Source organism: Nyctereutes procyonoides, unplaced genomic scaffold (genome assembly GCF_905146905.1).
Source record: "Nyctereutes procyonoides isolate TBG_1078 unplaced genomic scaffold, NYPRO_anot_genome, whole genome shotgun sequence".
NCBI lineage: Eukaryota > Metazoa > Chordata > Mammalia > Carnivora > Canidae > Nyctereutes > Nyctereutes procyonoides.
This window is the reverse complement of record NW_026575147.1, coordinates 15,085,210-15,157,298: the sequence shown is the minus strand read 5'-3', so window position 1 is coordinate 15,157,298 and position 72,089 is coordinate 15,085,210.

The following is a 72,089-nucleotide window of genomic DNA, read 5'->3' as shown; positions in this document are numbered from 1 at the left end:
AAGCTGAAATCCTTTTGTCATTAATTCCTAATTTTCTTTCATTTGTGAGAGAATGCTGAATGGTTCCAATTCTTTTGGCTTATTGAGGCTTCTTTAATGATTTAGTGAAGGGACAATTCTGTAAATACTCCATGCGTTCTCAAAACTAACGTACATACTAAAAAAAGAATATATGAATGTATTTATTATATTTCAGATCTTCTGTATCTTTGTGCCTTTTACAATTCTTCTCTGTTCTACTAGTTTCAGAGAAAGATGGGTTAAAAATCTCCAGCTATAATTTTTGGTTAATCTATTTCTCCCTGCAGTTCTGAGAGTTGTTGCTTTCTGTATTCTCAGGGTATATTTTTAGGTGAGTCATACACACCACATACCCGACACCCCTCCGACTGAACCACACTTGCCCAGTGTGTCCACATGGTATATCTACATAACCCTCCCTTCCGGAGGCTGCGGAAACTCCTTACCAAGGCCTTCCAGGGCTGTGCCATCTGGTTTCTCCTTTTGTCTCCAGCCTCCTCTCCTGACACTCACATCCTCATCTCCTCCACTGCAGCCGCACAGGCACTCCAACAGCTCCTGGAAATTCCAAGGTCCCCCCAACCCCAGCCCCAGCACTTGAATTGTTTATGCCCTGCAAGCTCCTGTCCAGGCTCACAGCTGAGCTGACTCCACTTGTCCTCCAGAATTCAGCTTAAATATCACCTCTTTGCTGAGGCTTTCCAGGATCGACCATTCTCTATTACAGGACCTAAGTGTTCTTTTTTTTTATCTTTTTTAATTTATTAATTAATTTCAGTTTTCTTCATTGTATTGAACACATACAGCAATTCTTGATTTTATCTGTTTCACTTTGGATTATCTATTTCTACCACAGAATATGAGCTCCTTAGGAGCACACATTCTCTTTTCTTTTCTTTTTTTTATAAATTTATTTTTTATTGGTGTTCAATTTGCCAACATATAGAATAACACCCAGTGCTCATCTCGCCAAGTGAGGGGCACCCATTTTCATCTATTTTGTCTGCTGCTGTGTCCCCAGTGCTGAGAACAATGCTGGGCACATAGCAGGCATACAACAAAAATTGCCTAGTAATGGGATGAATGGTCAAATAAATGAATGAAGGTTAAAGATCACTAAAACTGGTCATACTGCGAACATTGCTGGGTGCCATCTGTAAGTTTCACCCTTTTCGACCTTCACAGTAACCCCAGGAAAATTAAGGAAACTTCTACAGCACAGTTAGCAAGAAGTCAAACGTGTTGGAGCACAGAGTTGCCTTTGGCAGAAGCCTCTGTGTCCTTGACCCTACATCTGCAAGATGGGGTGGAGCCTCCTGTTGCATCAATGCAGCAAAAGGGTGCTCGGCTGGGGTGCCTAGAGGGCTCAGATGGTTAAGCATCTGCCTTTGGCTCAGGTCATGATCCCGGAGTCCTGGGATCAAGCCCTGCATCAGGCTCCCTGCTTGGAGGGGGGCCTGCTTTATCTTCTGCCTCTGTCCCTGCCCCAGCCTCTGCTTGTGCTCTTTCTCTCTCTATCACTCTCTTTCTCTCAAATAAATAAATAAAATCTAAAAAAAGGGGGGAGATACTTGGCCTTGACAAGAAGAGGAGGGAAGAGCTAATAAACATAGCACAGTGTGGGGCTCCACACGGTAGGTTGCAAAGGCCTCCAGCAGGCAAAGTGGGTTTAGTGGAAGAGCAGAGCTAGGCTTTGTGGACACTGGGCACCCCTTTTGCCTTCATAGTCCTCCAACCTTCCAGCAGGTGGGGGTGGGGGCTCACAACTTCAGTGCAGGTTAGAGGTCAGAGAGCAGAGTTCAAGAGCACAGAAGATACAGGCTTGAATTCTGGGTTCCTTGTTCTCAGGTGGGTCCCTACTCACTTATAGCCTCTGGCAAGTTCCTTTTCTCTCTCTAAGCCTATGTTTTTAAAAAATATTTTATTTATTTATTCATGAGAGACACACAGAGAGAGGCAGAGACATAGGCAGAGGGAGAAGCAGGCTCCCCACCGGGAGCCCGATGTGGAACTTGATCCCAGGACCCCAGGATCATGCCCTGAGCCAAAGGCTCAACCCCTGAGCCACCCAGGTGCCCCTAAGCCTATGTTCTTAACTATAAAACAGGGATAATTGTATCTGCCCAACCTAAATCCCAGGGTTTTGTGGGTCCCAAAGAGGGGAATGTGTGTGAACAAAACCAAAATGGTGCCAGACTGTAGTAGATTCTCAAAATGTATTAGTTTCAGGCATTCGGTTTAAGAGGTGCTACAAAGATTTTAGATACTTTGGAGAAAATATTAGCTCGATTATGGAGCTTTGGGGATTTTTATGGATTCAGGGCCATCTGCTTCCTTCTCACTGGCCATGGATTTGGTTCTGCTCCACTCTGCTGAGTAAGGACCTCTTTGAGTGATTATCATGTTTGAAGGATTTTTTATTTAATGAAGTGTACGCTGAACTGGGATTTAGCTGTTAATGGTTCCAATTTTTTCCCAATTGCTGTAAGAATTTTATAAGCTGTTTTATACTCATAATAATATCCCCTCTCTACTTCGATAAGAGCAGCCCAGTATCTGATTCAAGCCTTCTGTTCATCTAGGTCCTGGTAAAGAGGAAGGGAGGGAGAGAGAATATGATTGAGTGTCTGTGAAACTCCTAAGTCAAATTCCATTCAATTCAGGTGGATTCCAAGCAAATTCTTAGGTTCTGCTGAAGACAAGGGAGACACAAAACTGTTTGTGCTGTTTCTCTGAGTGAATGCAGTTAGAAGGTAGTTTGCTTTTGTGTTTGGGAGCGCTTTAAGGTTATTACTAATATAGGCAGGTCCCTGAAGCCTTAGCACTTGTATAGACAGCTCTTATGTAAGAAGGAGGCTGTAACATCCAGTGGCACTCCCATTGCCTTAGGCACTCCTGAACCACTTGTTATAGTTCTCCTCGTGTGGTCACTTGGCCAGTCAACAAACATTCATTAAGATCGCCAAGTCCCACTCCAGAGGCAGTGTGGGGCCGTGTGTGAGAATGTGGGCTGCAGAGCCAGGTGGTTGGGGGCTTAAGTCTGGCTGGGCAGCTGTGAGACCTTGGATAAGTGGCTCTTCAGCAGCCAACTGGAGATAATTCCCTTTTTATCTCAGTTCCACAGATAGTTGTGCTTCTCCCCTGACACTTGAACTCTCTACCTTATGGAGACTCAGAATCTTGAAAATGACTGTGATTTCTTTCTTCCTGTGGGTCACAGAAAAGCTCAGAGCTAGCCCTGCATGTGGCTTCTTCTTTCTGGTACACAGAACTTTGAGGCAAGCATTTGTTACCAGTTTTGGTCTCTCATGTGCTTTCTCCCGGCCTTGCCTGACTTTTCTCACAGATGTTGAATTTGTGGCCTCCCTCTGATCTGTGTGCCCTGCCTTGTCGGAGGGAACCTTGCCATGTCTAGCAGGATAGCTCCTCCACGACTGTGTCGCCTTGGCAAGTTGTTCTGTTTCCTCATCTGACAGAGCTGCCACAAGGACCAAAAGGTTCCAAGCGAATATGTAAGGGGTTTAGATTCGTACCCAAGATATAGTAAATGTTCACGAATTCTGTTAGTGCAACAACATCACCACAGCGTAATGGGGCTTGTGTTCTAGAACATTTTTTTATAATGTAAAGTTGTGCGGGGGCCATGCATCTGAGGAGAGAACAGGGGACTGAGATCCAGTCTGCACTCCACTCTCCAAAAGTAGGCTAGAGCTGCACCCACTGGGAGAAAGGGCTGCCTTTTAAAAATAGCTCCCCTCTCCTTCCTTGTGAATTGAACATTCATGAAACATGAGGACTCACAAAATTGAGCAACATCTTCTATTTGGAAGAAGTTTAATCTGGTAGAAAAAGAAGTTTCATCAAAAGAAGTTCAGCCTGGTATCAACTGGTGTTCAAATGGGCAGTGTCTTCCCACCGTGCATCACCCAGAGGTCCCAACCTCACTAGCCCTTGACGACACAGTGAGGTTCCATTTCTTTTCGTAATCAAGTTAGAAGAACTCGGAGCCTCCACCTGCCAAACTGGAGAAGTTTGGTTACACATATACACACACACCTGTGCCCCTTAATCCAAGCTCAGTCCTCCTCTTTGCTCACCCTCTGCCATCTACTGGAAGATGCTCAACCATGGGGGAGAGGTCTGACCTCAGGCTCACTGAGCTTGGAACCGTCCAGGCCTCAGCTGCCTCTGACCTGCAGGTGTGTCTGAGGGTGTCCCAAAGTCTTGGCCAGCCTCCAGAGCTCGGGGCAGATTAGGTTCCCACTCCGGCTGTCCTCAGAGCTCATCTTGTTGTTCCCACAGCCACCTACATAGGCTATGCCATTTTGTCCAGTTGTGGGGTTCCTCAAGGAGTGGGAGTCCCTAGCTACAATGATGATGCACAGCAGAAACACTGCTCTGGCCCTAACGGGACAGCCCTTAATGGTGCAGCTCTTTTAGTTCACCTATTTCTTTCCTACCCTCCAAGATCCCCAAGGGGGGCCCGGGTCAAAACGTGAGCCTGTTTCCACTCCCCCGCTATGTCTAGAATTAGACTCTCCATCCTCAGCCCTGTTTCTTCCCATCTCCTTCCTTTGTAGTCTTTCCTTGTGGAGTGCTCCCTGCCCCCGGCCCTGCTCATTGCTTTTCCTATGATCTGCTCAGCTACTAGCTACCTAAATCATGACACACACTGTAGTTATTTCTGAAAGTCCTGGTAAACAGGCTGTAGCACCAAGACCTTTTCTCCCAGGGCCCTTGCAAATTCCTGGATAAATACATGAGTCTCCAATTGTGGCAGCAGCCAAAACCCAATGCCAAAAGGTAGGTGGGCCTCCCACCTCCTGCATCTATCTCATCTGTAGGCTGCTCACCACCCAGTGGGGGGTCCTTGCCCACAAATTCCCAGGAATTCACCCACTCACACAACGCTCAACACAACCACAATCATCCTTTCTGTGACGACACTCTCTGTAGGATCTTGCAAGACCCCCAGTATGATCACCTTCCAGTTCTACGCCGAGCAATCTTATCCACTTCTTAGGGACAGAACTGCAAGCAGGTTACTTCTGGAGCCCCACTCCCCACCGGGATGGATACTGCCTGGGAATCTGATGCTCCTTACAGCAGGGGACATGAACAGAAGACTGGACCCAGAAACCCCAGCAGGAAATCAAGACCAGGGGCCAATTCTCACTCAGGAAGTAAAAAATGGATGCAGAAATGGCTCCCAAGGTGGGGTTGTCAGATTTTAGTGACTAAAAATGCAGGATGCCCAGGTCCATTTGAATTTCAGATAAACAAATACTTTGCCGCAGAAGTCTGAGCATCCCGTGTTTTCTCTGGCAACCCTCTCCCGAGGCCCTGCAAGCCACTGTCAAGCCCACTTAGCACAAAAGCCACAGAATCAGAATCGCCCCAGCCTGCTGGCATTTATTTCAGGGCCCGGGCGTCTGAGAGGTGGTCACAGGTCACGCGTGGCTTCCGCATTGGCCCTGCGGGTGTAAACCACCTGACTGGGAGGTAAACCAGAGTCAACAGCCCCAGGGCTGCAGGAGCCAAGGATGGTTTCCAGGGAGAGATGAGGGGAGAGGATGCGGGCTCCTGCTTTTACGAGGAGGGCCCTGCCCAGTGTGCCTGCCTCCTTGGCTTTCGGGCCTCCCCTGTGTTTTACTTGGAGGAAAGAGTTGGGAAGCTCTGCCCCGAGGCACGCAGACTCTCTAAAGGAATGGGAAGCCTTCCTCCCTCAGACCAGCACTTGATGGAGTGGTTTCATTCCTTTAAGCTCCCAATGTGTTTGTTCCCCCAGTGAGAGGAAAAGGAGGTGCAAGCTGGAGAGGAGGAGGCCAGACCAGGAGTCCAGGAGGCGGCTGTCCAAACAGGCCTTGGCTGCGGCTGCCTGGCGGGCAGCTCACTCGCAGCCGTGACCCAGAGCAGCCTCCCTGAGTCCTCCACTGAGCTCTGCGGGATTTCAGAGCTTCCAGACCTGAATGATCCGGGAAGGAATGGTAATAAAAATGCCTTGTGCTCCAAAGATTACAAAGCATTTTTCTAGACCTTCTTTCATGAGGCCCTTGCATTGACCGTATGGGGTAAGGAGGTCAGAGACACAACTTCCCAGGAATTACCAGGCTGGTGAAGAACAGAGCCGGGATTCAGGCTTAGGTGTCCAGAGATCGTCCCGAGATGGGCAGATGCCCTGTTGCTCCTTGCAGATGGCTGGCACGGCTGCGAATGAACCCTGAGCATGGTGGGCAGCCATCTGGCTCATTCAGGGACTGGAGGTTTCCCAGGACGTGGGACTTGCTGCGTACCACCACGACAGGCCTGGGCCATCTGGGATGGTTGGTCACCCTACTGGGGAGCCCCCAGGGGCTCCACCCTGCCTCCCCTCACACCTCCTCTGGAGGGAGGCCACTTAAGCAAGTCTTAGCCAAGGATGAGCAGGAGTTAGAAAGAAGGTGGCAAAAGAGCTGAGAAGGAGGGATTTGAGGGCCATGCAGTCTTACTCCTGTGTCTTTGCCCAAGCTCATCCTTCCACCTGGAGCCCCAGATTCACCCACCATTTCTCTTCCATCCCTCATTCACCTAACACTTAAACACCCTTCAGATCTCCTGCTTGGGTCTGGGATGCCGCCTCCTCCAGGAGCACTACCGACACTCCTAAGACTGGGTTAGGTGCTCTGTGTATTCCCAATGTGCAATTATTTCACCACAAAATACGTGTTGAATTTGCTTGTTTACTTGCCTATATCCTCCCTGGAAAGCAACTCTGTGAAGGCAGGGGTTGCATCCTTGGGTTACAATGGTGGTGAAAACAAGCCCAGAACCTGCCTACACGGACCCTATAAGTCCACTGGGTGAGACAGTTGTCAATTAAATCATCATCACACAAGCAAAAGCACAATTTTAACTACGTTGGTAACCATTTGCTTTGAGTTCATCTAAGTACCATGCAGGAGTAGTGCCCACATTAGGGGAGCTTGTAATAGGGAAACCAGGCAAGCAGGAGTGTCAGAGAAGCTTCCTCTGAGGAGGTGACTAAGACCAAGAAGGTGGTCCTGAGACCAAGAAGGGGTCCACAGACCTCTAGGCAGAAGGAGCAGCCTGTTTCCTCATTCTGGGAGGCAAGACAGCACTTCAACACCAGAGGTTCTCTACAGGGGTGAACTTGAACCCCAGGGGACATCTGGCCACATCTGGAAATATTTTCTTATCACAACTTAGGTTGAGGGTTACTACAGGCATCTAGTTGGTAGAAATCAGAAATGTCATTAATGCTGTACAAGGCACAGGACATTCCCCACGACGAAGAACGACCTCGATCAAATTGCCGATGGTGCCCCTGTCGGTAGAGCAAAGAGCAAAGGCAAGTGTGCTAAGTGTGGAGGCTGGAAGCCCTGAAAAACTTGTCCATGTGGTGACATGATCAGACCAATGTTCTAGAAAGATTCATTTAGCTGCATAATGTGGAGAATAGAATAGAGCAGAAGGGAAGCAGAAAGACCAAAGGTGGTCAATTATCGTGGTCCAGTTGACAGAGGGACAGCGGCTTGGACCAGGACTTTGGTGATAAAGAGGGAGAGCACGGGATGGATTCCCCAACCACTGTGCAGGTAATATGACCAGAAGCTGGGTGCAGATCGGAGGAGAAGTGGGGATCAAACCTGATCCCTGTTTTTCTGGCTTGAAGACCTGCACACGTTGTGATAAGAGCTCTCCTCCATGTTCTACGTGCATCCGCTCATCCAGTGCCCACAGCTCTGAGGAAACTGAGGCACCAGGAGTAGAGTAGCACACTCATCTAAGGGGCTGGGCCAGCACCCACATGCAGGCGGAGTGACTCCCGAGCTCTCAGTCACCGCCCCGGGGTGCCTCTCTGAATAACAGTGCTATCCACTCACTGGGGAACGCGGGTGGGGAGCTGGGCTTGGCCAAGGCACACGAACTCATGTTTGGGCGTGCTGAGTTTGAGGTCAAGGTAGAGAGCTGCAGGTGTGATCTGAAGCCCAGAGGAGAAGTGTACCTCACTTATCCCCATAGCCCGGTCCCCTGCCAGCCACAGCACAGGGGACTCGGGAGCAGCTAGTGAATTGGGCCAGTGGCTTCATGAATTGGTTAAAAAATAACCTTCAGGGGCTCCTGGGTGGCTCAGTGGTTGAGCATCTGACTTCGGCTCAGGGAGTGATCCTGGGGTCCTGAGATTGAGTCCAGCATCCTATGTCTCTCTCTGCCTGTGTCTCTGCCTCCCTCTCTTTCATGAATAAGTAAGTAAAATCTTTAAAAAATAATAAAAAATAACATTCATTGAGCCATGCTATTTTCAAGGCACTGTGCCCGATACTCAGCATATGGAGACACCTGAGACACAGACCTTGCCCCGGGGGGCTTCACAGTCCCCGGAAAAAAACACAAGACCTCAGAGGAAATGGAATTTGGCCCAGCCCCCACCTTACACTCAGTCTTCTCTCTCCTACCTGACCTGAGGGTCCTAGGGGGTAAAATCAAGTGTCTGAGCAAACTCTTTGGGCTTCCAGAGTCTGGGAAGCCAGAATTCAGTTGTCAGGATGACTCTGCCCAATAAGCAAAAAAACAATAAATGAAAACAGAAAGCAAACCTGGGTATCTGTGTGTGTGTGTGTGTGTGTGTGTGTGTGTGCGCGCGTGTGTGCACAGGCCATGCCCCATACCCGCTGTACCTTCCTCAACCTCCGGGGATGGCTCCTGTCCCACAGACTCATAAATCCTGTCACTGCCTCCTTTCTGCTCTGGGAGGAATGAACTAAAGAGCTCAGCCTGAGACTCAGAAAAGCAGCTCTTTAAAACCTCTGCCTAATTTTCTGTGGCCACCGGTAGCTGGGTTCTCAGCCACTCTTTGCTACACAGGAGGGCCAGGGGGCTCAGACGTGGCCTGCGACAGTGAGACAGATTAGTCTGTTTGTGGGTGGAGTTCACCCCCAAGTGGGCTGTTTTCTTGTTTGATGAAAATAAGTCCCTCAGTCCCAGCTCCATAATTTGCAGAGTCCCCGTGCAAAATGAAAACGCGGACTCGTCCCAAAATTCTTAAGAATTTCAGAATGGCACAGCAGAACATCAAACCAAGCGAGGTGGCTCTTGCGAACTCACATGGAGGGCCCCATGTACACCCTGAAGCGCCTCCAGAGCCTTGGGTGGTGGTGCAGGGAGGACGGGCGGAGCAGACCGAGGGGTGCTGTCCCCAACATCTTCCTTCTGCTGCTGCCCATGTGGGGGGAACAGCCAATTACAGAGGTGAGCCAGATCCCAGGAGGAGAAGGCCAACCCTATGGCAAAGTCAGCAGTGGCCTTGGCAGAAGGATCAACTTCCAGGGGATGATGCAAGAGCAGAACCCTCTTTTTCTGCAGCAGAGAGAAAGAAGTGGCTACTGGAGAGGGTGAGTCAGGTCCTTCTCCACTTCCCCAGCTTCTGACATCACATTCCAACCAGGAGCACCTGTCCACCTTCCTCCCCTGTGCTGCAAGCTAACTGTTTGGACCTCCTTATCCCAAAGGGTTGCCTTGTCCATTCTTCCTTCTTTATTTAAGTAAGCAAATATTTCTTGAGTGCCTGCTCTCTGCCTGGCCTGCATGATGCCCTGGTGATAACAGTGGTGTGAACCGATGTAGCCACACTGGTTGAAGTCTCGAAGGACATCTCTACCAGGAGGCAAATAGCTGCTACCCTAAGGGGTTTCCATTTATTCCCTTCCCCATTTTCCCCCTACTCTGCCACACCAGTCCCTACCCCAGATCCCCAGGATGTCCCAGAGATCCAGTCACAAAAGGCCCTGCCCTTGAACTATTGAGCAACATTGGCTCTGGCTGGGTGGTATGGAAAGGCTGGCAAAGAGTAAGACAGCTCCTTGAGGGTTCAGGAAAGAAAGGCCTTTTGCAGAATGTGGCATCAGAGCAGTGGCCTCCTGAGTGAGCTTAAGGAATGACATGTAAAGATCCCAGGAAAGCAGAAGGAACAGTAGTAGATGCAAAGGCCTTGTGATGCGACGACGTGCCAGGTTCAAGGACATGAGGGGGCCCATGTTGACAAGAGCCAGGAGGTAAGGTGGACAGGAAGCCAGGCAGCGTGTCCTGAGAGCCCGACACATCGTAATCTGAAAGTTGGGTTTCATTCTCTGTGAAGGGAAATGAGTGGAGGATTCTGAGCAGAAGAGTGACAGGAGCTGATTTACATTTTTACCAAGGCTTTATTTTTGTAGAGCAGGTTTAGATTAACACCAAAATTGAGAGGAAGATACCAAGATTTCCCATACCCCTCATCCATATACCTGCAAAGTCTCCCTCATTAACCACATCATCCCTCAGAGGGCGCAGCTGTAACCAAGGATGAACCTACATTGACATTTATTCCCCCCAAGACCATGGTTTACTGTAGGGCTCACTCTTGCTATCGCTCATTCTAGGAGTTTGAGCAAATGTATAATGACACATATCCATCAACATAGGGTCACACAGAGCATTTTCACTGCTGTAAAACTCCTCTGTGCTCTGCTTATTCATCACCCTACCTCCCACCACTGATTTTTCTATTGTCTCCAGAGTTTTGCCTTTTCCTAAATGGTATACAGTTGGAATCCTACAATAGGCAACCTTTTCAGCTCGGCTGCTTTCACTTAATAATATGCATTTAAGATTCCTCCGTGTCTCTTCACGGCTTGATAATTCGTGTCTTTTCAGAGCTGAGTATTTCCTTGTCTGGATGTGCCCCAGTTTATTTTTCCATTCACCTACGGAAAGACGTCATTACGGCTTCCAGGTTCAGGCAATCATGAGTATAGCTGCTGCAAACATCATGTGCAGGTTTTTGTCTGGTTATAAGTTTTCAACTCCTTTGGGTGAAAGCCAAAGAGTGCTATTGCTAGATCATATGGTGAGGGCTTGTTTCGTTTTATAAGAAACTACACAACCGTCTTCCAAAGTAGCTATGCCAATTTGCATTCCTACCAGCAATGACTGAATTCCCACAGGAACCAACATTCCTGTTGCGCCACATCCTTGCCAGCATTTGCTGTTGTCCGTGTTCTGGATTTTGGCCGTTCTAATATGTATGTTGTGGTATCTCATTATTGCTTTAATTTGCATTTCCCTGGTGATATCTGATATGAAACATATTTTCATATGCTTATTTGCCATTTGCTCATATTTGGTGAGTGTTAAGGTTTTTGGCTCATTTTTAATCAGATTATTTTCTTGTTGAGTTTGAAGAGCTTTTTGTATATTTTGGAGAGCAGCCTTTTATCAGATGTATCCTTTGCAAATATCTTCTCCCAGTCTGTGCTTGTCTAATTCTTTGGACATTATCTTTCATGGATCAGAAGTCCTTAATTTTACTCTAGCGTATCAATTATTTCTTTCACAGATAATGTCCTTTGTATGGAATCTAAAAAGACATCATCATACCTGAGCTCTGCTAAGCTTCCTCCTAGGTTATTTTCTGGGAGTTTTTAAGATTTGCATTGTGCATTGAGGTCTAGGATCCATTTTGAGTTAATTTTTGGCAAAGGTCTAGGGCCTGTGTCTAGATTCACTTTTTGCATGTGAATATCCATTTGTTGCAGAGAGTACCTTTGCTCCACTGTATTGCCTTTGTTCCTTTGTCCTGATTTACATTTTAACAGATCACTCTGGCTGCCAGGAGTGGAAGGAGAAAGGACAGTTAGGAGGACTGTACCCTGTCCAGTGATGAGTTCCTGATCCTGCTGGAGATATACTCTAGAGCTACAGAAGGAGGGACGGTGTATGATGATTTGGTTCTTGGCTCCAGGTCTCCCAGGCTGAGACAGCTGTACTGAGGAGACAGTTGTTGCATGAGTTCTAAGCTCCCTATAAGGAGGAGGCAGGGACATGGAAAGTGTATGGGCTTAGAAGCTTGCAATATCAGAGATGCCCAACTTCCAGTCCGTGCCTCAGCATGGTTGTGTGCAATCCAGCTGGGTGACTTGGGAACATTACTAAGCTTCTTTGAGTCTCTATTTGAAAGTCTCCTGTGAAAATTGCCTAATATTAATACCTGCATAGCATTTACTATGTGCCAGGCACTGTTGTGAGTGTTTTCTAGAATTCACTCAGTCTTCCCTATAACCCTACAAGAAGTGCAATTGTCATTTCTATTTTATGGAGAAGGAAACTGAGGCACCAGGATGTTAAGTGATTGTCTCAAAGCCTTGCTCTTGGCGTGTGGAGGAGCTGGCACTTGAATCCAGGGATTTGGCACCAGACTCCTTGTTGGTAATCATCCCTCCCTGCTGCCTACTGTGAGGATTAGATAAGACAATGCATCTAAGTCATCCAGCACAATCCTCAACATATTAAGGCTGAAGACACTTGTCTGATGCTTTACAGACTAAAAGAGGCAGATAATAGTGAGAAAAACATGGAAGCCCAGCATCAGCGTGCATCAGAGAAGGTGTGCACACGAAGGTTGATGCAGCGTGTTTGGTCTAGAAACATCCTAACTGTCCATCATTTGAGAGTAGTCTAATGAACTCTGGTGTATGTGTCCAATGGTGTACAATACCACAGTGAAAGAGAATGAACTGGAACACAGATCCCGTAGGGGGTGGGAGGAGGTGAGAGGGGAGATGCCAAGTTATAGATGAATACATACAGTGTGATTCTTGCTATAAAAAGCTTAAAACATAAGAAAGTCTATACATTGTTTATGAGTATATATATTATATATATACTCATTATATATATAATGTATAAGACGTACTACATAGATGGGAAGGAGACACACAGTATTCAAATGAGTGGATAGCCCTGGAGATGGGCAGAAGGGGATGAGGAGGGAAGATGGAAACTTCTACTTTAGTAGAAGGTTTATTTTATTTTATTAAAAAAAAAGATTCAAGGCAAAGATGGCAAATCTTAACACCTGTTAACACTGAGTGAGTGTTTCAATTTTGTAATAACAGCTAATATTTGTTGGCTACTTGCTATGTGCTAGAACTGTTGTCGGAGCTTTATAGGCATTGACTTGATCCTTTAAAACAATCCTATGAGGTTGTTCCGATACAATCCATATTGTTGCAGCTAAGGGAACTGAAGCACAGAAAGGTTAAACAACTTACTCAAGATGATACCGTCATCAGGTGGTAGAGCTGGATGGGGCTCGCGTGCAGGCAGATGAGCTACAAAATTTACGCTGTTTGGGGCACCTCCTGGGTGGTTCAGTTGGTTGAGCATCTGACTTTTGATTTTGACCCAGGTCATGATCTCAGGGTCATGAGATCCAGCCTCGAGTTGGGCTCCACGCTGAGCATGGAGCCTACTTAAGACTCTCTCTCTCTCCGTCTCCCTCTGCCTCTCCCCCCACCCCTACCTGTGCACTTTCTCTCTGTCTTAAAACAAAAAACAAAAAACAACAACAAAAAAAAAACAAAACAGCCCGTTACACTGGTATGCCCTTTGCAGGCCACGAAAGCTGACACTCACATGTGCCGACGCTTGCCAGGCTCTGCTCCAGGACATCAGGAATGCTAACACATTTTATCTTCCCGGCAGCCTCACAAGGGTGTGTGACCGTCCCCGTGTCCCAGGAGGCAGCAGAGCTGCAGGACGGTGAGGCAGCCTGCCCCACATCACACAGGATGGGAGGCAGTCCTGGGGCTGACCCCGGGTCGTCCCTTAGCAGCTTGTCTCTTAACAGTCACACAAAACCAGCACTTGAGCTTCCATTACATTATTCTCAGTATTTTGAAGTGTGTGTGAAATACTTCATAATTTGAATATTTTTGATTGGAATTAAAAATAAATAGAAAATGGAAAGGAGTTCATCCCTAGTGTTGAATTCTTTAGAGGGAATGAAGACAAGGGTGTGAGCTGGAGGACGACGGGGGTTGGGGGCTCTTCCCATTTGCCGTGTTGGGGGCAGGCGGTGGTCAGTGGTCCTCACCCCTGTCCCCATCATTCCTGGATCTGTCTCCAGCACCACTCCTCCACCTAGGGGTGTAATCCACTGCTTCTGTCTGTCCAGACCCCCTCATCCCCGCCATAGACTGCTCACAGCCTTTGAAGCAGAATCATTTTTTGTGGGTTTTTAAAAATGTTATTTATTATTTATTTATTTATCTATTTATTTATTTATATTGAAGTTCGATTTGCCAACATATAGTGTAAAACCCAGTGCTCATCAAGGGGAATCACTTTTGAATTCTCCTTTTTGCCCTCAGGGGCAGAGCCTATTACATAGCTGAGGTCAAATCATGACATTGGAATAATAGTGATGCCCAAGAAAAGCAGCCACCTCCCCCCGCCCCCCGCAACACACACACAGCCAGGAGCTGACAGCTGAGGGCCCTCACTAAGGAGAGATGAGGCGCCTGCTCCTGTCTGACTATCACTTACATGCAGGAGTCAAGACATGGGACAAGGGAGCAAGGGAGGAAGGGGACACATACCAACTCGGGAAGGCTCCAGGGAAGCAGGTGATTGGTGGGCCAGGTGCCAATGGGACAAGACCAGAGCTGCCGGAGGGCGGCTTGGGGGTCACAGGGCAAGGTGATGGAACTTGCCCCATGAGGCAGTTGTCATACCACTGAGTGAGCCTCCTCAACCTGAACAGGACTACGGTGGCCACACAGAACCAGTTAAAAAACAAGAAACGAAGTGTGTGGCTTTCGCTTTACGGTCCTCCAAGAGGATGTTCCCCCATCAGAAACTGACATCTGACTCCTTTTTGTGGATGAATTTTTTTTTTTTAAGAAATACATAGATGCAAAGTGTTTTCCTTTCAGTTTCCCAACTCAAGTCATCAGCTCTCGAAACAGTACACCCACTTGGTTTGGGGCAGCAAAGTACAATGTGAAATCAGTCCTCAGATTGAGAAACTGATGAGCTCTCCTGAGAATGCAGACTGTTTGGCTCTTTGAGCCTGAAACTCTTCATTCACCAGCTTGTGTTCAAACATGAGTTGTTAACCATTGCCTTTATTTTTTTATTATTATTTTTTTACCACTGCCTTTACCTCAGAGTTTGCTTTCTTATCAGAGTTGAACTCTTCCCACCCCCTTCTTCTTTTTTTAAAAGATTTTATTTATTTATTCATGAGAGACACACAGAGAGAAGCAGAGACACAGGTAGAGGGAGAAGCAGGCTCCCCATGAGGAGCCCAATGAGGATCTTGATCCCAGAACCCCGGGATCACACCCTGAGCCGAAGGCAGATGCTCAACCACTGAGCCACCCAAGTGCCTCTTCCCAATTCCTTCTATGTGTCCTGTGATGCAAGGTGACTAAAGAAGATACCAGAGGGAAAGGCAAAGATGAGGAAGCCAGACAGAGGAGAATGAGTCCCTTCTCGCAGCCCCGACTCTCATAAGTGCACTGAGAGAGTGTGTGTGTGTATCACGTCATTCTGTGGATGTCTAGACAGACTGCTCACTGCTTCCTGAGATACCCAAGATTCCTCACAGTATTTTCAGACTTCGGATGAGTTTACTGATTACATGGCTATCTGACAGTTAAAAAAAAAAAAAGTCAACCACAGTCACACACCAAGGCTTTGGTAACTGCCAGCCGAGGCAGGAATTCTGGCCTCTAGAGGTGTGGAGGTGGAGGCTCATAATCCTCCCTCCTCACCATGGCATTCATCCCTAGAGAAACCCAGCACACTACTACGACCAGGCCTTTTGGGCTCCTCTCATGGTCCAGGATATTCCTCAGGAAAGGGAGCTCTTTTTAGGTTCTTTGTTGAACTTCACATTCACTAATTAATTAAAAAAAAAGAAAAGAAAGAAAGAAAGAAGAAAGAAAGAAAGAAAAAGAAAGAAAGAAAGAAAGAAAGAAAGAAGAAAGAAAGAAAGAGAAAAGAAAGAAAGAAGAAAGAAGAGAGAAAGAAAGAGAAAGAAAAGAAAAACGTTGGAATATCTTTAAGAACTAGTCTTCCCTTCAAGCTTCTAGACGAAAACAAACCTCCCCAGTTATCTTGGGTTCCTCTCTCCCTCACCTCCCACAGCCAGCGGGCTGCCAAGCACTGTCTGCCCTGCCTTCCCACCCGGCTTACATCCGTCCCGCCCCTTCGCTCCTGCTGCTGCTTCCCTACTTAGGCTCCTCGCTGGCCTCCCTGTCTGGTTTCCTGTCTGTCCTCCTCCACAGAGTGTCCGCGTTACTGGTACACATGTCTGGATCCAGGGCCTGGGGCCCCCGAGCAGCTCGGTAAACTGTCAGCCTCTGAGTCCCTGATTTTGCCACCATTTATTCAGAATTCTTAAGACATCCTTGAATTCTACTTTGGAAGGCTGGAGGGTTTTTTTTTTTCCCCTCAATTTTTAAAATTTGAATATAGCTGATGCACAATGTGAAGTTAGTTTTGAGCATACAGCATAGTGATTCCACTCCTGAGTTCTGAACTTGCTCCTCCAGGCCCTCCTTAAGCTGACCAGCCTGCCCGTGGTTACCACGCCTCAGGGAGCTTCTATTCCAGCCATGCTTCTGGTCCTCCCCTGCTTCTTGTCTTTGTTTGTGCCATGCTCCTTACTTGTAATGTCCTTGCCCCAAATCCTGACTATCCTGCGAGACCTGTGCCCAGTGGCACCTCTTTCTTGAAGCTATGCCTGAGTCTGTGCCTCTGGACAACGCCCCCCTCTCCATCCTCTGCACTCACCAGTTTTCTGTTCTCTCATGTGGAACCTACCGTCAGTTCGGGGCATGTCGTCTTAGGCTGTGCATATTTGGGGAGCAACATCTGTGTCTCCAATGCAAGATCATATGTGAAGTGAGCATCAGGGTGACTGAATAGCAGTATTTAGTAAATGTTAGAGTCTCCCCTTTTTCGACAAGCTTTTCGTAAGTTGAGCTCCTCAAAATCTCTACAGTACACTCCTTTTCTTGAGAAGCCCAAGGGACTTCACAGCATCTTCTCTCTGCTTATTTCAGGGAAGATGGCATGATCAAGCAGAACACATCACACCAGAGTCTGAGTCCTGGTTTATAGGACCATATAGGACCTTGGTGATCTCAGAAAATTTGTGTGATTCCTCATTTTTTTCATCCTTAGCATAGATTTCTTATCCACTATATTAAAACTATAAATACTGAGCTTGTGTCACAGAGAGACATCCAAATAAAAAGATTCAAATAGGAGAGAAGTTAGGTCTTCTCATGTAATGACCTCTAGGTAGGGAGGTGGTTGAGGTAGGAGACTGCTCCCCCAGGCCAGCCAGGAACTCAGGTTCCTTTGGTCTCATTGCTTTAATATTGGCCAGGTGAACTAAAGTTTATTTGCCAGCCCTACAACCACATCTACTTCTAGTTCCCGGGAAGGGAACAGAGAGGAAACATCTCCCCCAGTATGGACTTCACCCCAAAGCTGCACATACTACTTATATTCAAATCCTACCAACTAGCACAGAGTCTCTCAGCCATGCCCACCTGCAAGGGAACCTGGGAAATGTTTGTCAACCCTGAGCATTTGATTCTTCCACTGTCCTATGCAAGAACATCAAGGAAGTCACATGCCCTGCTAAAATTCCAGGTGGGGAAGGGTCTGTTACTAAAAGAAGTCAGCAAGAATGGGTGAAGGCAGACAAGTACTCTTCTCTGCCACACCGACCTAATAAAATTGTTGCAAAGATTACTTGAAAAGATTGTGAAAGCGCCCAACATGATACACAGCAAAACACCATCCATCCCTTCCAACTGATCTCAGCATTCCCATTTGCCTCGCAGTACCCCACATACTAAGCTCTCACTAGATGTTTGACCAATGAATGCTTCAATGGAGTTCATTTTGAAGGCCCCCCATCTTTAGCTAGGTAACCCCATTTTTGTAATTTGCTTATTGATTTTTGTGTAGAAGCTTGCTGCTAAAATAGTTTACTGTGGATAAAGAGTCCTCTTCATTTCCAAATGAGGAGAACTAACATTATTAAGGACCTGTGGGTTGGTTGCTAGGCATCATTTCTGTGGATCCCTGCGCTTATCCAGAGCAGAGAGCCCAAGAAGTGATCCACACCAGCCCCTCACATTCTTCGGTTTGAACACTCATGTTTGGACTATTTCCAACGACATCAGGATGGAGAAGTGGATGGGCAGAGTGGGGTCTGCTCTTCTAGAAGTCCCAGGAGAAGCCGAGCAGGACTGGGGAGTCCTCTAGCTGGAGATTAAAGGATCTTGTGAATACCGGGAGAAAATCACATGAAGAGAGGCCTGCAATGGATGGGGAGAGGGCTGCTCCCCAACAGGATTTCCTGGGTTCTCTCCCCGACACTAAACACAGAATAGCCTCGAATCAGCTGCCCTTGGTTTGAGCCTATGGCTAGAGCTATAGTGGTGCAGCCTGTTGCCTTAGCGAGCGGAGTCTTAGACTTCTTTGCAGGTAAGTTCTTATGCGATGACTCGGCAAAGCAATTAAAATGTCCAGGAATTGTCATTTAAAGCAATCCCCAGAGCTCTGGGAAACTGAGCAAATTGACCTAAATAGAAGAATGCTTTGGGAAGGCTAGAGGGAACCCACTATTTCTTCTCTGGGCAAGTAGTCCAGAGGGTGCAAACCCATCTTGATGAAAACCCTGAGAACCCAGGTCAGCCTCCCCAGTGGGCAAGAGTCAGGTGCACCAGCCACTTCCCTTTCTCTCTTTTTCTGTAGTATCTCTTCTCTTGGAACAACTTCCCACTCCCTCCTCTTTGATTCCTGCCAAGTTGGTACATTAACCTCTTCTCTTGAAACCTCAGTTCATATACTAAAATATTTTCTGTAATCAGATTGTACTAACCAAACTTTTCACAATCTTCTCTTTGGTAGCTTGTTTTCTTCCAGTCTAATAACAAGATTCCTGGAAAGAAAATGCTTTATATTCCTAATTGTGTGTGTGTGTGTGTGTGTGTGCATGTCATTGTGTCCATGGATATGTGTGTGTGCATGAACGTATCTGTGTTTAAAGATTTCCCCAAACATTTACTCAAATAACATTTTGGGGTACCTACTATGCTCAGCATTGCTTCAGGTACAAAGACCCAGTAGTGAATAAAACAGATTAAGTACCCCCCCCTTAAAGACTGGAGCAGACCACAACAAATAAATATTGCATAGTGCGTAGGAGTCTGTATATATGCTATGGACACATGTGCATGCACACCCACATACACACACACACAGCGGTTGGCAAATGGTGATCACCACCAAGTAAGGTGCCCAATAAAAGTAATGAGAGGGATGCCTGGGTGGCTCAGTGGTTGAGCATCTGCCTTTGGCTTGGGTCATGATCCCGGGGTCCTGGGACCAAGTCCCACATCAGGCTCCTCACAGGGAGCCTGCTTCTCCCTCTGCCTGTGTCTCTGCCTCTCTCTGTGTGTCTCTCATGAATAAAATAAATAAAATCTTTAAAATAATGATAACTAATATTTATTGAGTACTTATTATGTGCCAGGTGCTCTTTAAATTCTTAACAACCCTATAAGATATAAATGATTATTGCCTCTGCTTACAGACAGAAACTGAGGTGGAGAATGGACACAGCTAGAAAGTGGTCGTGTGACATCAAGCCAAGAAAACAGCTCCAGAGCCTAAGCTTCTTGGTTCTTCCTCTTGAAAATGGGGCTGCCTTTGTAAAAATGCATGCTGTGACCTACTCTAAATCTTCCAGTACTATTTGCAGTAGAACAAGTTTCAAGGAAAAGTCCGGGGGAAAAAGAAACTTAGAGCTGGTTTAGTAACACAGCCATGAGACTGTTTTGACTGCCTGCAATGTGATTTTGCTCTTCCAGTTTTGCTTTTCTCTGACAGCAAGGAAGAGGCCAAAAAAAAGAAAGCCCTTCGCCAGGAAAATCTTAATTTTAAGCTTTTCTTGTTTAGAAAAAAAAAAAAGAACGAAAGAAAACCAAGGCTAAGTAATCTCAACACATTTTTCCACGCAGAAGCCCTGAGAGATAATGTACGTCTGAATGATTCCCCAAAGGGCAAAAGCAAGAGGTGAAGCAAGAGGTGAAGAGAGGGATAAGAAAGAATCCTTCTCCAGGGTGATTTGATTACTGGGTCCCCCAACCTCACTCCTTGAGACCACCTAGGTTAAATATAAGTTTCCTCTAAGGGTTTTGAGAATCAAGATGTCAAAAAATTCCAAAGGACCTTAGTTGGAAGGTTTAGCCTAAAAATTATTCAAGGTAAATGATTTTTTACCAACAGCATAGTTTAGTTACTGTTTATTTAGTGCCTATTATGTGTAAGACAGCTTTTTAGATTTCTTACAGACATTGCCTCAAATAGAATCAGAAATACGTAGGGGTGCCTGGGTGGCTCAGTTGGTTAAGTGTCCGACTCTTGATTTCAACTCTGGTCTTGATCTCAGAGTCGTGAGATAGAGCCCCACACTGGGTTCCATGCTGGGCGTGGAGGCTGCTTGAGATTCTCTCTTTCCCTCTTCCTGTGCCCCATCCCTCCTAAAAAAAAAAATTAGAACTATGTCATCTGCTTGAGCCTGAGAGAAAACAAGCAACTGATTAAGCATTTGATTATGATTGTTAATGGTGAGTGAAAAATGAACCAAACTCTATCTACATAATTACTTACACATTGTTCTAAATGGAATATCAATTTTAGGCATAGTCATTGCCATACTATTAAGTTAATGTGTTTTTTTAAATAGCAAAAGACACACCTAGACAGCAAAATTTGCTATATTATATTACCTCTGAGTGTATTGGGATAACCTATGGAAGAGAACAGCAAACTCCATCCCAATTGCTTATGGCAATTGACATCATGAAAATACAATTCATTTCATATTTAGTGCGTGAGAAGGTAACAGGCTTGATACTGAAGATATAAAAAACCCGTAGGGCATGCATTATGTCCTTGCAGGTCTTGATGTGTGGTTTGGGACAGGCAGCTTCCATGCAGCAATGTACAGAGCAAGGCACAGTATCTGAGCGTGGAGTCAACTGAGCAATATAGATGATAGGAGCTCACCTTCAGAGAAGGGAGGGCTTTTGGAAGCTAGGCATACCACGAAAGGCTCAAAGTCACACAAAATCACACTTTTCTTTGGATTTCTCTTCTCTGGATCTTAGAATCATCTCATTTTCTTCTGTCTCTTAACCAAATCACTGTCTTCTTATCCAGAGATCGATTGGTCCTGGAGTCTTGTTTTTAGCTAATGACATCTTTTCATCAGTCAGCCAGCACTGTTGAATGGGCCTTAGTGTGTACAGAGACTGGGACCCCAGGCAGAACAAGGGTTAATGGGGAAGCTGAAGATATGCACCGCCCCCCCCCACCATCTCTAAAACCGAAGTGGAGTCTTCTTATCTCACGAGAACCGCCCTTCTCTGAGTATAGCCCCTGATAACAAGGCATATCACCCAGTCTCCACCCTCCACAGGCCTTGTCTGGACCTCACAATTCTGCCCCTGACATAGTCAGACACCAACTCTGAGCTCAGCTAATTTCCAATTCTCTCCGAGACATGCTGAACTTCAGTTTGCTCCTGCACACTAATAACAGGATTCCAGAGAAGGGCCATGAATGCCTGCCGCCTAGGCCTTCAGTGTGCCCTGGTTTCTACCTTCCCTGCAGCTGAGCTGTTTATTCAACATTTATCCTCCATGCATGCTCCAGAATTCTTCTGATAAATGTGTTCCTCCCTTTATTTTTGCTGAAATCTACTAGAGTCAGTATCCGAGGTTTTCAAATAATAAGATTAAATAATTCATAAATTGATTCTAGAGAGTATGTTGCAAATTCCAGACCTTCAAGGAAAATGTAATAGATCATTGTGTTGGCGTGGGAGTGAAGGCAATAGTACTTTTTATTCAAAGATGGGAAATTAGCAACCTTGGTAGAAAGTGACAATATGTTTCTTGTGGTCACCTGGAAGGTCACCAGTGCTAGGGTTTGAGAGGAACCAGTAGTTGCCACCATAAAGCAGTTTAACAGAGATGAGAAAGGTTGAGACCACATAGTCAGGTGGTTGCCTCTGAGTTCATTGGGATAACCTATGTAAGAGAACAGCAACTCCATCCCAGAAGCCTTCCCTATAGGCATCAATTCAAAGTTAGTCCTAATATGATCCTAGTAGCTACTGGCCTGAGATAACTTAAAGCAACAAGTTCAAAAATTGGTATTTCAGGCTAATTGAATTAGACCTGCACTTGCATTTATGAACTTACTAGGTTTCATATGTGTGTACAGCATGGTCAGGAAAGAGTGGAGCTCTGGCAAGGGAAATCAGGATCTATGGGAGAAACTAGAGGAAGTGGAGACCCTAAACCTTCAAGCCTCTTGAAACATTCCTCACTGTACCCCACTGCCACCAATCAGAGGAAATTAGCCATCCACCTTGCTGGGTTCCACCACTCAATAATGTCCACTCTGTGGCCAGCATCTGAACTCAACACAGCCTGGAGGGTGTTATGCAAGATCATTATAGAGAAGAAAGAAGTCATACACAGGGAATATCATTAAGATGGGAGAAATTGTGTTAGCATAGACTTTGAGGATGGGGTGTGTTGTTAGTGGTTTTGTTTGCTAAGTAATCCATAGCCTGATGGATATCAGATGGCATCTCAGCATGACTACGGGAGGAATGGAGATCACTCTGCAATCTAGACTTACAGAACAATGGCTCCATGATACCACTTTGGATGCAGTAGCTGTTATGACTTGGAATTAGAGCCGATTTCATTTGGGATTGTATATGGGTACATCAGTCATGCTGGGCAGGGGCATCTTGGACATGTGGGATCAAGTGTATGGTGTGTGTGTGTGTGTGTGTGTGTGTGTGTTTATGCCAAGCAACTGAGAAGGGGAACGTAATAGACACCACATGGAGCAGCTGCCTGAGCCACAGCAGTGCCCCCTTCTCTGAGCACAGCCCTTGAAATTCAGGGTGGGTCTGTGAAGTCTTTGTCTATTTTATGACATGAACTTCCTCCTACCACCCCCACGACCACCACCACCACAATAACTGGGTGCAGTGTAACACCAACTGCAGGACCAGGGGCCAGTCTACCCTGGGTTCAGGCAATAAGGAAGCCTGTAGAGAATTTAAAAACAATAACAAAACCAATAGAAGTCAATCTGTTTTTTATTATCACCATGTGTCGGCAATTCTAAGCAATGTCAGTGATAAAGTCCTACTTCCTGAAAAAAATCTTTTGTTGGTCTAAGTCCTAAATTATTGCTTACTATTGAGTTTTAATAATATGTATGTAAGCTTCAAATTAGCACCTTTTCATTTCTTATCCTTTATAACTTGCATTCTGCATGGGAGTTAACTGGAGAACTCCCAGTTACACAGCCGTGTCCCAACACACACGGACTCAGCCACACACGGTCGAGTAAATTCCTAATGATTTGAGTTCATTCAAGCTCACTCTGTAAGCCTATTCCTGCGTCTAAATGGAAAATTCAAAATAAGCAATAATGGGATAGTGCTTACAAAAATGAAGAAACAGAACTCAAATTACTTTCATCTTGTCATTTTATGAATGTCAGGAGAAATGACAGGAGATGCTGGTTTACACTGACCAAAGGAATCAAAAGAGCAGTGAACAGTACCTTGGCCATTATTACCAAGAGCTGGACATTTGATCTAAAAGTAGTGGGTCAAATAACATCATGTGGGTTATTGTTCAATCATTAGCTCTGATTTTTATAGAAAAGAACTTCCAAAGTCTTAACTAAAAATAATCAAGACGTATAATGACTTTTCTGTTTTACTAGAAGATTTTCAACCATGTCAACATTCAACAGCTACTACTATCAATAACTAAGACATAAAGACATGGATGGTATTGCAATTCCTAGAATTTATTGTGAAATAGGATTTTTGTGAATGCTAAATTTATCCTTATGTTTAAAATTTTTCCTATTTGTTTACATATTACTTCATATAGAAGAAAACTCTTTATTTTTTTAAGGATTTTGTTTATTTGAGAGAGAGAGAGGGAGAGTGTGAGGGGTAGGGAACAGAGGGAGGAAGAGAAGAGCAGGGAGCTCAATGCGGGGCTCGATCCCAGGACCCCAGGATTACAGCCTGAGCCAAAGGCAGCTACTTAACCAACCAAGCCACTCAAGCACCCTAGAAGAAAACCCTTTAAATTAAAATTAATAAAAGTATTATTCAGTCAACCATAAGCAAAGATAGGTGGATATAAGTCTTATGATATCACCTAAGGAATATGAATATGCAGAGATTAATTTTGACCAAATTATTTATAAATTTGCAAAAGTTACAACTTAAAAACCAAAAAACTGAAATTATATTATTCATTACTGTGACAGACCAATATGCAAGTGTAAATCTATTTTCCTTTTTTCCAAAAGTCACATTAATGTAAAAATGAGTTATTTCACGACTTTTTTTCCTTCATTATACTGCAATAGTTATTTTGTTTTGTACCTTACTTTTTCATTTACTTTTTGTTAGTATGACTGTATATACAGAGTTCAATAGAAAACTATTTCACTGCTCTTCTTCTCTCACACTGTCATTATTATTATTATCCATATTTCATGATTGTTACTGAGAAAAACTTTGTTGGGGAGAGATGTTAAAAAATGAATGTCTCTAGCTGGTTGACTCAGGGCACATAACTGAACCAAACTGGGGCTCAGCCAGTTGTCCAAGCACTGAGAACCATGGGCCTGAGGGACATAGGGGTCTAGAGACTTCAAGTTGGGTTATGGGTGAGTTGGGTTATGGGTGGCTCCACGGCATCCAAGTGCTTGAGCTAGCTCTGTGAAGCCCTCCAGCTGCCCTGCTTCTGCCCTTCCCACAGCCTCCTTGGATCGTGAGAGATCCTAGAATCATTCCAGAAAACATCCCCTGCACCTGTAGAACCAGGATCCATGTCTACTACACAAGGATAGGCCTAACATCAGGGAGAAAAGTAAAAATGGAAAAGACACTCAGTCAAAATGTCTGTGATGGGAGCACCTCCCCAGCTCCCCTGCTCACTCTACAGGAGTAACTGTCAGAGACACCTCTCATGATATCATAGTGGGTGGATGGGTGAGGATAGCAGTGACTTGATGTGGTGTCTGGGGAGGAGGTGGCCTGTTTGTGGGACAGCACCATGCCCCCCTTCACCCTCAGGAATCCCTCACCCCTGCCCTACCTCCAGCCATCCAGGTGTGTGGCTTGTACCCCACTAAAAGGTGACAGCAACATCCACACCCTGGAGTGGCCACTGACACTACATGTTTAAAGTCTCTGGGATTACACACTAGATATGAGTCATGGATGTCCATAGAGTATTCCGCCCAACGAGCTCTTAGCCCTCCAGGCAAGCCCCAGACAGCGTCCTGATTCTGATCCAGCCCCCCGGCCACAGCCTGCTGACCCAGGGATGGGTCCTGAGCCCAGCCAAACCAATGAACTTCTTTCCTGGGAAATTTTAACTCAGGATCAAGAAAGTTGAGGTCAGACCCCCTCCTGTGGGGGAAGCTACTGCCAGTTATGTTTCCAGAAAGCCAGAGACAAACAGATGCAATGAGATTGGCAGAGGTAAATAGGCAAAGGTATAATAGAGAGTCAGGTGGCATCTGAGTCTCTTATTCTAGCCACTTCCATGCCCCCCTCCTGGTTTGGTTGTTTCAGGCTTGTTAGGGTTCTGGTAGGAATGAATTCCTCTTTTTGCTGAGACAAGGTTCTGACTATTTGCAACCAGAATTATCCAGGGTATGTGAAGCTTGTATGTCCTAGATTCTTGTTTTGCAAACAAGGGCAACGCTGAGAAGTCAGAAAGCGTGAGCAGCCCTCACACACATCTATCTATGTCAGCTGTGACTTGTGCTTCCCATATCTGGCAGCTGCACACTCGGCCACTGGAGACTGTGCTGTGTCTTGTTTCACTATATGCCTGAACTCAGGATGGGGGCGGGGGGCAAGACAGAGGTGAGTGGAGCACCATGAGGATGGCCTGTGGACAGCTGTGGACAGCTGCAGCTCCCGTACTGGGTTTCATCTGGAGACTGGGGTTCAGGTGACCAGCACCGCAGGTTCAAGAATCCCATATGTTGCTCCCTGCTGGACTTCCCCTTCCTATCCTCCTGCGTCCTGGGGCTTACACTTTCCAGAGAGGAAATCTTTCTCAATCTTGACCTCGTAGGGAAGAAGACGGGTCTCCAGGAAGGAGGGAAGGAACAAAGTGCAGGCACTTTTTCACAGGCTGTCTTGTGGGATCCTGATCTTAACCACATGGGGCAGGTATTATTATCCTCCTTTGGCACGAGAGCCTGACCAGAGTGCTATCCCTCCTACTTCTCTTGTGTCTGCAAATAACGTGCACCTTGGCACGCTGGTGCACCTCCCCCACCCCGCCCCCCTGTTTTTGGCCTTGTTTTCTATACAAGGAGCATCTCAGATGGAAAGCCAGCTACTGCTGGTTCCTGAGCACAAGATGCTGGGGTAAGTCTCTATTTTCATACCAAACCTGGTTTCCTGGTGGGCACACAAATTGTTGCCTACTAAAATAGCAACTCTGGCAAAAATGTCTCCAATCTGCTTAGATGTGCATCAAATTAAGAGCTAGCTTTGCAGTTCAACCAACTGACCGTTTCTAATGAGCTGGAAACAAAACTCCCTTTAAAGCCATCAGCCGTTGGCCCAGAATTATCAGCACAGCTAGAAACATGGGGCCCTAAGGCAGAGCTTCCTCCTATGCATGGCTCATTTCAGTCCTACCGCTCTCCACCATTATTCCTTCCTATCTCCCAGGCCCTGCAGCCCAGCACCACTGCCTTTATGCCCACACATGTGCATTTGTTAGAGTGATAGATAGCATCCAACAGGCCCAGGCCTGGGGACATGGCCCGTGCCCTCAGGGAGCCAACCCTCGAGAAGAAGTGGGTACAACTCTCTCTGTTTCTATCCATGCTCTCCTCCCACCTCACTTTGCTTTTACCCAATCAAGATCAGAGCCACAGGACCAGTTTCCATGGCCACTAGCAACATAAATTGATAGCAACGTCACAAAATCAAATGCCTCTGGGTACCAGGCAGATAATAATAAAAATATTTGGCATTTTATCAAACGTGACAGGCTGCCTCTAAGCCTTCATGCTTGCTGTTCCATCAGCCTGCACACTTTTCCCTCCAGAGCTCCACGTGGCTTACTCTTAGAGTCTTTTCTGGAAGGTCACCCTCTCAGGGAGGCCTTCCTGACTATCCTGTTATTGCAACTCAGGACTCTCCACCATTCTTCCCTGTTTCACCTTCCCCTACCGCATTTAACACCACGTTTCCTTCAGAATCTACTTTTGTGTTTATTATCTGTCTCACCGTGTCCCCCTATGGGGCAGAGATGGGTCTGTTTTGTTCTCTGATGGTATCCCTGGTCCCTAATACGCCTTGGCCCATGGTAGGTACCCAACAAATAAATCCATCACATAGCCAATGCCAGGCACTGTATGAAACATTAAAGCCTCATTTAACCCCTCTCTGCAAACCTCTAAGATAGGGACCCTTTATGATGCAGGTGACAACGAGGATGCGCATTTTACCAGTGAAGAAGCTGGCATACGAAGAGATTAAGTGACATAGCCAGGTAGGGGCGGACCCAGAGTTCAGGCCTGGGCAGTCCAGCCATACCCTCCGTGCTCCTAACACACCACACTCTCTATAACATGACAGGCACTGGTGGGAACTATGACAACTGGGAAATGCTAACCTCGCCTGAAAGCACTCCTTTCCTTTTTTTTAAATCCTATTCTGGGAAACAAACAAACAAGAAAACAATCCACAAGTGCTTTTCACTTGGCTGCAGGCCCTTCAGTGAGAAGGTGCACGCTCAGGGAGGGTTCAGGGAGAGCTGTCTGAGCAGTCACCTTCTTGTGGCCTGGTTGGACCTTCCCGGATTGCTGATCTCAAGGGCCACCCAAATGACAGGGAGGCTGTTGATTGCCACAGGTTTAGTCTCCTGGGACAACAGCAGCTTCACAGAGGAAGAACAAGCCACAAAGCCATGACCACGTGCGTTGTCTTGGCACTGCCATGCAGTAAGGTAGCTCCCTCCACGTCCTCCTGACCATTTAAAAATAGTCTCTGTAGCAGTTGAGCAGCATATGGTTAAGATAGCAACACACCCCAGCTTGCTGGAGACCGCAGCCATCTCACACCAGGGTGTCGAGTTCAGGAGATCCATGGATTAAAATGACAGAAAAAGCCTTCAGAAATGCCTTCACACAATAATACTCAGAAGCCGCAAGTATTTGTTGACTACCACAGACCACATGAGTATCATGACCCAGTTGGTGGGAAAGATAAAGATTTTTCCTCCTTTGTGAGGCAGCTCGGATTCAAGTAATAACTGGCCCAGTCTCTCTTTGTGAATACAAATGGCTGGATGTTGCCCATCTCTTAGCACTCACTCAGCAAATGTGGGTTGAGCACCTAGTCGTGCCAGCAATGAGAAGTGGATTGGCTCAGATGGGCATGAGACAGGTGTATCTCCAACAGTGAGATAAGCAACGTATCAGATGGGCAGGCTGAAGGCTGTGAGAATGCAGAAGAGGCACCACACCCTGTCTGGGACATGTTTATTGGCAGGAGAAAGAAGCAAATCAGAACCATGTTGGGTGGGTTTTTGCTGGAGGAGAAGATCGCTCGAGGGGATGCCAGGTGGGCAGGCAGGGCAGGTGGCTCTTCGAAGGCCAGCAGGACTAGGAATTGTCACAGTGTCCGGGAGGGATGGGCTCCCAGGGAGCAGCCTAGAGCCCAAAAACACTTGAGCTGAATCTTGTTCCAACCACTTGGGTTGAGGTAGAAGGAGTCCCGACAGGGCAAACTCAAAGCTCCCTCCACCTTTGATGTCACATCACTCCACGGAACAGAACTTGCCTTTGGCAAACTTTGTGTCTCACTGAGCCTCTGGAAGTGGATGCCTGCAGCTTCCCTATGCATAGTAGTTAAGGTCTTGCTTGGTCCCTAAAGTCAGACATACCTCGGTTCCGATTCCTGCCCTGTCACTCACTGCCTGTGCAGACCTCACACAATTTATTGACTTTTCCAGGACTTTATCTCCTTGTCAGTAAAATGGTGTGGCGTCTAACTCCAAGAAGGATTACATGAGAACAGGGAAGTCTAAAACTATACATATTGTATCAGTGCAGAGTAGTCCAGAGGATTTTCCATTAAGAAAAGATATGGAGGGAGGCCTGGGTGGCTCAGCGGTTTAACGCCGCCTTCAGCTCAGGGAGTGATCCTGGAGTCCCGGGATCAAGTCCCACATAGGGGTCCCTGCATGGAGCCTGCTTCTCCCTCTGCCTGTGTCTCTGCCTCTCTCTCTCTCTCTCTCTCTCTCTCTCTCTGTGTGTGTGTGTGTGTGTCTCATGAATAAATTAATAAAATCTTTAAAAGAAGAGATATGGAAAAGTGCTTTCCAACCAAAAAGATTAATGCCAATTTGTTATTACAGCCTCTGTTACAGATAAGCATCCTTTTTTTGTTTTTTGTTTTTTTAATAAATTAATTTTTATTGGTGTTCAATTTACCAACATACAGAATAACACCCAGTGCTCATCTTGTCAAGTGCCCCCCTCAGTGCCGTCACCCATTCACCCCCACCCCCCGCCCTCCTCCCCTTCCACCACCCCTAGTTCATTTCCCAGAGTTAGGAGTCTTTATGTTCTGTCTCCCTTTCTGATATTTCCTACCCATTTCTCCTCCCTTCCCTTCTATTCCCTTTCACTATTATTTATATTCCCCAAATGAATGAGAACATACACTGTTTGTCCTTCTCCGATTGACTTACTTCACTCAGCATAACACCCTCCAGTTCCATCCACGTTGAAGCAAATGGTGGAAACATCCTGAGAGAGAGTTTTTGGGTTTTTTTGGCTTTTGGTTTTTGGTTTTTTTATCCACAGCTGCACCTCCAGAGCCCAGGACTGTGCCTGGCTGTTAGCAGGCATTCAGGATTATTTGCAGCACAGATGAGTGAATGCCTGCCCAGAAGGAGGCATACAGGTGAGAACTCAGGGGCAGAAGTAAGCTCCTTCCTCTGGCTATAGGATGGAAGCTGCTACCCCCTCCCCCTGCAAGCCTGCCAGCTCAGAGGATGCAAGCGTAGCCCTGGCTGCCTCTCTGGAGCTTGGTCTCAACCCCCAGAGCCCTATCCAGCCTGGCTTCAGTCTGGGTGGCACAGGTACATCCCTGTTCCATCCAAGCTGGTCCCAGTCACCATCCCGAAGCAGGGGTTATTTTGGATCTGAGGGTGTCAGGAGCATAAAAGGATCAGTCTTGGAAATTGTGGCTGGGACATGGGCAGAGAGTGCTGGCTTCTAGCCCCACGTCCCAAATGGAACCCAATAGTTGTGAGGCTAAAGACAACCTCAGAATAGCTTTTGGCTTTACCGCAATTTCAGGCTAGAGCACAGCACATGCCCAAGAGGGGCCAAATAGGCAGCTCGTGGCATGGGAAAGTCCTTCCGGGGGAGAGAAACGAAAATCATGATACAAAATCCAGGCTAGTCCTTGTTTGGGGAGGAGTGACAGCATGTTCAGCAATTCCACTTGTACAGCCGGTGACCAGTGTGGTGAGGACACAGAGCCACCAGTGTGGCCATAGCTTGGGGGTGCTTTGCCTTGGAGAGCCCTAGAGCTGGAGCTTCTGAGCATCCAGGAAGGTGCTTTCAGAAGTATTCAACTCACCAGGAGTGCCCTGCCTCACGCTTCATAGAGACTTTATCCTATTTTCTCATCACAGATCTAAGCAAAAGGCACTACACGTCCCATTTTGCAGGTGAGCTGAGGCTCGCAGGTATTAAGAAATCTGGCTTAAGGAGTAAGCGGTAGAATCGGGATATGAACTCTGGTCTGTGTGGTTCCAAAGTACATTGTGGCTGGAGCTGTACAGGTGGATTCTGTACAGTAGGAGCTGTACAGTAGGATTCTGACCTCTTAAAAGGGGACAGAGTGGTAAAGAGCACAAGGTTCCAGCTCTCAGATATTTGAGGAGCCTTCTCCAGAAGCCCTCTTAGAATGCCTGTGACACCCCCAGGGCCCGTGTCCGTGCTTTAATAGGGACAGAGACGGGGCTGGAGAATTCGGAGCCTACTGGTGTACGCAGGCCCTTCCTTGCATCTCTGGGAGGTGGGAGGTGGGAGGTGGGAGGTGGGAGGTTCGGGGAGCTGGGGTCCCGAAAGGAGAGCCAAGGAAGCCAGGAGGCCATGTGCCCCTCTGCAGGGCTCACACCTCTTGCTACTCCTGTGCCATGGTTCAACACTAATCACGGCACCGTCAAGAGTGACCATGGGAGGCAACAGAAGAGAAAAAACTCAGACTGAACCACGACCTCGGTTATCCTGGCCGCCATTCGATAGGAGAGCTTTTGTTCAAGTCCCTCAACCTGCTGACATCTGCTGGGTCACTGCTGCTGTCCTCTGTCCCCTTACTCCTCTGGGGCAGAGACCCTGCCCCTCTGGCACCTTGCTGGGAATGTGTGGTGAAGGAGAGCACCACGAGGGGGCAGTGTGGAGCAAAACCCCCATCTGTCCTCTCACCAGCAACTGCCTCGTGTCTCAAAGCCCAGGACCCAGCAGCCACCAGTGGACACCTTGCAGGCGGTCCACGAGCTTGACGGGGAGAATCTTCCCCTTAGCTGTGTTCATTGCTATGGTAGGTTAAAGTACGAGCACAACCCAAATTATCTGCCACCATCTTCTTCTTCTTCTTTTTTTTTTTTTGAGATTTTATTTATTTATTCACGAGAGACACACAGAGAGAGGCAGAGACACAGGCCGAGGGACAAGCAGCCTCCCTATGAGGGGCCTGATGTGGGACTCGATTCCAGGACCCCAGGATCACAACCTGAGCCAAAGGCAGGTGCTCAACCACTGAGCCACCCAGGCGTCCCACTGCCACCATCTTATAACTGAGGACCCCACGCTTCAAGGCCACCCTTGACATTTGGCAATAAGTGGCAACACTTTCATTGGTATAAACAAATGAGTGAAGGACAGAGGCCAATGCAATATGGCACTGATGTGCTTGTTCTGCAGGAAGGCCACGCGATACCAGTGCACGGAGCTTTTGCAGTTATTCCAACAGAGCCGACTGGTGCACAGCACATGGCAGGCCAGATGCAGAAGAGCCTGGGCCGCCGGCGGCATTTCACCAGCAACGAGCATCCTTCAACCAAACTACCTGCTCCATTATGTTGGACTTTTAAAACTTTACTTGCTGTGTCCTTTTTATGATGTTTAATCTGCATATTTACTTTAGGTTTAGGCCTGTATGATTTAGCAGTTTATACCTAGTTTTATATGGGCACATATTTAAGTAACATAAAAAGATAATTTAAGTCAACACTGGTAGACCGTGAAAATCTTTTTCCTGTGACTTCCATTACGAATGTAAAATTCATGCTGCATGAGGCATTCACAGCACTGAGAGTCAGGGAAGGTGGAGTAGGAAGGCTGGAATGTGCAGGACAAGGATATAGCTTCCTCGGAAGTGGAAGGAATGGGTTCCATTCTGGGTTTGGCCACTTCATTTCTCTGGGGGTCTTGGCTTCTTTGACATGTTGGCTCCTACTTCTAAAGTTCCAGCTGCTCAGTGAGCTTTTTGTCATCCAGCAGCCCCTTAGCTGTTCCCCCAAACTGGTGGGCCAGGGGTTGCTGGCATGGGGTGGGGAGGGCAACAAGGTGAGCCAATGGGAAATGGCCTCGGGCTGTACAGACCTGCCTGACTTATTTGACTATTGGCCCCCAGCACCATCTCCCAAGGAAGCCAGCAGTCACTTTGCAGTGAATACATTTGCAGGGGTCTGGGGGCAATTGAGCACCATTCCATGATGGGACCTTACTGGAAAGAGCCCACACTAACTTGGACTGTCTTTCCCCATTAGCATACCCAGCGCCCATAGGGTCGGTCAGATGTTCTGGATTCCATGGACCTGGGATTAGGAATGGGAGAGCTGGCTTCTTTTCAGGGGTGGGAATAAAGCCAATGCCAATTTCAGAATTAGCCAATTCTAAAATCTCAGGGCCTTGTCTCTGTAGGACAAGGTTCCCTCCACTGCAGGTTTAGATGGGATGGTCTTCCCCTTTGTCCAGCTCAGGTTTAGCATCAACATCAATAACAATCACTGTTTAGAAATAGGTCTCTAAAGCTCATAAAAGCAGCTCACATGTATTATCTGGTTTGGTTATCAGACTACAGAACTTGGAAAGAAAGAACCCAAGACACTGAAGTGACTTTACTGACTATGTCTTAAAGTGCAGTTATAAGGTACACACTGGAGACCGGAATCCAGATGTTCGGACCTAGGGCCCTGTTTTTTTTGTTTGTTTGTTTTTGTTTTTGTTTTTTTTTTACCACGAGTGCTGTTTTCACTTGCACAGTGTACAGGGATATCGTGCAACTGCCCTGCCTTTGGGACATGTACAATCCCAGATGTTTGGGTATCAACCTCCCAACATAACTGTCAAGGCCGGGGACACATCTTAGAGTCATTCAGAACACTCATACATAGGTGCCTGCTGTGATTTTGAGCCAAGAGAATAAAGTTGGAGTGCTCTGGGCACAAAGATTCCCTGTCCCATGGAAATATCCTTCTCTTGGGGCACCTGGATGGCTCAGTGGTTGAGCATCTGCCTTCAGCTCAAGGTGTGATCCTGGGGTCCTGGGATAGAGTCCTGCATCAGAAGCCTGCTTCTCCCAATGCCTGTGTCTCTGCCTCTCTCTGTGTGTCTCTCATGAATAAATAAATAATCTTTAAAAAAAAATCCTTCTGCTCATCACTGACCGAGTTCCTTGGACAGAGGATAAGCATCGTCATTCTACTAGAAAGAGTTTTTCTGGGGGGGGGGTGCAGGCTGGGAGGGGTGGTTAGGAGGCATTAAGCATAAGACAGTAGGGGACGGGATGAGAAAAGGGAGAAAGGCGGTGCTCTTACTAAAGAGGAAGGAAGGGCAGAGTCACATCCACAGTCCCCCAAACCACCTCCTCCTTCCAGGGCTCCTCGTGGCATAGTTTGGGCACAGTTTGAGAATCACGTGACAGGATCGTTTGCCAGCCGGACTCCTGGGAGACAGAGATGAATAGCATCGAGGCCCTCCCTGCCATCACTGAGCTCTCAGATCGTTTCAACCCAGGGTGACACAGGCCGTGACAGAGGGTGCCTGGGTGCTGTGGGAGCAGAAGAGCACATTCTGCCCCAGCTGGGGACAGGGGGCCTGGGGGCAGAGGAAGCTTTGCAAGAAGGAATAGTGCTGGGGTAATTTTTAGAACACTTCTGTAAAACAAAAGTGAAAGATGTTTAAATAAAAAAGAAAATCTATTGGTGTTTAAAGATCCATGAAGTCACTGCCAAAGCAGTCTGCGTCTCTGGAGGGCAAGAAGTCATGTCGCACGCAGACAGGCAGGGCAGTGCTGGTGCTGTGCCTGGCTTCCTCCCAACCAGCCCTGAGTGTGTGCTTGTCATGGGAGTCCAGGCACCTCTGAGCTCCCCAAGACTGAGCAGCTGCCAGCATGGCCCTCAGGAAGTCCACCAATATGCTAAGTGTCCATGTAGAGAAGGGACAGCAAAATAGCCCTGAGCCACCGAGACCAAAGCCCACTCCGGCGCTGATCCTTGATCCTTCCCCAGTGAGATTCCACATCTTTCAGACTTCATCCTCTCCCCTCTTTCTCTCTCACTCCTCTTCTCTCAGCCTTCCTGGATCTCTATGCTTCTCTTTTTGTCTCCCTCCATCTCCAGAATTCCTCCAAAATCTAGAATATGTAATGACATGGAGAAGCATCGCAGTATATTGTGAAACAAGAACACCCCGCTCCCAAAACCACCAACAAGAAAAGGCAGCTTACGAAAGAGTATGTCCCGTATGATTCCATATTTATTTGCAAAATGAGATCACTGGGAGGGGACAACTTTTTCCTGCTTCAGTTCAGAAAGAAGAAGAAGAAGAAAGAAAGAAGAAGAAGAAAGGAAGAAGAAGAAGAAGAAGAAGAAGAAGAAGAAGAAGAAGAAGAAGAAGAAGAAAGAAGAAAGAAAGAAGGAGGAGGAGGAGGAGGAGGAGGAGGAGGAGGAGGAGGAGGAGGAGAAGGAAGGAGAAGAAGGAGAACAGGAGGAGGAGGAGGAGGGGGAAAGGGGAGGAGAAGGAGGAAGAGGAGGAGAAAAAACAATGAGCAGCTAATAGAGGCCAAACTCTGAGCATTTGGGGGATGAAGCTCATTCAGGTAGGAACATGAACAGCCCAGCATATTTGGTGCGATTCAGCTTGCACCCAAGTCCTGCTTCTCCCTGGGTCAGGCTCAGGTGGAGGTGGAGAGGGCCAGCGGGGGTACCCTCATCCATCCCCCTCCTTGGGAAGAAACACTAAGGCAGCTAGTCAACCCTTTATTACCTGGTGGATGGCAGCAGGTGCCAGATGCCTGGTCCAGCAAGACAAGTGCCAAGGAGAGCATCCAGAGGCTTGGAGTCTCTGTGAAGTCAGGAGAGTGAGTGGCGAGCTCCCTTCCACCTCCAGCATCTGGCTTTAGAGTTCCATGGCAAGCTTCCTGCCTCCATCCACAGGCTCTTGAGGGATTCACTAATGGGCTCAGAGGAGGAGCAGTGCATGCAGACTTAAAGACGCAGTTTTCTGGGATGATGACCCACTTGCAGGTTTTGTGGGACTATGGAGTGGAGTCCAAAGCCTTCAAATTAGTAAGAATCACCGTTTCCAAAGTTGAAGGAACTGGGATGTTTTGTCTGAAAAAGGGCTCTCATATGGGAACGAAGGTGACTGCTGCCTGCCTTCCCAGGAAGGAACTGGAACCCATGGTGACATTTCAGGAAGGCCAATTTCAGCTCCCTGTAAGGATCAAAAATGTGAGTGATGTGAAAACCCAACAGACCGTCACCCCAAAAAGGGAGGTTCACATCACTGAAGTATCCAGCCAGGGGACGATCCGTGGTGTTGGGGCACAAGATAGACCAGTAGCCTCCTGGGACTGGTCCAGCTCTAAACTGGATGGAGGGAAGGAAGGCCGTGGCTTTGGATGCCCTCTCAGGTAGAAAAGTGGGGAAACATATTACACTGTACGTTAACTAACTGGAATGTAACTAAAAACTTCAAAAAAAAAAAAAGAAAGAAAAAGAAAAGTGGGGGAACAGAAGCAGTTGAGTTGTGCCTTTGGGTTGTAGGGAGAGAGTTGGGTGTGGGGGCTGTCTGAGCTAATCCCATATAGGCCTTTCTCACGTCTCCGGACAGGAGAGGACGTCTTCAGCAGAGCTGTAGGGCCTCGGAGCACCGCCTTCAAGAGCTTGGCCGGGGCTGGCCAGTCCAGACTTTCGCCCGCTGCCCCCCGCCGGGCTGGACCCCCCCCTCCTGGGGACCACAGAACCTCTCTGTGTTTGTCCTCTGGTAAGCAGTGTTTCTCAACTGGCACTTGCCACCTCGGGTCATGTCGACAGCTGGCTTATAGTCAATGATTACTGACGCAGCTTATGTATCTTGACTGAGGATTGGAACACATATTTTCTGTTTAGTTAATATTCACTGCAGACGTCTTTACTCCACAGGCATTTGGTTCTTACGGCCCTGTGGCAGAAAGGAGGGGAATGTGACATGGAAAGCATGCAGACAGTTCTCAACCTGTCCGAATCAAACAAGAAAAGAGACATAGGACTTCAAAGGGAAGGTGCACAGCCATGGCCTTTAATGTCTTAACAAAAAAAAAAGAGGAAAAAAGAGGAAAGAAAATAGAGGAGAGCCGTTGTGGTTGCAACAATGGTCTTGGAGCAGCCTAATCAGAGTTATCGTGAAACTATCACCCTTGTTTCTTAGGGGCAAACATTACCTCTTATCCTGGTTTTCCTTATTTGTGGAGTTGGCACACCCTCGCTGGCCACCTGGAGGTAGCCGGCAGATTTCCAACAGGTGGAAGCCCTGCAGGCGGAGCGGAGCGCACCCCAGCCACTCGGCTCCGCTCTGCGCTCCTCAAGGGCAGCTGGGCTGCCCTTCCCACCTGGGGACCTCCATGTGGGTCCAATGTTCAAGGCCTCCTACTAGGGAACTGGAATCCGGCTAAAAGGAGCTGTGTGGTGTGGAAAAGAGGGGGCCCCTGGGGTGGGTGCAAATGCCAGCCGACAGCCCAGGCCCATCCTCAGAAGGTGAAAGAGGGAGACCTGTCTCCCAACTAGATGCAGCCGTGGGTGCTTGCTCCAGCGCCAAGAGGGGCAGGCTCTTCTTTTCTCTTTCTTTCTTCCTTTTTGATTAAAAAAAAATTGGATTTAAGTTTTTTCTCTGAACAATCTTATTTATTATCACTTTAAAATATATCGAAATGTAGTTGGAAGCCCTTCTGAAAAGTGTGTCTGAGAGTGCTGCAGGCTGGCCCCAGAGATATGGGCTTGAAGAGGCAGGAGCTCAGGAGGGAGGTGGAGGCAGAGAGGAATTATCTTCTTCCTCTTCTTGCCTTGGCAGGATCGTATAGCCTCACAAAAATCTCTGTTCCCTTGAAAGACTGCCGCCGCTGAAGGGGAACCCCAACCTTGGTCATGGCACTGACCGGCCTCCATCAATTGCAGACCTCCTGATCAGGGGGTGCTTCAGCTTCTTTGGCTCTTAATAATCCTGGGGTGAGGGGGTGGGCAGGCACCACCCTTCCCCTAGTTTTGGTGCTGAGCATCAGGGCTGTCAGTCACCGGCTCAAGGCCACACTGCTCATAAAGTGGCACATCCAGAGTCTGAAATTGGACCTTCTAACTCTAAAGTCTAATCTCTTCCCAAGATTCATGCTGCCTTGCCCACATGCTCCCGAAGTCCAGAGTGCACCCCCTGCTTGTGAAGGAGGTCACTGTTTGCAAACTGCTTTGTAAGTCCTGGTGTCCTTTTATGAGACGTGTCGTGGATATATCTGTACACCAAATGACCTTGTGAAGCTCAGAGAGGTGAAATAACTAGGCCAGAGTCACATAGCAAAGTGGGGGTTTGATTCAAATGTGTCTGTGTGCTCTCAAGAATCCTGAAGAGTGTTCTCAGGGTGGGGGAAAGGATTTAACCAGCTTCGGCCTTGTCTTGCTTTATGTGGCTCCGCTCTTTGGGGGAGAAGCATGTAATTACTGGAAGGCCAAAAGGAAAGCAAAGCAAGAGTGACACCTGGGATGCAGTGAAAGGATCCCCCATGGTGAGGAGGGTCCTGACAACTCACCATCTGTCTACTCCTGGGTGCTCCAGAAGGCATAGAAGTGATTATCCAAGGACCCCTGGGGGGCTCATTGGTTGAGCATCTGCCTTTGGCCCAGGTCGTGATCCCAGGGTCCTGGGATCGAGTCCCACATTGGGCTCCCTGCATGGAGCCTGCTTCTCCCTCTGCCTGTGTCTCTGCCTCTCTCTCTGGGTCTCTCACGAATAAATAAATAAGATCTTTAAAAGAAAAAGAAAGAAAGAAAGAAAGAAAGAAAGAAAGAAAGAAAGAAAGAAAGAAAGAAAGAAAGAAAGAAAGAAAGAAAGAAAGAAATGATTGTCCAGCCCAGTGGAGGATCCTAAGGGAAAATCTTGAAAAATACTTTCACCTTCTTAAAGGATAACACAAGCCCATGAGACCACTCAGCTTTATAAAGAAAGTGGGTAAGCAGCTACTTTTATTATTACGTTCTAAAGTGGGAACCAAAAAGCCTTAATAAAGTAAAAGGGATTCCCTACAGGAACCCCAAAGGGAGGGACTCATGACACCACGTCCATGACATGATGTCTGTGGCGCAACAGAAGCAGTGCTGGATTCAAAGTCCAGATGTGCAGGCTGTGTGATCCTGGGCAAGTCACTTAACCTCTCTGAGCTCCAAAGTCCTCCACCAGAGACTGCGTTCTCGTCAGGGAATGACAGTGATGAGCATATGACACGTTCCAGAGGGAAGGATAGCGAGTTCCACCCCCAGCCACCTCAAACACATTGTTCACACCATTATCACACCCCTCATGCACATTGTAGTAGAATTTGCTGCTTACTTCACTGAGTCTCCTGGTCAAGCCCACCCACCCCCTGCCACATTGTGGGGCTCCATGACTGTCTTTTGAATGAAGGAAGCAATGAATGAATTGACAAACCTGAAAAGCCCCATGCAGACAGTGGCATTATTATTATGTTTTATTTTTTTTATTTCTTTTTAAATTTATTTATTTATGATAGTCACAGAGAGAGAGAGAGAGAGAGAGAGAGAGAGGGAGGGAGAGACACAGGCAGAGGGAGAAGCAGGCTCCATGCACCGGGAGCCCAACGTGGGATTCGATCCCGGGTCTCCAGGATCGCGCCCTGGGCCAAAGGCAGGCGCCAAACCGCTGCGCCACCCAGGGATCCCTATTATTATGTTTTAAACACAGAGCTACACGTAAATCATGATGCAAAGAAACTCATTTTGCAACCTTCTGCTCATAGCCAGAAACCTAATATCATGGAATATTCATGAGGTGACCAGAAATGACACAGTGCATTTCACACCCTTTGCCCTTAGTGAGGTTTAAAGCGTTAAAGCATTTCCACAGTGCCCATGTCACTGGGTCATCCAGGCACACCAGACAGATCCCAAGAGTGTGGGCGGCTGAGATTGCTGGGACCTTACAATCCCCACATGTCCTTCCTAGCTCACAGATGGGGAGACTGAGGCCTGGGAGGCAGAAAAGCTCAGCTCCAGGCCCTCTAGCAGCCCGGTCAGCAAGCCACAACGAGGGCTCAGAGGGGCCTGATGGCACACCCAGAGCCCCGTCGCCCCTGCCGTGCTCCTGCTGGGGCACGAGGCAGTGAGCAGGGTCCCCGAAAGCCCTGGATTGCTGTGGAGCCTACATTTGGCTCCCAAATCGGGGCGGGGGAGGGGGGGAAAGATGCAGATGATCCAGTAGCAGGAGGAATTCAGATTAATTCAGGAAACACTTACTGAGCCTCTATCAGGTGCCAGGAGCTGGGTTTTTAAGGTAAAATATGAGGGGTTCTTAATTTCTTGCTTGGACCAGACCACGTGTCACTGGACACCCCATATTCCAGTGTTTGTGTACACCTTCCCTTTCGGCAACGGGATCTGAGCAGTGCTTCCCTCCAGCCCGCACACCATCCTGCCTGGTGCTCTTTCTGTCCCGGGGGTTTCTTGCTCTGCTCTCCAGACCTCACGCTTGAAGAGCCACTCTTCCCCTTCCCCCCTGGGACAGTCCCAACTGTCCCTCCTCCTCTTCTGCTTTGGCAGCACTGTCCAGGGCTTTCGCCTGCCCCCCAGGGATGGGGGAGGAGGACAACTGTGGAAGAGATGGTCATAACCCCGTGACCCTGGGGACAGAGCCAGCCCTTGCCCGACCCTGCTGCCTGTCAGCTGCCCAGGAGTGTGACAGGAAGGCTCCCCCTTGACCCCAGCTGCTCTGTGCCCTCGGGAGGCTGTGGCCCAGAGCCGAGAGGCAGCCAGGCACCCTGTGCCTCCATGTGCTCCAGGCAAAGACAATTTCCTAGGGAAGGCTGGGAAACAGAGCCAAACAGGCCCTGTGTCCAGACAGAAGAAAACAGAAAATGCCAGGAGGGGAACCTGGCTCAGGGGCAGGGTGGAGCAAGAGGAAGTGTCTGGAAACTGCTCTTCTCTGCCTGGCTGCTCTGAGTCTACACATGGTCGGAGGCTAGAAGGAAGGCCCAGCTGGGAGGGGCCTCTGCAACCATCCAGTCCACCCCCTTAGGGCTAGGTGGGGAACCCAAGGCCCAGAGAGGGCAGGGAACTGTCCAACGCCACACAGCCGGGTAGAGACGGGGCTCGACTGGGACACTCTGAACCAGTGCGCTGGAGCATGTGATAGGGCCTGCTGCCCACGTGTCCGGAGGTTACCATCGTCACCTCCCTACAGTGCCCTCAGGGGTCACTTGGCTCTCTGTCCCTGATGAAAAAGCTGTATTTCTGATGATGTTCTAGAAGTTTAAACCCAGCTGGTCCTGATCCCAAAATGCATCCAAACCTAGTGTTTGGCTGCTACGTGCAATTCCACATCCGGAGCAGCTACTGAGTCCTGTTTGACCTGGGAAGCACACAGGCAGGAATGTGATCAACTTCTGACAGTCCCAGGAACACACTCTAGTCAGGGAGCCCCAAGATGCACCCAGGACATACGAGGCACTACGTGACCAGGCAGCTTGCATGGGACGCAGCGCCACACTGAGGACCCTGATGAAGGCTGTTCACATCAGCTGTTTGGGGGCCTTACTCTGAACTTCGATTTCAAGCCCCTCCCCACCCAATATTGTAACAGCTAGCCACCCAGCGCCTGCAGTCTGATCGGCAACGAAAAGAGCAAAGGAAAAGAAATACAAATCTCTGGGTTTCACTCCAGCTGTGCTGGTCCTGAGCTGTGTGACCTTGGGCCAGTCCCTTTCCCTCTCTGTGCCTCCCTATTCTCACTTGTTAGATGAAAGGGGAGTCTGGATGAGCCCTCAGATCCCTCCAGTTCCAAGACCCTGACTCATAGGAGCCCAAGAAAGACCTGCCCACACGCACCCGGCGCAGAACTTTCCCCTTGGGTTATTTTCTCTGTGGTGCAGACCTCAGAGATTCTAACTGTGGGAATCCTCACCTGAATATGGAATTGAAGAATGACTCCGCTTTATAGAGCAGGAAAACCATTCTGTAAGGAGATTCCCCTTTCTTTCTTTTTTTTTAATTTATTTTTTTATTGTTATTCAATTTGCCAACATATAGAATAACACCCAGTGCTCATCCCCCTTTCTTTTTACTTTCTCTCATCACATTCCCTTGGGAACACACAGCCCTCGGTGGAACCAAACCAACCAAACTTAAAGCAGCTTTCTCGGCGGGGGTGGGGTGGGGGGTGGAATTAGTTTTTATTGCATCTCAGCAGTGACTTAGCAAAGACACCACTTGGTTTTCTGATGCTGAGGACATTCTATATACAATTCTAGTGCTCTTCACCCCCCTCATTCTTACCACTGACTCTCTTTCTGGTACCCAAAGTATAAGCCTGCACTTTGACCTTGCAGATATGCTCTTGAGTTTCAAAGAGGGGGTGGGCTTTCCTCTATTTGTATACACGCTTCACTATCCTTGTGTGCATCTCACACTGTGCCTGGGAGGGCTTCCTTACACAGGACACACCCTGCGTAACTGTACATGACAATCTTGGTCTTCAGAGTAGCCTATCTTGTGCTTCCCCAAACAAAAGTCTAGCTTCTCTTTTCTTATGATTTCTCTGCCCTGACAGCTGAGATAGAAACCTTGAAGAGTTTAATTCCTCACATGAAGTCAATGGCCCATTTGAGATGCCATCATTTTCTGTCTGCCCAGGGTCTGAAGCAGAAGAAAAACAGTCTTGGCAAAGCGCAGCACCCAATCCCATGCGGCTCTTTCTGGAAAGCCTGGCCTTATCTAGAGCTGAACCCTCTTTCCCTTCCTTCCTTCTACCTCTATCCTGGGTACAAATTATTCAGAACAGAAAACTTTAGTGACATACTCAAGCCTACTGTCACTCCTGCCCCATTCCACAGCTAAGGTACACCACACGGAGTAGGGAAATTCCATGCATTTTGGGGAGCAATCCAAAGTTGCATGGAAAAGGCTTGGATATGGGGGGCGGGTGGAGAAAAAAGAATTGGGACCATTGAGGGGCACCTGGGTGGCTCAGTGGTTGAGCACCTGCCTTTGGCTCAGGTCATGATCCCGGGTCCTGTGATCAAGTCTCACATCAGGATCCCCACAGGGAGCCTGCTTTTCACTTTGCCTGTGTCTCTGCCTCTCTCTGTGTGTCTCTCATGAATAAATAAATACAATCTGAAAAAGAAGAATTGGGACCATTGATAAAATGAACCTTCCAACCACACCCTACCTTCTCTCATAGTCTGTCCAGTCCTCAGACCCCCCTTCTATGTTTTCAACTGCTCCTGCTCTACTTGATCAGAACCTGCCCCAAAATATATGCAAAACTTTCCCTTCTTAAGAAAAAAGTATTCTGTATTCCTAATAAACAATCTGCCACCCTATATTTCCCTCTCCATTCTTCAGGGAATTTATCCTGGGAAAGAATATAAAATAAACAAGTGTATTTAAAGTAATAAAAAGCATATAAAATATATGGAAGAGTGTGGTTCATAACAGTGAAACTGAAGCAATGTAAACTCAGCGGAGGAAGGATTTGCCAAAGTACCACACAGAGTGGAGGGATGTTCATCATCCAGTCATTAGAAATGATGGTCACGGTGATGACACAACACCAGGAGATAAATTGGAAAAATATAGACCTCACAGGGGTGCCCAGGTGGCTCAGTCAGTTAAGCATCTGCCTTCAGCTCCGGTCATGATCCCAGGGTCCTAGGATTGAGCCCCATCATGGGGCCCCTGCTCAACAGGGAGCCTGCTTTTCCTTCTGCCCCTCTCCCCCTGACCCCCCACACACTCTCTCTGTGTCAAATAAATGAATAAAATCTTTAAAAAATATATAGGTCACACATACAAGCCTATTATTCCCATGTTCACAAAATAACCATAACATGTAAAACTGGTGAGATCTGAATAAAATCTGTGGGTTGTACCAATGTCAATTTCCTGGTTTTGCTATTATACTGTATTTATGTAAAACATTAGTATCAGGGAACACTGGTTGAAGAAAATATGGGAACTTCTTGTTCTATTTTTTTTCAAACTCCTGTGAATTTATATGATTTCAAATTTAAAAAAAAAATTAAGGCCCTCAACCTTAAACAGAAAGAAAAAGCCTGAAAAAGTTAAAATAGCTATGTTATGTGATAGAAACATGGGCGATTTTCTTTGTCTTTTTTTAATGAATTTTTCCATTTTTTAAGGTCAATGTGTTACATTGCGAAGGCAATACCCACTGTGTTTTTAGGAAAGAAATCTTAAATTCTCCCAGCTGAGTCTGTGCTCCTGCTCCCCTAAACACAATGTCCCTCATGGCCTCCCGCTGTGGCTCTAATACTTCCTTAGCCATCAGCCTGGCAGACAGTGTACTCCCTGAGGGTGGGGGCTGTGTCTTGAGCACCCTCGGCCACCTCCTCTGCTCTCCTTCTGGGCACAGATGGGCTTTATTCAAACTGACTCATGTATGCAACAAAGAGGTATTGAACCCAAACTCCACTGGGTATTGGGGTATAGAACCAATTTTTTCAAGGCACATGGAAGAGCTCCTGCCTTAAGGAGCTCACAGACTTCAGACAGGCATGTGTTCAATCCAACACAGCAAAGCTACAGATAGGGATGGACAGAAGGTGGGAGTAACACAGAAGGGGTTGGGTTGCAGGGAGGGCTTCGCTAAAGAGATAACACTTGGGCTGAGCCCAGGTCGAGGAGAAGGTGGTCAGGTGGCCAACTCAGAAGGATATTTTCCAGATAAAGGATGGCCTTGGACAAAGACATGGAGACGTCGAAAAACACGATGGTGCATAGGACATGTTAAACCCACCATTTGCATTCCGGGGATGTTTTTAAAATTTATTTATTTATATCAAAGTATAAGTAACATACAATGTTATATTAGTTTCATGTGTACAACATGGTCTTTTGACAATTCTACACATTATTCAGTGTTCATCATGCTGTGTACTCACCATCTGTCCCCATATAACGTTATTACTATATCATTGACTACATTCCCTACGCTGTAATTTTCATCTTGATGTTTTTAACCAGAAATATTTTTTTAAAGATAAATAACATTAGCTTGGTGTGTTTTTTTTAATTTATTTATTCATGATAGACATAGAGAGAGAGAGAGACAAGAGACACAGGCAGAGGGAGAAGCAGGCTCCACGCAAGGAGCCCGACACGGGACTCGATCCCGGGTTTGCAGTATCACACCCTGGGCTAAAGGCAGGCGCTGAACCACTGAACCACCCAGGGATCCCCTTAACTAGAAATATTTTTAATCATAATTACATAAGCACTTGTGAATTTTTGTTAATGCAATTAAATCATTTCAGGGCGCCTGACTGGCTTAGTCAGTTGAGAGCCCAACTGTTGATTTCGGCTCAGGTGGTGACTGATCTCAGGGTCATGAGATTGACACCCCCATCGGCCTCCACACTCAGCATGGAGCCTGCTTCAGATTCCCCCTCTCCCACTGCCCCTCTCCCTGCTTGCACTCTCTCTCTCTTTTTCTCTAAAAATAAATTAAATAAATAAAATCTTTAAATCGTTTCATATTTTCCATTACTTTTATGTTACTAGAATTATTTTTGCCATCTATTCTTTTTTTATTTTGCTTTACACAGCAAAAATTTTATTCATTGATCTGTTTATTTTGCTCACATCATATTATATTGATTAAAGCTTTTTTCATTATGAGGGTGTACGTCTTTATTCCTATCAACTTTGACCTTCCTCAGTCAAATTTTATATAAATTAATATGGTCTTGGATCTCTCAGTATTTCTTTAATTTTTTTGGCTAAAAACTAATTTTACCAAGTATAATTTTTGCCACTGTTACTCTTATTTTGTTTTTATTTTTTTCTACCAGAAACAGTCACAATGAATTGAATCAACTGCTGAGCATTTATTTTTCTTTCTTAGATTATCCATGAGAAAACTGAGTGAATTTGTGAGACATGGAGAGAGACAGATGGAGAGAGAAAAGGCCTAAGAGGCAAGCCTCCGCGAGGCAGACAGGCCACAGTGCCCCAGCCATACTGCCTGTAAAACACAAAGTCAGTGTTTTGCTTGGAGAACAAAAGTCACCACTCTTTAAAGGAAGAGGAGAAAATCTATGGTCCCTACAAAGTGTCACTCACAAAGTCGAGCACACGTCAAAAAAATACTAGATGTGTAAAGAGATAGAAAAATGCAAAAAAAAAAATGCAACCTGTCATCAAGAGAAAAAGTGATAACTAGTTCTCAATGGAAATTTTTAAATCATCAGTTGTACATTTTAGAAGGACCACCCAGGTAGCCAGTAGCCTAAGGTCCATTGAGAAAGGCCTGGCCTAGGAAGAGATAGTGTCCTGTTAGCAGAATCTCCTCTTGGGGCAGCCCGGGTGGCTTAGTGGTTTAGAGCTGCCTTCAGCCCAGGGTGTGGTCCTGGAGACCCTGGACTGAGTCCCACATCAGGCTCCCTGCATGGAGTGGAGCCTGCTTCTCCCTCTGCCTATGTCTGTGCCTCTCTCTCTCTCTCCCTCTCTCTCATGAATAAATTAACTCTTAAAAAAAAATCTCCTCCTGGCTCTAAAGGAAGGTGAAGAACATAAAGACGAATGTCCTACAGAACTGTGAGTTTTGTGGTTACGCTAAGATCACAAAATGATAGGGCTGAAAAAAAATCTTAGAAAGCATTCTGTCTACCCTCTCATCATATGTAGGGGAAGTCAGGATTCGGGAGATGGGATAAGTGATTTTCCTAAGATACCACAGCTATTTCAAAGATAAATCAGGATTAGAACCCAAACTTCATAACTTTCCCCAGTCACATGGCCTCCCTGTGACAATCTTGTGCTAAAACAAGGTCTCTGAGTGACTAACCATGTGCGTTTGCCCAGGGGGAAATCCTGGCCATAGTTTCAGAGACAACATCAACACGTCATTTCTTCTTTTTTCTCCCACATAGAATGACGAGGTTTCCAGTAAAGCTGTCAGATACTAGTACAAAGTCATCAGGAATCAGACTTAATGCCCTGTCACGTAAGTGGTTGAGATGTGAGGCATCTGAGATTAGATTTCTAGAAATATGTGTGCTCTTATTCACATTCGGATCTGTTTGGTTGTTGCCTAGAAGTAACACGATACGGTCATGACTATGGCTTTGATCCATGGTCATGCAGTTAATATCATCCAGGAAAAAAGGAAAATACATTCCATGACCTCGGTTTTCACCTCCAAATGATGCTCTTGGCAACACGCAGCAACATGTTCCCATGAATGGGGCTGCGTGAATGGATCGTCTTCTCTCTGATCCCGGGAACAAATTGGAAGCCACCCCTGACCCACCCAACTCATCATTGGACTGTTTTTTTGTTTGTTTGTTTTTTTCTACAGCAAAGGAGCAGGTTAGGGATGTAAGGACCATGAGTGCGATTTGGGATGTTTTGTCTGAGATGCCTACTAAACATTGAAGTGGAGATGTCAAGATTGTAGCTGTATATGCAAGCCTGGAGTTGAAGAGAGGTTCTATGAATCGTTGGAAGGGTTCAGGAAGGCATTAACCCTTTGAATGACACACAGCCTGGATGGTATCATCAGCAACTGTCCATAAGTGGAATGGGAAGCTTGCACCTCTACCTAGTAGACTAGCTGATTGTACTGTGCTCTAGAGAGCTGCCTCCACCTGTTTCACTAATCTCTTATCTTCCACTACTTGAGTCTACTCTTGCCTAATCTCTCAGAAAGTAATTACCAAGTGTGTGATATGTCTGACAATGAAATGGGCTTCTTCCTATAGGAGTAAGTTCCTTCTTAGTTCCCAGGATTGGTCTAGCCTGGGCCACACAACCAGGGGTTCAATCCAATTAGGTCTTATGACACTTCCCAGAGGGCCTGTGGCTGGCTGGGACCTGGGGCTGGTGCTCAGGGCAGGGTGCTGAGACAACCAGAGTAGCCCAGATCGAGGTTTGGCCAAGACCCCTAAGGCTGCGCCCTGCTCTACAATGGTTGAAATTCTCCCATTGGTTACAGAGGGAAAGAGGCTAGGCATCCCTCAAGGGCCAGGTAGGGAGCAGTGCTTTTATGCATATCATCTCATCTAATCCTAACCACAACCCTGTGATGCAGGCAGCCTCATACCCTCTGCCTTTACTAATCAGAAAACCCAGGATGCAGAGATCAAATCTCTGCTCAAGGTCACATGGCTCATCACTCATGTCTGGATCACTGTGACTTCAAAGGCCACACTCTTCCTGCTACCCACACTGTCTCTGGAAGTGCCAAGTGGGACACATACCTGGGGGAGCTTTTGGGTCCTTGGGTGCATTTAGGCCACATACCCTGGTGTGGTGGAGGGGAGTCTGCTTCAAAAACACGTTAATGAGAAGTAGCTACTGCTAGTTGTGTATTTCCAAGTCACATTTTGTGGGATATTCAAATCTTGACGAACCAACCACAGTAGAGGATCCGAAACCACAACACAAGGTGAGGGTACGTGTACGTAAGAGTGCATTTCCGGGGAGGTACAGACCTGCACATCAATATGCGTGATGTCAGTCTCTTTCACACACAAGGGTGTGTGTGTGTGTATGAACAGATCAGAAAGTATGTTTCACCAGGTAAGCAACTTATTTCCTTTTTCAAATCACAGAAAACAAAACAGAACAAAGAAGCTCCTGCTTTTATTTACATGACAGTCTTCAAAGATCTATGTGGCTGGGTTCTCCTTCTGCTTCATCGATCTATGTGTCTGTTTTTGGACCAGTACCATATTGTCTTGAGGATCACAGCTTTGTAATATAGGTCAAAATCTGGAATTGTGATGCCTCTAGCTTTGGCTTTCTTTTTTAACATTTCTTTGGCTATTTGAGGGTCTTTCTTGTTCCACACAAATTTTAGGATTGTTTGTTTCACCTCTGTGAAAAACGTTGAGATATGTGGAGTTGAAGAAACAAAACAGATGAACATAAGGGAAGGGAAGGAAAAAAATAAGAGGAAAACAGACAGGGAGACAAACCATAAGAGACTCTTAACTCTTAGGAACAAACTGAGGGTCGCTGGAGGGGTGATAGGTGGGGGATGGAATAACTGGGTGATGGGCATTAAGGATGGCACTTGATGTAATGAACACTGGGTGTTATATGCAACTGATGAATCACTAAATTTTACCCCTGAAACTAATAATACAGTATATGCTAACTAACTTGAATAAAGAATTAAAAAAAAATCTGTGTGACTGGCAAGATTACCTGTTTCTGTGATTTCAAACCATTGATTTAACCATTTAAAAGTGCACTAAGTAAACAATTCTGGGTTTTTTTAAACCAATCACAAGGAAGCCTACATCATGACTTACCCAAACAGTAACTAGACTCTTGCTAGTAGTCAGGTTCTCTGGAAATTCTTATCTAGGGATTGCACATGTTGGGACCAGTGAAACCAGACCTGCCTAATGGGCGCAGGGAGGGTCTGGGAGAGGGACCAAGTTGGTAGATATCAAGCCAGAGGACCTTCTGCCTTTTTTATCTGCTCTTTTCTGGAACTGCCAGAACTTAGCAGGAACCAGGGGGGCCACCAGCTAATTTTGACAAGCGCTTCAAGTCTTCTAGCAGGTGTGCAGAAACACAGAAGAGTTTACTGGCCCCAACTGAGGTTGCCAATATCCCCAGCAGGAACCAAGAGGCTTGAAGCAAGACTGGGGAGAAGACGGTTCCACCTGTGGAAAAGATTTCCATGAAGGGCAGCACCAGCAGCCTTTCACTGAGGATTTCCTGGTCCAACTGCTCAGCTACCTGGGAAGCAGGCTTCTGACCTGGAGCAGGATTTCTCTGACTCCCCTGAACAGGGAGGCATCTTGGCAGCCCTCGACCTCAGTAGAGACAGGAGCTTCGATCGTGTCCCAGTTGCATCTCCAGCACACAGCACAGTTCTCAGCCACGGTAGAGACTAAACAAACAGTTGTTGAATGAATGAAAGCATTTACCTCCCACCCCCTTGCTTCCTGCTCTACCCAACAAGATTTCCGCTGATAACTCGAAAGGCAAGTGTCCTTTTGTACCTGTTCAGCCATCAAAAGGACTGTGAATTCTAGCTGCCACTCAAAAAGAAGTTCTCCGTGGCTTAAATTTAATTCAGCAAACATTTATGAGTACCCACAACACAGCACGTAAAGGGCCCAGGAGCTGGGAAACCCCAACCAAGTCTGGAAGGTCTAAGTCTGTGGCACGCCTGCGGTGGTCATCAGTAATTGATCACAGCAGGTCCACCGGTGGCTTAAGGACTCTCTCAGCAAAGCCATCCAGGCAGCCACTCAGTGGGACCAGCCTACCGCCATCCTGATGGTGGGTAGGTGCCTGGCTGGGCTTCCATATGAAGTTCAGTAAATAAAGCCTGAACAAAAAGTTCTTAGACTCCATAAACCTCTAACTGGGGAGCAAATAAACACCTGGAAGATGAGAGGCCCCTTCCTTCCTGCCTCCCAGATGGGTCACCAGTTGCATGATTTTGAGAACAAGATGCTTTTCCGCTCAGGAAACCAAGAAACCCCAGGCGTGCCCACAGAACCACAGTAAACACGGATGCTCTGATGCAGGCTCCCCCGGCCCTGTGCCAGCTTTTGGCCCCTTCAAGGGGAGCTTTTCTCCTCTTCACATCAGGACCCTGAGTCCTGTCCCTGGGGCCTGTCATTCTGGCTTGTAGGCCGTTCCCTGGCCACCTTCACCCCCATGCTTGCAGGCCCCATCCCGCCTCCATGCCCACCCTCTCCCATCCTCCCTCTGGAAATGGCCTGGCAATTGCAATGGCTTTCAGGGAAGCTGCTGGGTGTGAGATTGTTTGGAAACTCCACGCTGAGTTGCTCCGGAGACTTCTGTTCAGCTCTTCTCACTGGTAAAGCTCAGTTTCCCCAGAGCCTATGCTCTGTGCTGAGAACCCGAAGCCCTGAGCAGTCTCTTCTGTTCCTGGGGTGTGTGCTTGAAGGGCACAGCCAGCTGCCCCAGGGGGACGCCTGACCAGAGCGTCCTTCCAGGGGATCACGAGTCACCAGCAGGGAGCCCAGGACACAGGGGCAAGGGGGTAGGCGATGTATTTTATCTTCATTCATGCTTTGCTATCACCACCGCCCCAGACACTATCATCTTCTTCATCATCCCCAAGCACGTACACAGTAAGCCCCCACCTGGGGCACTTGGCTTCTGTCGTGCTGCAAGGACAGTCCAGTTGGGGAAAGAGGTTTTCCACGAACAGTGATGAAGGCAATCCAGCACCTCCTGTGCTCACAGCTGAATCAATGCAAGAGCACAGATGCTCTCTATGACTACATGACTTCCAGCAAGCATATTAAAAAATAAAAATAAAAGTAGTATCTGAATCAAATATGTGTTTAACTTACTCATATAGTTGGCGTTTTTTGTATTTTCCTTAAAAAGCTCAAATGAGTCTTTTGGGCCCCGGGCACAAGGAATTACTAGGTACGATTTTTTTTTCTTTCTTTTTTTTTTTTTTTTTTAAAAAAGGCAGTAAATTGTCTTAAATTTTAAATAAAGAATCCATTACAAATGCCAAGTTCTAAGCATCTTGCCTTTAAGATAATATTCTCTTCACCAAAGTTTGTGATCTGGATTTTTTGGAATGATATGAATGAAGGCTCTGTTCAGAGGTAAAACTGAAGAAACACAGTCTTGTTTCATGAAACATGGTTTTGTCCACATCTGTGTCAATTCACCAACTAACATGAAACAGCTACGTGCGCTCCTCCCAGGACAGAGACTGGGCCATTTGGATTATGCAGCAAGCAAGAACTCGTCTGGCTGTCTCGCCGAGGCTCCGCACAGTGTCAGCCAGCTGCATGGGCTCAAAAACCATTCGGTGAATGAATGAATGAATGAATGAATGAATGAATGAATGCATGCATGAGTGAACAAACAGAGCCTGAGGACTAGGTATGCTCCTCACTTTTCAGGTGTGAGGTTCTCAAAGGCCAGACCCATGGAAGCTCTTCTCAAACACATGCTTTCCCATGCAGACACCTTTTCTCTCCCATCCAGAGCAAAACAAATGAAAATTGGCTCAAATACACAGCCCTGGCTTTCTTCTAGAACAGAAATGGGCAAACGACAGCTCGCAAAATCGTTTTCCTGAGCCACGCTCATCTGTTCACGTGCCCGGGTCTCCTTGCACACACGTCGGCAGGGCTTATGGGCCGTAACAGCATTCATCGGGCCTGCAGAGCCTGGAATAGCCACAGTCTGGCCCCTTACAGCCAGCGAGCTGAGCCCGGCTTTGGAACACCGGGGCGGAGGACAATCAGAAGAGGAGCCGGGGCAAATAGGTGGGGGGACAGCCAGCACGGAGGTGGGGTGCAAATGTCAGAAGAGGTGCTGGGCTCCTGGATGAGCCTCTGGGCTCCCACCCCCCACCTCTGAGGCCAAGAAGCGTGCAGTCTTTGGGATAAGACAGCCTGGGATTCACTGCATCAAGGTTCACTGTCTCAGCATCTTAAGAGGTTGCTTCACCACCTTGAGCTTTGGCCTCTACATTTTTAAAAGGGAAACTGCCTAGATCACAAGGTTTTCTTGAGACTCAGATGACATAAGAAGGGGTAAAGTGTCTCTCAGCACAAATACAGGGCAGAGTTTCCAAATGGACTTATTCCGGATTTCTCTCTCTCTCTCTCTCTCTCTCTCTCTCTCTCTCACACACACACACACACACACACACACACACACACACACACAAAGGCTCAGGCTGTGGTAGTAGTAGGGCTGCAGCATGCAGGAGGCATTTTCTCCATCTAAAGGATCTTAGGGCTCACACAGCCCCATATTTCCCCCAACTACCTTGCAGTCAAGAATCATCTGAGATACCTGTTTAAATTCCAGGTTCAAATCCTGACCTGCCTCTTACAACTCTGGGGCCCTGGGAAGCACCCAATTCCTAGGGACCTGTCTCCATGCCTTTTCTTTGAGGGGGGGCCATGCTTCCAGCAAGGATGGCTGAGGATTAAGTGGCATAAACAGGTAAGCACCAGCACAGACCCTGGCAGTCAGGAGGTTCCCTTTTGCTGTCACTGCCAAAATTCGATCACTGACCCTCATGCATGGCAGGTGCACAGTAACCCTGGGGTCCTTGCATCCTTCCTCCCGTACGTGGTCAGGACCTCCTCTGGGGAATTCACAAGGCTGTCCAGCTAACAACTTGCTGAATGACCCTGGCCATCTCAAGGAACCTCTCTAGATCACTAAGATGTGGCTTATAAAATGATGGGGTTGGTCTAAACTGTCCTGGTGATAAAAATCTCTCAGGAACATCATAAAACATCCAGTCTCCTGAGCCCTTCTCCTGGGGATTCTGGCTCCTAAGGCCTGGAATGGGACGCAGGTTGGAATCCATCATTTAAACAGGTATCGCAGGTGATTCTTGACTGTAAGGTAGTTGGGGAAAATATGGGGATCCATGAGCTCTAAGATCCTTTAGATGGAGAAACTGCCTCCTGCATGCTGGAGCCCTACTACTAACCCAACATGAGCCTGAGCCTGTGTGTGTGTGTGTGTGTGTGTGTGTGTGTGTGTGCGCGCGTGAGAGAGAGAGAGAGAGACAGAGACAGACAGAGGTAGGGAAGATGTGTCTTCAGGCTTATGAAACTGTGAACTAGGCATTACTTTTCAGAAAGATTTTAGGTTGTCAGCTTTCGAGAATTAGTCACCACATGACTATTTCCAGGCCCAGGCAGCCAATATGCAGATGTGACTGTTTGTCTCTGTTTTCTGACTCACATTTGCTTTCCTCCAGAGACCTCTGCCCCTTCTGAGAACCAGGGAGGGCCCAGGGCCTGCAGCTGGAGTGTCCTCACCAGCCATGCCCGAAAGATGCCCTTTCATGAGTTTCTAGAAAACTCACCGTCCTCCCCTCCCCTCTCGGCCTAGGCCAGGGCTCCAGAGGGCTGAGTATGGGGGAGATGAGTCTAAAAGTGGAGCCCCCAGGGGCAGGGCGGCACCAGGGGTAAACCGTGGAGTTGGTGTGGGTGGTGCGAGGGGCCCTTCGGCCAGAAGCCTGCTGGGGAGGCCAGGGCCAGGTCTTTCACCTGCCGCTTACCACTGCACGCCTAGGGGTCAACTCTCTTTACATGTCCAAGCCTTGGTTTCCTACCCTAAAAAATACTTCCTGCAGGGTTATTGTGAGATTCAAGATCACCGGTGAGCCCAGTCTGTAAACACTGAAACTGCGGGGTCATGGCCCTGCCAACGCCACACGTCACTCTTTCCCAGTTCTCTTGAAAGTGGCACCTGCACACCCCCAAGTCTTTAGTGACCAGGCTGAGGTTTTATTTAGCTCCTTAGACTGTGGAGATGCAAATAGCTTCGCACCTGGAGAGTCTTTTAAATTATTCTCCCTTCCTGAGCCCTGTTTTCTATGTCTAGGGGAGGGCATGACATCTCCAGGGCCCAGGTGCACAGCCTTGGGGTGTGCGGGGACAGGCAGGACCCAGAGAGTGAGAGGACACAGTGCTCTGGATACTCAGAGGGTGGCAGGGTGCTCCTGGGCTCATGAATGGGGACCGAGCAACGGACTCCCCGGGGCATTGACTGGTGTGTGTACTCACAGATCTCTCTGTCCATTTGTGTTTGTATTTGTAATTGCAAATGTGTACTTGGGGTGTGTTTGTGTGTGTGTGTGTGTGTGTGTGTGTGTGTGTGTGTGATGTGTGGGCACTGAGCCTGTTCACATGGCCACGTAGAACTCTGACTTGTTCTCCAGAAGTAGACTCACTACTGGTCTAAGAATGGTGTCAGACTCACGACCCATCGAATTGAAGCCCAAGCACTAAAAGTGCAAGGCCATGGTTTTGACTCTGACTGTCCCCCAGCTCCTATCCATCAGGTCACAACTGGGGGCTGTAAGCCCTGTGGGTGCTCACTCCTCCACCTTGGCCCCCTGCCTCCTCCTAATCCCCTTATTGCCTACATGCATTGTCCAGGGAATCCGAGCAGACCCTAGAGGCAAAGATTGCTAGAGCTGAAAGAGGTCTTGTCCTCCTTCCAGACTAAAGATGATGAAGCTCTGAAGCCCAAAGAGGCCAAGTGATCAGTCCAAGGTCACACAGCCAGTTGTTGATAGCCATTTCTCATTCATTCATATAGACAAACATTCATGTGTGCCTGGAACCATGTTGGGCACTGGAGAAGAGAACCAGGGAGCCTAACTTAGGTCAGGGGTCTGAGGAGGTTTCGGGAAGTGACACTAAAGCTACCATTTTGCTGAAGAGTGGATGGGGAGGCAGCGAGGTGATGGTTGGGTGGAAAGAGTTCCATGCAGAGAAACAACTCCAGGTGGATGAGCCCTGAGGTTTGATGGAGCTTCACATGTTCAAGGTTGTAAAAGGCACTCACCGAGGATGGGGAGATGAGTAGAATGCCAACTCACACAAGGACGTTGAATGTCATCCTACGCAGAGGGAACATTGCAGCTGGGGAGCAAAATATTCTTAAAAGGTAATTTGCACAGAATAGGTTGGCAGGAACAGAAGCTGAGAGTTTAGTTCTAAGCTGTTCTCCACTGTTCTGTTACTTGTACCACCTCATTTGAAGGTCACCGCAATCTTACGAGGTTGCCACTTTCATTCCCACTCTGCTGGGACTGTGGCACATTAGGAAACAAGGCTCAGAGAGGTTGAAGCTTGCCTAGAGGCCACTCAGCTGGTGAGCCATGGAGGCAGCGCGTCAAGCCCATGCTCTTGCCAACAGAGCCTTCTTGCCCTTTCTTTAAAAATATCACCTGCTCTTGGAGGGCATTGCCTCCCACTTATTCTTCAGCCCCCTGTGACAGGGCTTTGTCCCCCTCTGCTCTCCTCACCTGCCTCTGAGGTCACAGTGATGTGCTATATCCATTCCATGCCATCCTCTTTCACTGTCAACCACCCCTGCCTTGACTCCAGGGACGTCACACTCTCCTGGTTCTCTGCCTGACTCTCTGGCTGCTCCTTCTCATGCTTTCCTGGGGTTTCTTCCTTTATTGGTTCTCTGCGGGTGGATGCTCCTTGAGGAATCTATCCTAGGCCAACTCTTCCTTACTTAGGTGCTTTGAAAACACGTACTCACTGACTACCAATTGTCTATCCCTAGCCCTTGCTCGAGTCTTGAGCTCTGAAACTACACTGGCAATAAGCAGCATCATCTCCTCAAAAGCAGCATGACCAGAGTCCCCATACCTTCTACCATGTTTCTTCCGTTAATGATCCTACTATCTACCTGATTTCCTGCTACAGAAACTTATTTTCCAGGACACCTGGGTAGCTCAGTGGTTGAGTGTGTGCCTTTGGCTCAGGTCATGATCCCCGGGTCCTGGGATCAAGTCCAGCATTGGGCTCCCTGCAGGGAGCCTGCTTCTCCCTCTGCCTGTGTCTCTGCCTCACTCTGTGTGTCTCTCATGAATAAATAAATAAATACATCTTGGGCAGCCCCGGTGGCCTAGTGGTTTAGCGCCACCTCCAGCCCAGGGTGTGATCCTAGAGACTGGGGATCCAGTCCCACATCAGGCTCCCTGCATGGAGCCTGCTTCTTCCTCTGCCTGTGTCTCTGCCTCTCTCTCTCTGTGTCTGTCATGAATAAATAAATAAAAAATCTTAAATAAATAATCAATCAATCTTAAAAAAAGAAGAAACTTATTTCCCCCTACCCCGACACCATTATTTCCATATCTAATGAGTCATTAAGTCCTCCAATTTAGCTTCTAAATCCTGATCCAGTCTTTCTTTCCCATTCCTGTGCCCACTACCCTGATCTATGTCCTCATCAACCTTCTCAGCAAGGTGTACAGAGCACCAGGGCTGAAACTACAGTGAAGGGGCTCATGGCCTTCATCATGGCCCATTGTTACAGCAGGCTTCAGCCTAGCTCATAGGCTTCTGGCCTCTTCCCAGATAGGACGCCATCCTGGTGCATGGAGTGGGTAAGAGAAGTATATGTGCTGCCGAAGTGGGCTTTGGGTGGACAAGAGAAGGCTAGTCTTCCTTAACCTGCATAAGCTACAGTGTGTGGGTTTGTGCAAGTCTCCCCTGGGGAGGGCTCCCTGCCCACCTTCTCACCCAATATGGTGCTTCCTTCTGCAAAGGGAATCATTACTACCTACCCATTCCCTACCATATATACACACAGCTCATGACTCCTTAGTCGGTGGACAGATTCTAAGAGGGTTCCAAATAACCCTCGGCCCCTGGTATTCGCACTCATGTTTATTCCTCTCTTGAGTGTGAGCAGGATCTATGACTTGCTTCTAACCAAAAGAATACTGCAAAGGTGATGGGATGTCATTTCTATGATTATATAACATAAACTCATGACTTTGGTATTGCTAGAAGACTCTTGCTATTGTCTTCTTGGCTTGCATGCTTCCATGAAGCAAGTGGTGATTGTGAAGGGCTCCATGTCCAAGGAACTGAGGGTGTTCTCTGGATGACAGACAGTGAGGAACTGAGGCCCTCTGCCCAACAACCTGCAGGGGAACAGAATTCTGCCAGCAACCTCATATGTGAACTTGGAAGTGGATTCTTCCACAGTTGAACCTCAGATGAGACCCCAGCCCTGGCCAACACCTTGACTACAGCCTTGAAAGAGACCCTGAAGCAGAGGACCCAACTAAGCCATGCTCTGATTCCTGCTTCAGAAACTGTGAGACAATGTGTGTTGTTTTAAGATGCCAAGTTTGTACTAATTTATTACATAGCAGTAGGAAATGAATACGTATACAGTCTCTTTTCCTGTTTGAACAAATGGAAGTGGGCTCTTTCTGCTGCAAGCAGGGGTGTGCAACAAATAGAGGTGCGCCAAATCTGTCAGATTAGCCCATCTTATCAGCATCTCCGGTACATTTTCTTCCACACCAAATTTCTATCATTCCCTAAACCTGTATTTTCTCTGCTTAGAATATCTTCCCCCTTTTCTTGACGTGTGAACTCCCTTTTCACCATCTCAGACTGGCTGAAATGATACCTCCTCCAGGAAACCCTCTGAGATTAACCCCTGGGTAGGATTCACAGCTCACTATGTATCCCTCTATCCTGCACCATCTACAATGTCCTATGGCCACCTGCACGCAGGTCTCACTCACCACTCAGTGCTCTTCACCTCATCTTATTTATCATTCTATACTCAGAGCCTATGAAGTCCTAGGTATACAATAAATGTGTGCTGAATGCATGAATAGTTCAGCCTAGCACATCTCCTCCACCAGGAATACCACAGCCAGCGAGGGAACTCCGTAACCATTTTGAGTAGAAGACAAGGCCTTGCTGTCACCATGGGGGCCTATCTCTAAGAGTGTTATCATATGATATTTATGTAAGTGAGGAGGACTACCTTCACAGGGAGCAGATATGGGTGAGTAAAAGGCCATTTTGTCGTGCTTAGAGCCAGGATGGTTTTGGATACACAAGTTAGCCTTCAGTAGAACAAGGGGGTGGGGTGGGGAACAGTGGAGAGAGCAGGGAGCTGGGAACCAGAGGTGACACCAACCATGAAAAATCCCCAGTGAGGGGAAGGCCAAGAACAGAATGCTTAATGTTTATTTTGAAGTTGTTGGCTGTTAGAGTTGCTAGATTCCAAACAACAACAACAAAAAAAATGGGGACACACAATAAAAAAATTATTGTTTATCTAAAACTCAAATGTAACTGGGTGTCCTGGGTATTATCTGGGTTTGTATCTATTGTGATATAAATCCCTCCTCCTGTGATTCTTCAGTCAAGTCTACAGCTATCACTGTGTCTTGTATGATTTAGGGGGTTTTGTGGAATTACATAATAGGAAGAATTTGGGCTCTGGAGCCATTGGGGCACAGAGCAGGAATAGCACAGAGTAAAATGAACAAATTCAATAGCATCAGGAGTTGAGAGTCAGAGGTGACCACAAAGGGTAATCTTGAGAAAATCTTAGGAAGAGCTTGGAACTTTTTAAAAGCAGAGTGAGGGCTTGAAGCAAACTTATCTGGGCAATCTTTCAAACTTGAGGAGGGAGCAGGTAAATGACACCTGGATGACATTTAGAACACCGGTAGAGCCCTGAAGAGAGTCCAAGGAACTGTATTCTCTTCCCATCCATTGCTCCCCTCAACTAGGAGAATTTTGGATGTAAGATCCACAAGAAAGCAGCAAAACTTTTCACCTGAGGGTCAGGGAGCTGTAGAGGTGGGTTGGTGGAAGAGGCACACTGATAGTTGTAGAGAGGAGTTGAAAAAAGCTCAAGGTTGGTTTGTGCAGCATACACATTAGGGGAGGGGCTGGGTTTTCAGCAAGTTCATCAGAACCCCTGATGTGAAGAATGCGTGCAGAAGACTTGCTTACTCAGCTCCCAGATGTAAGATAGGTCTTGATGGGGCATCGTGACCTCCAGAGCCCCGGCTAGGCTGGTCCAGCAGGGCCTGACTGCCCATTTAAGCGGGGATTTCTGCCCTGTAGAACAGCCTTCTGTGCACCCCAGCACTACAGTTTTGAGGCCTTGGAGCTCTTCTGGAGCCAAGTCCTATCAGGAACCAGCCTGTGCAGTTCCACACGAATCTACTCTACCCACAATGGACGATATCCCATTTTTCTCGAAACATATCAGCAATATTCATACTTCGTGTCTTCGTACATGGTATTAAGACAACATAGTGTTAAGACCACATATTCTTTAATACTCCTCCTTTTGAGAGGTGAGCCTGATTCCCCACTCCCCCACCCTCCCCCCTCGCCCCGAGTGTGGGCTGGACTTGGCAACCCCCTTCCCACAGGTGGAATAATGTAGCAATGACAAAGTGTGACTCCAGGGACTATGTTATAAGAGGCATCAAGGCTTCCTGCTTGTTCTCTCTCATAACTTACTCTGTACAAAGCTAGCTGACCTGTTACACCGAGATACCCCAGAAGCCCAAGGAGAGGCCTGTGTAGTGAGGAAGAGAGGCGTCTTGCCATCAGCCATCAAGGGACAAAGGCCTCTACCAAATGCCACATGGGAGTGCAGGGAAGCAGATTCTTCAACCCCAAGGAAGCCTCCAGGTGCCTGCAGACCCAGACAGCATCTTGATAGCAGTCTCAGGGGAGACCATGGGCCACATCCACCCAACAAACCTGGTTCTAAATTCCTGGCCTGCAGAAGCACGAGACGGTAGATGTTGTTTCAAGATGCTAAGTTTCGGGGTAGTGTGTTATGCAATCATAGATAACTATACACACATGCTCCTTCCTGGACTTAAATACCACTCCTTCTCTATCTGGCAAACTTTTTTGTCATCCTTCAAAATGCCATGCAAATGCCACTCCCTCTGCATCACCATCTGCAGGGTGCAGCATCCAGTTAGCTGCTCTTCCTCTGGCACTTCGTAGGCAGGTCACATCCAGGTCCGCTTCAGCCCTTATTGTATTTGATTACAGTGATGTGCTTACTCTCTCTCTCTCTCTCTCTCTCTCTCTCTCTCTCTCATTGGAATCAGAGCTCTTGGAGGGATTATATCTCATTCATCTTTGTATCACAAATGCCTAGCACAATGGTAATACTCGGTTACTAGTTCTTTAATTACTTAATTTAATCAATGGGCACAGAGAAAGGCTGTGTAACATGGTATTCTCTTCTATTTATTTTTAATTGGTGAAAATTTTCATCTGAGAAATTGAGTTGATTTGTAGGACTACCTGGTAATTGATGGTGTTGCTAACATCTTTATATGGCTTTCATATTTTTATATTTCTTTCATTAGCTTAGTCAACAGGGCTTGGGTGGTTGTCTATCTGTTCCAGGGGCTGGAGGGGGTACCCTTGTGACAGGGAGGTCAATTAGACCTCAGCTGTCCACCACATTAGTCAACAGATACATATGCCTATTTCAACTTAAATTTATAGAGCGCCTGGATGACTCAGTTGGTTAAGTGACCAACTCTTGATTTCAGCTTAGGTCAGGATCTCCGGGCCATGAGATCAAGCCCTGCATTGGGCTCTAAACTCAGCAGAGAGTCTGCTGGATATTCTCCCTCCCTCTCCCTCTGCCCCACCCTTCTACTTGCACACATGCTCTCTCTCTCTCTCAATCTCTCTCTCCCTAAAATAAATAAATAAGTCTTGAAAAAAAAAAAGCTTAAAATTTAGTTCCTGTCACACTAGCCACATTTTAAGTGCTCCAGAGCCACACATGTCTAATAGCAGTGCCAATATAGAAAAATTCATTATTGCTATATGTGCTAGTGGGCAGAGCTGATTCAGAAAACTTTTAATATATATTAGCAATGGTAGAGGTGAGGAGAGTCTAAGCTGAAGCTGTGGGGATGAGATGGAGGGGCAGGATTCTCTCTGTGACAGTTAATACCATGCAGAGCAATGAGGTATGATGCATTTAGGATGCCTTCTAGGTCTCTCCCTATGGCAAGTGGGTGGTTGATGAATGGAACCATTCACTAACATAGTATGCACAGGAGAAGGAGTAGGATTTGGGGAAAGGGGATAAAATTAGATTTGGGCCCAGAGAGTAAGAAGTAAGTCTGGGATAACCAGTGATGTCTGGGAGACTGCTGGGTCTCAGAATGTGATGTAGGGAGTCTGTATAAAGAGAGAGCTCCCTAAGAAGGAGCAGTAGCCACGGTTCAGGGCTGGAGCCATGCACCAGGGTGAGGGCGCTTGGGGAAAGGAGGCAGCATGAGATGACCAGTGATAATTAAGGGCCTGGGAGCACTGGCATTTAGGGCAGGGTTTTCAAACTGTGAGTGGGTCATGAAATAGAATATATCTGCTCCAGCATTCAAAAATCGCATCAAAAATATGAACACGCTGTGCATATAATCTCAGTAAAGATCTTTCCCTGAAACTTTTGCTATGATTTTAGCTTCATATCTATTCATCTATCATCTATATATATCTATATACATATACATATATGTTTTGCATGCTAAAACATATTTTGTCTGGGTTGTGGTCTAACTAGTTTGAATGTCACAGATTTATAAAATGAACACCCAGACTGTAACATGGGACACAGGAACTGAGACGGTATTCTTTTCCTCATCATCACTTGAAATCCTGGCATACAGTAGACAGTAAAGACCAAAGGAATGTAGCTAGAGGGTAAGAGAAGAGAGAAATAACCCAGTGTCAGATGTCAGGGATTTAGCAATATTGAGAGCACGTGTGGCCTTATCTCTGCAATTCCTGTGCATTGGCAGAGCAGAAGCCAGCCTACAGAAGTCAATGGCAGTTGAGGAAACAGAGAGGAGACAAACGACCTTAGAAATTGAGGGGCATTTGTTTTGTTTGTTTTGTACTGAAGACATGAAAGCTCAGTATATACCCAGAAAAGACTGTATGGGAAAGGCACGCTCTAAAAACTTGTTGTCTGACAACAAAACCACTAGCCATATGTGGCTATTGAAATGAAAATCAATTAAATTAAAAATGCAGCTCCTTAATCATAGTAGCTAGGTGGCTCATCGAGTGTTAAATGCCTACTGTATTGCACAGAACTGAATAGAACACATCCATCATGGCCAAAAGGTCTACTAAACAGTGCTGCTCTAGAAAAAAAGAAGTCTTAATTCATCACATCTACGCTGGCTTCAGTAAAACGAACCCAAGTTAAATTGGTGTACAGCACTCCCAACCTCCTCCTACCCAAAATATCCTCCAAACCAAGCAGAAGAACCATTGGGAGATTATATCACAATCTGTACATGCCTCGAACTCACATTTGGTGTCTGTGAATGAGGGTTAACCCTGGGTGAAGTCCAGGAAAGCTGCTGGACCTTAGGATGTGGTGTAGGGGCTGTATGGGCATTCTGTGCATCCATGATTTTTTCCCCAACAAATCCAGCAAAGGTCTGTGACAAGTAGAAACAGCTCACGATCGCCCAGGCCTGAATGCACAGGGCAAGTAGCTGTGGGCAAGGTTAGAACTGTGATAGATGCTGGGGTAGTTCCAGATAGGAAAGATGGAGCCTTCAGGGGAGGGTGGACCCAAGATGGTGGGTAGAATAGTGCCATTACAACAAAATTCCAGTTCTACAAAATTCAAGTGACTAGTGAAGAATCAATAAATTATTTGTGTAATTTCTATATGTAAGTTTCATGGTTTCTCTATGGTACCTTGATAACAAAAAGCTATATAAAATTTTCCAATTTTGCAGAAGAATCTCTCTCTTTTTGAAACCTCTTGCTGCCAAAGCTATGTTCATTTCTCTGTTCAATGAAATGGTTGTTCTTCTTCACAAAAAAACGTGTTTACTTCCCTTCTCTTCATCCCCATTAGTGATCTGAGAGCCCTGTGTTCTACTTATCTTATCTCTTCTGCAATAAAACAGGAATTTGAAGCAGGCTCTGGAAACACTTCTGAACCATAGTTTCTGGTGAGGCAACCAAGACTCGAAAAAGTTAATTGACTTGCTCAAGGACCTGAAAATGACATATTCAAAATGCACTGCAAATAAAAATATTCCACTTAGCAACATAGTGGAGCCTGAAAAACTCCCATTAAATGAAAGAAGTATGTTTTAAGAGACTGAGATGATGAATTCGTCTCTAACAAATCCAAAATGAGGCAAAACTAAACTACATAAGGGGAGCAGCAGAGGGAGAGGGAGAAGCAGACTCCCACGGAGCAGGGAGCCCATTGTGGGGTTGGATCTCAGGACCCTGGGGTCATGACGTCAGCCAAAGGCAGGTGCTTAACCGACTGAGTTACCCAGGTGCCCTCTAAACATGACTTTTCTTAAAAGCGCATTCATTTGGATTCACTAGTGCAGAATCAGGGGGGTTTGTGGGCAGAGGGTTTCCTGGGAATTGAACTTACAAGATGTGGGGGGGAGAGGGATCCCCTGGAACGTGGCTACTGGGGGGGTTCTGCTGCTCCTGGCGCTGCTCCAGTTCATCTTCCTCTGAGTTTTACAAGGGTTTCGAAGTGTGATCCTTGGGGGTCTGTGGAGGTGGGTCAAGAGCTTCCCAAGGGAGTGCTAAGCCACCACAGGGCAGGACTCCAGGCCCCCACATCGGGCTGACATCGCTGCTCTGCCATCAGCTGCCCTACACATTAGATACCCACAGGAGAACCTATTTAAAGACTAGCTTCTGATGCTAAGATAAGAAGGAAGAAAATTCCTGGGGCACTGATTCTAAATACTAAAATCAGTATTTAGTATTAGTATTCCTAATACTAAAATTAACATAAACTCTAAATACTAAAATTACTTTTACTTAAAAAAACAAGAACAACTCTCTCTTCCAGACTCTTCATGAAGGCAGCCTCCTTCAGGCCTCCCTGTGGACCCTGGCCTCCCTTCTCCCTGACTCCCCATCTCACTCCTTCCAACTACACCCTCTCTGAGTCTGTGCTAAGGAAAGGGCTGCTTGCTTTTGGGGCATGAGAGCCAATTCAAGTCACACAGAGTCAACCCAGTGGTCTTCTCTGGGGTCCCCTCTGGGGAAGGGAGTGTGGCTTCTAGAAGGTGGAGTCCTCCAGTCTATAATGGACAGGGTATGTGGCTGGGCCACAGAAGAGAGTCAGGAGCCAGTTGCAGCCACTCCAGTCTGGAGTCCATGAAGGTAAGCCATGTACTGCTAGGTCCCATGTTCCTGTTCTAGATTTGTCAGCTGCTGCACCTCTAGGAGCCTCTAGCTCAGGAACTCTGGCCTCCTCTCTGACCTGCTGGCTTCCAGAGCTGCTAACATAGGAGTCCTTCACTGTGCAGGCTGCCTGAGCCCTGCTAGAGCCAGCTGGGCACAGTGAGAACTGGTCATATGACTGCCCGGAGCCCAGCAACAGCAAGCCGAGGCCCAGGGAGCCAGAATAGAAGGGGCCTCGCTCAGAAGGGCTGCCCAGTAGGGTGGGAACACAGGAACTTATGGAACACCAGCCCCAACCCAGCCACTCACCATTCAGAGACCAAGCTCCCTCCAGAGAAACTTGCCCATTGTGGCTCTGACACTGGATTCAAAGTCATAGACAGGATGTATTATATAACCAAAGGCAACTGTTCCTCTTGGCCTCACTCCAGAATTTCATTATTAAAAACAGCTAAGACCATTTACTGAATTATTACTACATTCCAGACATTCTGCTAAGCACTTTATGTACATATTTGGGTCAATCTAAGTCAATCCTACCTACAGTTTAAATCTTTTCTTTCTTTCTTCTTTCTTTCTTTCTTTCTTTCTTTCTTTCTTTCTTTCTTTCTTTCTTTCTTTCTTTCTTTCTTCTTTCTTTCTTTCTTTCTTTTTCTTTTTTGCCTATTTTATTGTTGAGGAAACTAACACCTGGAAGTTTTGGTAGCTGTCAGGATTACCCAGTCAATACAGGGAACCTAGATCTCAACAGCTTCGTCTGATCCACTAAAGTAGCAACGGCCATTGCACTGCTTCCTGCATGGGGCAAGCCTACCATGACTGCCAACTGTGTGCCTCAGTGTCCTCTGCCACCTTGCCATGCTCCCTTCACTCCAGTGGCAGGGTTTACAGTTTTCCACTCTCCTGTAATCCTGTCTCCCCCAGCCTTCATCTCCTAGGGGCATCTCTATAGCTTGTTTCTCTGTAGGCTCCCATAAAAGCAAATGCTGCCAGTGAGGGGTTCCCCTCAAGGAACTCTGGGGGACCCCAAGTCAGCTCTCAAACTTCTAGGTCCTTCCATATGTGTCTATGTTGATAGCTACAGTCCAATATTTGGTGATCCTAGTAATATCTCCCAAGTTACCAAGAATAGATAAATTTATACTCCGTAATCTGCATGTCTTGGTCAAATATTTAATCTCCCTGTGTATGTTTCCTTACCTACAAAATGGTGATAATCCTTGTACATACTTCACTGCTGTCAGGATTAAAACAATACATGCAAAGCTCTTAAAACTATAGCAAACTCCTTGAGTATTGTTATCACTATTGGTATTGCTGTTCTATCACTCTTACTAATGCAGGAAAGTACGCAATGACTTTTATAAATAATTCTGTCAAGATGCTAAAAATTTGGAAGTGCTAGTGTTCTAGGGCTAACCTTTGAATACAAAAGAAATATGCTGACCCAACAACTCCCATTGCCTGGGCTATAGGATAACCAAGAGGCATGGCACCATAAGGCCACCAGAGATAAGGGATAAAGGCCTAGGGAGTCATGCAGTTAGCTCGATCTCTCACAAACTGCCAAAATAGATTCCCTAATTAGTAATACTCTCTTATTCCAGAGTCTTAAAGACATTGAATGACAAACAGATGAAGCTTTTTAATCAGAAAAACTGCACTGATATGACCTATTTTTCTAATAATTTCATTACTCTCTACCTCCTCCAGTTTGCTACCCTTTCCCAAGATAGATGTGGCCTTCTGGTCTTTGGGAGAGAGAAGGTGCAGCCTCTCCTGCTGATTCACTGGCTCCATTACTGGGAGTCCCATTTTCAGGGGGGTGAGTGATGACATGGCCTGCCGAGTGGCACCATCAAAGCTGAACCCAACCACAGACTGAAGACTTGCGCATGGCGGTATTGTATTATGACCACACTGCTGCAGAATCTACCTATTATGAACACAGCAGGAATAAAAGTTTTGTTTTTATTAATAATTGGTTCAATTCAAAAGAAACCTTCAGACTTTCATTTCCAGCCAAGATTAACTATAAGGGACCATCTTTACCCTCTTGCCTGAAAAATGTAAAAGCAGACAAAAGATCTGAAAGACACTGGACATCAGGCAATGAAGGGCAGTGTGTGATCCCTAAGAGATGGGAAACAAAGGGATTGAACCCCCTGGTTGCTTCTGCTCACCAGTAGGAGAGGGTTTCCAGGCTGCTAGTCAGGAAGGAGGAAGCCAAAGGGAGCTAAGTTTGGGTGATGAAGCTGGTAGTCTGAGGCAGTGCAGGGCAGAGCACCAGAACGGAGAGAGAGACATAGGGAGGGAGTTCAGAGATCTGCAGACAGCCCCCTTGGGTCTTCAGCTGAGTACAGAGCAGCACATGCCTGTGAGGAAACTCCTCAGGGTTGAGAAAGAGTCCTCCTAAAGGATTGAAGGAAAATCCCCCATGCTCCACAGAATGTTCCTATTCCACCAGCCAGGATATAGAACCTTATCATTTGGGGGCATCGGATGGAAAACTGACATTGATGATGAAACTGGCAGATAAGAGCATTTAAAAAGTTATGATACTTTAGAATGGCTAAAATGCAAGACATGGACAACATCAAATGCTGACAAGGATATAGGACAACGGAACCCTCATTCATTGCTGGTGAATGCCAAATGATAGAGCCACTTGGAAGACAGTTCGGCAGTTTACTACAAAATGAAGCATACTTTTACCTGGTGATCCAGCGATACATTTATCAAAACCCATAGAGCATATATTGCACACAGTGAGCCTTAATGTAAACTATGGACTTTGGTTAATAATAATTATGTATCAATATTGACTTATCAATTATAACAAATATTCCACACTAACAGAAGATGTTAATTCATGATTGGGAAACTGTCGGGGTGGGCAAGGAAGGAAGGTCAGTAAATGGGAACTCTGTACCTTCCACTTAATTTTTTTGTAAGCTTAAAGCTGCTGTAAAAAAAAAAGTCTTGTCATTTAGGGGCACCTGGGTGGCTCAGTTAAGCAACTGCTTTCAGCTCAGGTCATGATCCTGGGGTCCTGAGATGGAGCCGCACATCAGGCTCCCTGCTCAGCGGGGAGTCGGCGTCTCCATTTGCCCCTCATCCTCTCATGCTCTCTCTCACTCTCTCACTCGCACTTACTCTCTCTCTTAAATAAATAAATAAAATATTTTCTAAAAAGTCTTGTAATTTAAAAAGAGAACTACCTAAGGAACAAAGCATGTTATTATAATTCTATTCCAATTTTCAAAAAAGGCAGAGGAAAGATTGACTATGTGAAGAAGTGGGAGATATTAAAAGACCCAAACTGAACTTCTAGAGATGACAACTACGATGTGTGAAATGAGAAGTTCCCTGCTCAGTGGAAGAAGGGAGGTTTTAGTCTCTGAAGAAGGTGGATTGGAAAGGCTCCGGGTTTGGGGATACCAGTGATAGCTAAGGGCATGGTTGAGATGCTATTCCAAAAGTGGTAATTCAGTGAAAGTCCACACACCTTACTGTGAGCCACGCTGGTGCCTCCAGCTCTACATGTGACTGACAGATTTCTCTGGGGAAGACTGGCCCACCCCAGAGAGAATACCCACAGATAGCCACAACGGCCACCACCCAACCAGGCATGGCTGAGCATGTGCCTCCTCTCCCGGCAGAGACAGCTCCAGGACCATAAGGAAGACTCGTGCACTGGCCAGTGCTTCTCCTCCTCCATGTCTAAGTGACCCATTCCAGAGTAAGAATGGACAGCTGAGGGTCATGTACCCTCCGAAGACAGTCTGGACAGTGGAAGGTGAGATAAGACACATATACACAGAAAAGGAATGTGGAGAAAAGAGGCGTAAGAACCATGAGAAAATGTCAGCAACCCCTACAAAGACTGTTCTCAGAGTGACAGAAGACATCACATCTGTGAAATAGGGATAAGAATCTCTGTAATGTTCTGAGGCTGGTCATGTTTGAAGGTGGGGGGGTGGGTAGGAGAGCACTGCCAAGGGTTTGGGGTTAGCTTGGGCGAGGCAGAGGAGAGGAAGCTGAATTAGAAGGATGGAATGAGAATATTCTAGGAGATAAAATGTAGTGACTGATGGAAATAAACAGCTGGGCCACATGCCCACGAGTCTACAGAATGAAGTCCTCGACGTGATTTTTGATGACACGCACATTTGTAAAGGGCTGTATAACCTTGCGGTGCCCACGTCCTCCCGCCATGTGATGTCTGGCCCCTGGCTGCAACATCCCTATGGGTGTCCCCACTTCCAGTCTCAGCTCTGTGCTTCCATCCACCACGCAGTGACCACAGCCATCTTTCTCAGACTCACATCTGATTGTGTCACTCACCTGCTCAAAAGCTTTCAATGGCTTCCCATTGCTGTCCCATTCCCCAAGAGCATGAAGCCCAATGGACTCATCCTCCAAGGCCCAAGGAAGGACCTGTGGCGCACCTCCCTTAAGGGGCTTTTCCCAGGCATTCTGTTCTATAGAGACCCTAGTATTGGACCCTCTGTTCCAGTGTGCACCCATGGTGTGACACTTGTGTGCTTTTATACAGTGTTTCCAGGAGTCCTGAGCCCCTCATGGGCCAACTATTTTTCTCATCCATCTGAATCCTCAATGCCTAGCACAGGACCTGGCATGCAGTAAGCAATCCTCATGCACTTACTGAGTAGAGTTGACCCATTTCTCCTTCATGAGAAGGCTGTGCTCAGAGAAAAACCCTACATACACTCTTATTACCAACATGAATGAGGGTCCTACATCATGTCAGGACTCCTCTGCATCATTCCCAGTTTCTCTGAGCCACAGAGGTCCTTGTGGCTTCAGGCTTAGCATGGAGGTATGAGCTAAGGCCCCTAAAGATGGGCTAGTCCAACATCTGCGTCTTGCTGGTGAACAAACTAAGGCCGAGTGAGGGCCAGTGGCTCACACATCAGAAAAGGATGTGGTCTCCTGCCCTGTGGGCCGGTGTCTTATCAGCTCACCCCTTGCGTGGGAGGGTACCAGGAGAAACTGGTGACTGTTTTACAGCTAACACGAGTGCACCACCCAGTCTTCCCTTCTGTGGAAGCTTCATGAAGGCCCCTTGAGGATGGGGCAATAGGAGGCAGACGTGGGACGTGATTTGAGTCCTACAATACGGAATGCCATTCCAGGATTTTGAGAATAGGTGGGCTTGACAGGAGAAGGGCTTCCAACAGAGGAGAGGTGGGAAATGCAGCCCACCAGGGAGCTGCCCCCACAGTGATCTGTCCAGAGGCTTGTGACTGCAAAGAAGAAGGGGTGTCTCACCTCAACAGAGAGGTCTTGGAGGAATTCTCTCAGTAGACACAAAAACTGAAAAAAAGATCCTGGGTAAAGAGCAGCAGGGAATCTGTCCCTGAATTCGGGGATCTGAACCCAGGAAGGGTCAGGTGGTCAAGGGGTGGCCTTGGAGGAGTAGTGACAGCAATTGTGGGCCTTGCTAGTGGAGGCTGAGACATGAGCCTGCTTCTAAAGGCTGGAACACGGTGCTGGCCAGCTACCAAGAGGAGCATCATCAGTAGTAGGCAGGCCTCTCTTGCATTGTTCTATGTTTAGAATTCTGTTCTTTCCATATGTATTTTCCCTTTGCTCTCCTTTAAAATTCAGTAAATTGTCTATTTATTTAAAGGATTTATTTATTTATTTATTTATTTATTTATTTATTTATTTATTTATTTATTTATTTATCAGAGATAATGAGAGAGAACATGAGCAGGGAGGAAAGGGAGAAGCAGACTCAGCAGGGAATCCAACCTGGGGCTCAATCCCAGGACTCAGGATCATGACCTGAGCCAAAGGCAGATGCTTAACCAACTGAGCTACCCAGATGCCCCATAAAATGTCTTCTTTAAACATCCAGCTTGTCTCAACTGGCTTTGGACAACCAGGAGTGTTTCATGGCATCCCTGTAGGAAAGAGTGGCTTCCTGAGCACAAGGAGCAGGGCCATTAGGATGAAAGGCCCTGAGGGGCAGAAGAGCTGCTGGGTCACCTACCCTTCCCACTGGAGGATTCTCCTTCCAAAGTTATACCTTCAAGACTGGGGAATTTATTATAGGAAGTGAAAATCTCTTACCACCACCCTCTGGGCAGAATCCTTGGACTCAAGTTTTATTCTTCAAACCACAAATCCCCTTGATTTTAATTCCTATTCAGTACACAGTTCCTCTCCAGGCACATCAGTTTCCAAAATCTGAAGTAAAAATGCAATGTATTAACAATAGTCTGCTAAAACCACAAAAACACAACTGTCTTTCCACGCCCTGATCTAATAGTCTAAGAAAATGACAGGCAGATGGGTCTCTCTTATTGAGTCTGTGTGGGCAACCTGTAAAAAGTCAAACTAATCCTAAGTGTTGACATCTAGCTTATTGGTCTGATGTTTCTGGTTGTTTTATTTTCTTGTCGAAAGTGACATGGGACCCCTGGGAGGTCATTTTCTGAGATTAGGACCCTGCTTTTTAGCTCCTAAGGGGTCTCTGACTCTCCCTGCTCCTGTGACACATTGCCTCCTTAACCCTTATGCTGTGGTGTCCAAACTTTAGAGCACAAGAGAATATTCTGAGAAGGAGTCCCTGACTCCTCCCCACACCTGCTGAAGAGAATTTGTGGGTGGCATCCCAGGAATCTAAATGTTTGACTAGCATCCCGGGTGACTTCAATCAGGCAATCTGAGGACCCACACAAAGACCACTGCTTTACTGAAGAGTTGTCCTGGTTAAATTGCACACAGACACACACGCACATGCACACACACACAGGCTATCATTTATTAACCATCTACTTAGGGTCAGGGTCTTTTCACTAACTTTATCTCCTTCAATTCTTATATTAACCATAGCAGGTTACCACCCCTATTTTCATAGTCAAGGAAACAGAGAGGTTAAGTCAGTTGCCAAAAGGTCACAGGGTTGGGAAATGACAGTGCAAAGTCCATCTGGTTCTTCAGCCCTCACTCAGGCCTCATTCTCACCACCAGCTCCCTTTTGAATGAAAAAGACAGACACCCAGGAGGAACCCAGCGCATGGCTTCTGGGCGTCACCAGCTCCACTCTCTCCTTCCCCAGGAAGTGGGGCTACCCCTCCATGTCCTTGGTGAAGCCTAGAGTCTTTCAGACATTTTTTTTCATAGCTTGAGCCTTCTTGACTTATTCTTGGCAGGGCTGAGCCTCTCTTGCATGGTCCCCTTCATTACCTCATCCCTTGAATGCCTGAATGGTCTACAGAATCACACCGATTTCATTAGTGCCCTCCCTATTCCTGTCGTCTTCTAAATTCATCAGTCCCAGGGCCCCCTGCGAGAAATGATGAAGGTCTCTAAAGTCTGGGAATCAGCTCCCAGGACACCAGGACAAAAGGGCTGGCTTTAGGCTTAGGGAAGCACCTTGGGATCCTGGAGGACTATGGCAAAAAAGAAAAATTTGACTCAATACTGACAAACACGACTTGAAAGTCCCAAGACAACTGTTCCCTGTTCTCTGGGGTGAGTTGTAAGCAGAACCAGCCTTCCTGGCAGGAGTTGTATCTTTTGGGAGCTCTGTGGAGAAGCTCTGTTGGGAGCTGTATGTCACCCTTTCCTGGGAACACAGAAGAAATCATGACCCCAATGAGGAGAGGTGCTTTCCCAGCTGAGTGAGAGGTATGGTGGAAGGTGGGCCAAGAGGACTATCTGGGGCTGGAGAGCAGTGAGAGGGCAGTGATGCCCACATGGCTAGAACCTCCAGGCTCAATTTCACAATCGTGGTGATAGCAGGTGATGCTAGCAGGTGCAACAGGCAACCACAACCAGACCACGATGAGAAGAGGTGGAGGGAGCTGGCAAGGAGGCTGGCAGTATGCAGGTAGCAAGATGGGAGGTCTGCAGTTCCACCTGTTTGAAAGACACAGTTGGCTTGGGGTACAAAAAAAAAAAAAAAAAAGGAAGAATGTTCTGCTGTGAAGCAGCCCTCCTCTAAAATAAGGGTTAGCAAACTCCAGCC